General features: G+C 40.8%; 1 protein-coding gene across 1 annotated transcript; it reads left to right on the forward strand.

Annotated features, from left to right (window-relative positions):
* Positions 1-731: 731 nt before the first annotated feature.
* Positions 732-33,715, forward strand: FAS (Fas cell surface death receptor). Its single transcript, XM_052660967.1, has 9 exons — positions 732-936; positions 16,108-16,270; positions 24,845-24,982; positions 26,267-26,375; positions 29,191-29,246; positions 29,417-29,494; positions 31,353-31,414; positions 32,573-32,597; positions 33,324-33,715. Exons 1-9 carry the CDS (start codon positions 907-909, stop codon positions 33,641-33,643), a joined length of 981 nt encoding a protein of 326 aa, XP_052516927.1. The 5' UTR covers positions 732-906; the 3' UTR covers positions 33,644-33,715.
* Positions 33,716-72,089: the final 38,374 nt, after the last annotated feature.

Below are 72,089 nucleotides of genomic sequence, written 5' to 3' on the forward strand. Positions count from 1 at the left end.
CAATAAGGACTTCGAGCTGTTAACCAAAGCACTAAAGTATACTTTTTTTTTTAAATAAAGAAAATTGGCCAGGAAATAATGAGTAATAAAGGAGGGGAAGTAATTGTAAGCTTTTAATCATATAGCTGGAGCTGTGTGATTCGTCTTAGGAGTTAGCTTTGTACTCCTCGTGAGAATAAAATACAGAGGGTCCTCCCTCTTCGGAATCCCCACAGCACTGCCACTACAGGCACTAGTCCGGGGTTCCTGTGAGTCTCTAACGTGGCCACCACGGCACACGGAGCTGAGCCAAGGCTGGGTCTGCTCTGGGAATCCCAGCAGTCAGCCGAGGCTCCTGCTCCGAGCAAGACGCGTGCGCTCTGCACCTTGGTCCTCCCCAGCCTCCCCAGTTGAAACTGCAGAAGAGTTTAGAAAGGACATGGGGCCGGTTCTCAGGATCCTCACCTGAACCCGAGCATGCCAGGAGACTGCGGAAACGCTCCCAACGGGGAATGCCCGTTTGTGCAACAAACGCTGGCTCTTTCCCCGCTCCCCGTTCAACACCCCTTCCACCACCCCACCCCCAACTCCAGGCGCAGGGTTGCAGAATCAAAGGCGCCCTCCCCTACCCGGGCGTTCCCCAGCTAAGCTTCCTCCTCCAGCCCCCACCCCCTGGCTCCGGCGACGTTACTTTTGGTCTTTTCAAATGAGCTACCAACAGGTGTTCAGACACGCTGCCGGAGAAAGAGGAAAGCGTCCGGAGAGTAACTGTGCGTGAGCGCCCGGGGCGGGCCCGGGAGGGGAGCACTCTTCCAGGCCGGCCGGAGCTCGGGGAGGGGCCAATCGGGGCTCACTACTCCCCGGGTGCGTAACTCGCCTTGGTGCCAGTTGCAAAGGCTCCTTCACTTCGGAGATTGCTCCACAGCCATGTCCGGGATCTGGGTTCACTTGTCACTGGTGAGTCGTCTCTGCCTCGGCGAGGGCCTCTCCCAGCTCGGCCCCTGGGCTGGCGCGGGACGCGCTCTGGGGCGGCCGGGGCAACGAGCGCGTGGGCGGCGGACTTGGCCGGCCTTTGCCGGGCTAGCTCCGCATGACTGCTAGGACTTCTCTTGAGGCGAGGTCTTAGGAAACCAGGCTACTCGTTTTTCCTGGGGCTCGATGCGAAGCTGCGAGCCTTCGAGGCAGGAGGAACATCTCTGGGAGCCCCCTGGGAACGCGGTTTGCGGCGCCGAGGGGGTGGGCGCGGGGGGCTGGCCGGCGCCGAGGATGTTTGGGGGCCGCTGCAGGGAGAGCCCCGTCTGGGGCAGGAAAGGGTCTTCTGGACAAGTCCTTGCTTGTCTCGCTAAGGCTGTGCTATGAACGCGTGCGCCTCGGGGCGGTGAGAACTTGCAGTCTCGAAATTGATAATACAAGTTTTTCCAACACTTCCCAACTTTAGGGAATAAATCAGCCTCGAGGCAGTGGTTACACCAGAGGCTTTGGGAGCGCACCGTTTCTTTCTTGAAAACGTTATCGTGGGGCTGAATGCGCCTTAAAGAGACTTGTTTACCTTTTTACTGCTACACAGAAAAAGAAACTGTTTTGTTTCCCTTCCGGGAATCCCTCTCCTTGAGAGTGAGTCACTATCTCAGGTTTGCCCCCCGCCCCTTTTTTTCCCTCTCTCTCTCTCTTCCGTTTTTTTTTTTTTTTTAATCTCTCATGGCTTGCCGGACTCGGGGGCGGGAGGTAACCCTGGCCCCATTGCTCAGGCGGCGGTACCTGCTGCCACCGCGCACGCGCTGAGCAGCCTGAACTTGGCTTAGAAGCGTAAGCCGCATCGACCTCTTTTGGAGAGTCCCTACCTCAGATATCCCGGCTTGGTGATGGCTGATCGAAGACCTTGGCCTCAAGGGGTTCATTTGAGTTCCGAACTCTCTGAAAACCAGTGGATTCTTATTTGCTGGGCCTCATCGACGTGCCAGGCAGTGTGATAGGAATGTTTATGAGTATGATCTCCGTCAATTCTCGCAGAGCTGCGCAGTATCTCCATCTTACAGATGGCAAAATGGGGTTCAGACAGCTTACGTAAGTCGAGTCCAAACAGTAAGAGGCAGGACTGAATTTAAATCCAATTTAGATTTCCAAAGCCTGGGGGGTGGGGTGGGGGTGTCGACCACACCTATGTCCAGATGACACCAAAAGTGGAAAAGAAAAAAAAATCGATGTCTGGAACTGTCTTGTGGTTGGAAAAAAAAAAATTCCCCCTGGTCCTTTTGGAAGTAATGTACGATATTTGGGCTCCTTTAGAAATTTTCTTTGAGAAAATTTGAGATTCAAAGTTGGGAAACCATTTATACAACCTCAAATCACATTCTTCCTTATCATGAACCACTGCCTTATTGCAGTCTTGGTTGCTTTGACAATCTCTTAGTTCTAGGAACAACAATTCTAACTAGTATAGCAAAATTATCAAAGCCCAGAGCTACACTTTACTTTTATAATCCTATAGCGTCTCTACCAGGGGTGCCTGTTTAAAACACCAAGGAAACTGCTTTTCTGAAAGAATGCACACGTATTCATACACACACATGTGCAAATACAGATTTACATTTATTTGTATATGCATATTATAATATCTATTATAATATATGATATATATTAAACATTCATTTATTATTGTTATATGATATGGAACCTCAGAAGTGAATGTTTATTGAATAAAATGTGTTAATATAGATGTGTAGAAAGAAAAAAAATCTGATATAACTGCATCACAGTCCTGTTTACATTTTGTAGTATATCCTCTATTTCCCTTTTCTAATATGACTCTTCAGTTTAGTTACACAGAATCCTGCCCTGCCCCCATCAGGGGCCCAGCATCACACCTCTATTCTTAAAGAAGTTTCCACACCATTATGTCACCTTGTGTGTCTCCAGAAAATGCTTGCTTTTATGATCTAGCACTTAGTAGGGCTTACTTACTAGTCGCAAATGAATTAAACCAGGGCATGAGTGCTAACTACATGGAACACAAGCAAATTTGGTTCAGTCGTGTCAGTGGACTGGAAAGGGATGGGAGGGAGCGGCCATGCTTGCTTTTTCCCTCTTTCTTCTCTAGGCCTCTCATCTCTAGTGTGATCTATCATCAGCAAATATCCCATCTTTTACCTCTTTCCTTCTTTCTTCCCTCTTGAAGTTAGTTTTCTCTCTCTTAGTTTCTGGGTGTCGTTCGGATGCAGAAGAAAAGGCAGTTACTTTAGAAATTTGTGTGAGAAATAGCTGTGAGCACTGCTGCTGCTTCTTTTAATAGCACATAGCTCTGATAGCTTTTGTTTTGTGCTATTTATGTCTATGGTTAGGCAATTACTAGATAGCCATTTTCCTGTCCTTTATTTCTTGGAGTTTTCGAAATTATGGTCAAGGGAAAGGAGAGGGCAGCTGAAAAAGAAACCGGTGTATTGAAAGTAATCATACAGGAGAGCTTTGAGGAGAAATAAAGGACAGTTGTTTAATTTGTAATTTAATAATTTTTCCATAAACCAGGCTAAGAAGCAAGAAATAGGTTGTAGTGTGTTTCTGTTTATTGTTGTTTTTAGCAGATTTTCCTTATCTCATGGTGGACTTGAAAATTCTTTTGAATAAAATATTATGAAATGTAATTTAAAACATTAACAACCAGCATGTAAAAACACACATTGATAAAAGATGGCAAGATTGGGGAGCAAAAATGAAACTGATATGTGAAGATCCTCAGGGCCTTCACCGCTAGCTTCAATTAGATGAATGAAAACTCTTCTATTGTCTATCTCCATAATACAGTTACCACCCTTAGTGGCAAAACTAGAGTTTAATTTAGAGAAAGCAGTTTTTCTTCCTGCACTGAGATTATAGAAGGAGAAAAGTGAGATAGAGGCAAAGAGGACTCAAGATTTTGATGTTGTCTCTAAGTAAGTTTCTTTCGAATACTAAACAAGTAATTTACTTCTAAATAGTTCCTAAGAGTGGAAGTGTCAGCATTTCAAAGGAACCTCTCTGAAGGCTACTAGCACTATACCACAACTGGTAAGGAGTAATCACTTTCTAAGAGATGATAAAAAACCTGAAAAAGGAAATCCCCCACTTGAAAACCCCTAATGAGTTAAGTACATTTTGGTAAATTATCTTGGGTTCCAAAAGTCCCTTAAATGAGCACATGTTTTGTAATAGATACTAAAGACTTATTGACTTATGATGAAAAGTAATAATATAAAGGTAATAACATGTATAGCTTGTTACCAAAAAATTATTTGCAGAATCATTATAAGTACCTTAATGGACAGTAGTGTATTCTTTTTGCTATGTCTGTGTATCTATTTACAAAAGTGGGAAAACTGCATTTAATACTTAATAAGTCCTTTCATTTCCCGGAAGACCTTTGCTTTTAAATGAAACAGATAAAATGAGTAAATAAATAAACAAAAATGAAATAAAGTAGTGTATCTTTGCTTTGTATGTAATTGAATCCCTAACACCAATTGAGTATCTTCCATTCAGTCTTAAACAGGAACAAATAATTCAAATGTACTTGCCTACTTTTATTTTCTTTGATGTGAGAGTATGAGTAGTAAGACTCGAATTAGAAAGTTAATTATTGTAAGACTGTTAACTTCACCTTCCTCAGAAGGAAATGGGCTGGTTCTCCTCTTTGATCACAGTTCCCTTCTTGATTTGGAATGAGCTTTGTGCAGCTGAGCCATCCCCATCTATGGACCAGTTAGAAACAGCAGCCATTGCTCTGTTGGACACCTGGCTAGAGACCCACTAAGTGGGGGGTGATAGTAACTTTTGTATGAAATTATGCATTTTGATTAAGGCTAGTCTTATAAATTAGCAGTCTGACTACAAACTCTTTCAGCAGATGTACTCAGCCCAGCAAAGCAAGCAAAACTACTATATATAGGTATTGTGAAGCTGTGAACTGGGATAAACTTGGGAAATTAGAATAAACTTTTTTGAAGTCATTAATGTCAGGCTGTCCTATAGTCGAGTGACACTGCATTGTAGATATAGTCACTTCCGTGTTCTGGGACACCATAAAAATATAACCTGTGAGAAGCGTCAGTACTTTTGATTTCTGAGATCAGAGATCTTGGAAAAAAGAGAGAGAGATAGAGAGAGACAGAGAAAATGAACTCAGAACGTGTGGCATAAGGTTCCCACCCCTTGCTGAGGTTTGAGCTTTGGTTTTTAGCCATCTTCACAAAAGGATGCTTGTCCCTAATGGACTGTTTTTTTCATATGAATGTCTGTCTTAGGCGTGATTTCAAAAATTGGGCTTACATTGCCCCAGACTATGTTTTTGTTTTTTATTGTTTATTTATTTGGCTGCACTGGGTCTTAGCTGCAGCATGCAAGGTCTTTATTTGGAGCATGTGGAATCTAGTTCCCTGACCAAGGATCGAACTGAGGAGCCAACCCAGGCCCCTTGCATTGGGAGCATGGAGTCTTAGCCACTGGACCACAAGGGAAGTCACCACCCCTGACTGTATTATGTCTATGCTGCACTGTCTTGACACATACAGAATATATATAGGCAGGTATGTATTTTTCATATTAGTTGCCCCATTTAAATGTTGGAGGATTTTGGTTTCTCTTGAAAAATGAAAGGTCTAGAGCCACATGCCACCTGGTCCCCACCCTCCTGGATCAGAAGGCTGCCCCTTGGGTCCAGGTGTGCCTCCATTTTGACAGCCCTGCCTACACTATGTTTTCTGTTCCACCTGGATGCTTTACTCCTGTGACCCCTCTGGGCATTTGAGAATTCTTGGGCTCTAGTTTAGGACTCGGTAATCCTCCCATTTCCTCCACCAAAGATGACTTCTCTTCCTTTCAGGCTTATTTTTAGAAGGGTCATTATGTCTCCATGAAAAGTCAAATTCTGATTGGCAAGTGCAGAGCACAGAGGCTGTTGGTCTGTAATACTCTTCTCTCATGTAAATGTACTCATCTGCTAACCTCAGATTTCGCTTCCTCCAGCCCTGAAGACCTTCCCAGGTCTTCAGCTGGGAGGAGCAGCAAAATAACCAGGGTTATTAGATACTAAGCATAATCATGAGGAGGCCCCATTCTCCGAGATCCTGATTCTGTAGGTCTCTGTTGGGACCAAAGCATTTCTTATTTTTAATGTATCACTGTGTATGTGTGTGCTCAGTTTTGTCCAACTCTTTGTGACCCCATGGACTGTAGCCCACCCGGCTCCTCTGTCCTTGGGATTTCCCAGGCAAGAATACTGGAGTGGGTTGCCTTATCCTTCTACAGGGGATCTTCCTGACCCAGGGATCGAACATGCATCTCTGTGTCTCCTGCAGTTCAGGCGGATTCTTTACCCGCTGAGCCGTTGGGGAAACCATCACTACATGATTCTAATGTTTTTCAGGGTTTTGAGGACAGTTTTTCTAACTCTAGCACAAAACCCCAAATCTAATCCCAAATGGAATTCTCTAGGTTTCCTCATTTTATTTATGACTTGATTCAGTCATTAGTCTAACCAATCACTTAGTCTCAGTTTGGTTCAGTTCAGTTCAGTCGCTCAGTCATGTCCGACTCTTTGTGACCCTATGAATTGCAGCACGCCAGGCCTCCCTGTCCATCACCAACTCCCGGAGTTCACTCAGACTCATGTCCATCGAGTCTGTGATGCCATCCAGCCATCTCATTCTCTGTTGTCCCCTTCTCCTCCTGTCCTCAATCCCTCCCAGCATCAGAGTCTTTTCCAATGAGTCAACTCTTCTCATGAGGTGTCCAAAGTACTGGAGTTAGAGCTTCAGCATCATTCCTTCCAAAGAAATCCCAGGGCTGATCTCCTTCAGAATGGATTGGTTGGATCTCCTTGCAGTCCAAGGGACTCTCAAGAGTCTTCTCCAACACCACACTTCAAATGCATCAATTCTTCGGTGCTCAGCCTTCTTCACAGTCCAACTCTCACATCCATACATGACCACTAGTAAAACCATAGCCTTGCCTAGACAGACGGACCTTAGTCGGCAAAGTAATGTCTCTGCTTTTGAATATGCTATCTAGGTTGGTCATAACTTTTCTTCCAAGGAGTAAGCGTCTTTTAATTTCATGGCTGTAGTCACCATCTGCAGTGATTCTGGAGCCTAAAAAAATAAAGTCTGACACTGTTTCCACTGTTTCCCATCTATTTCCCATGAAGTGATGGGACCAGATGCCATGATCTTCGTTTTCTGAATGTTGAGCTTTAAGCCAACTTTTTCGCTCTCCTCTTTCACTTTCCTCAAGAGGCTTCTTAGCTCCTCTTCACTTTCTGCCATAAGGGTGGTGTCATCTGCATATCTGAGGTTATTGATATTTCTCCCTGGAATCTTGTTTCCAGCTTGTGCTTCTTCCAGTCCAGCGTTTCTCATGATGTACTCTGCATAGAAGTTAAATAAGCAGGGTGACAATATACAGCCTTGACGTACTCCTTTTCCTATTTGGAACCAGTCTGTTGTTCCACGTCCAGTTCTAACTGTTGCTTCCTGACCTGCATACAGATTTCTCAAGAGGCAGGTGAGGTGGTCTGGTGTTCCCATCTCTTTCAGAATTTTCCACAGTTTCTTGTGATCCACACAGTCAAAGGCTTTGGCATAGTCAATAAAGCAGAAATAGATGTTTTTCCAGAACTCTCTTGCTTTTTCCATGATCCAGCGGATGTTGGCAATTTGATCTCTGGTTCCTCTGCCTTTTCTAAAACCAGCTTGAACGTCAAGGAGTTCATGGTTCACATATTGCTGAAGCCTGACTTGGAGAATTTTGAGCATTATTTAACTAGCATGTGAGATGAGTGCAATTGTGCGGTAGTTTGAACATTCTTTGGCATTGCCTTTCTTTGGGATTGGAATGAAAACGGACCTTTTCCAGTCCTGTGGCCGCTGCTGAGTTTTCCAAATTTGCTGGCATATTGAGTGCAGCACTTTCACAGCATCATCTTTCAGGATTTGAAACAGCTCAGTTGGAATTCCATCACCTCCACTAGCTTTGTTCATAGTGATGCTTTCTAAGGCCCACTTGACTTCACATTCCAGGATGTCTGGTTCTAGATTAGTGATCACATCATCATGATTATCTGGGTCGTGAAGATCTTTTTTGTACAGTTATTCTGTGTATTCTTGCCACCTCTTCTTAATATCTTCTGCTTCTGTTAGGTCCATACCATTTCTGTCCTTTATCGAGCCCATCTTTGCATGAAATGTTCCCTTGGTATCTCTAATTTTCTTGAAGTGATCTCTAGTCTTTCCCATTCTGTTGTTTTCCTCTATTTCTTTGCATTGATCGCTGAAGAAGGCTTTCTTATCTCTTCTTGCTATTCTTTGGAACTCTGCATTTAGATGCCTATATCTTACCTTTTCTCCTTTGCTTTTCGCCTCTCTTCTCTTCACAGCTATTTGTAAGGCCTCCCCAGACAGCCATTTTGCTCTTTTGCATTTCTTTTCCATGGGGATGGTCTTGATCCCTGTCTCCTGCACAATGTCACAAACTTCATTCCATAGTTCATCAGGCACTCTATCTATCAGATCTAGGCCCTTAAATCTATTTCTCACTTCCACTTACTCTACTGACTGCTGTCTCTCTCCTGGTCTTCCCAGAAACCAGCCTTAAGAAAGAATGAAGACCTTACTGGAATAAGATTACCTTGTGTGTGTTTTTATTTACACACAAAAAATAAGAGTGAATGAAATCTTCGCTTATCTCTTTAATACTGAAAAGTTTCTGTGTATAGAAAATTTAGAATACTTGTTTTTATTTCACTTTTTCAATAATGCACCTACTACAAAATACCATCACTATTAATATTATCTCACTTTCTATACAAATATATTAGAGATGCATTGAACAGTCAGACATGTTGGACTATTAGTGGTGTTTTAGAAGTTCTTTTACCTAAAGTGGTGATCAGTAACTAAAAGTCTGAAAAGGGAATGACCAGTACTCATCTGTTGTTACAGTTGTGTCCTGGACAGTAGGGGCCAGTGAGATTTCAACTTCCTAGCGGAGGTCTGTAAGACTGGGAAGTTCAGGTTCCTCCTGGCCCCGGAGGATTCCAGTTCTCAAGACCATTTTCAGCCTCTTGTCTGTTTAGCACAGTGATGGTTGAAGATGGGAAATCCTAATGCTTAGCTGCAAGGGATGCCCAAATGTGTGTGCACCATGGACCTCCCTCAAATCCAGACTCTGAGGGAATCGAGACAGTGGTGTGGGCCGATAGGTACTCATTTCCTGTGGCTGCGGTAACTGGGTGGCTTAAACAATAGAAATGTGTTTTCTCTCAGTTCTGGAGGCTAGACGTCTGAGATCAAGATGTCACCAAGTTCGGCTCCTTCTGAAGACCGCGAGGTGACGATCGGTCCCGTGCTCCTCTCCTTGGCTTGTGAATGCCCTTCCCCCTGTCTCCTCTTATCCTCTTCCCCTTGTCCCTGTCTGCGCCCAAATTTCCTCCTCTGAGAGGGACACCAGTCGCATTGGATTAGGGTGCACCCAATGACCTCATTTTAATTTCCTCTTTAAAGACTCTGTCTCTAAATATGCTGACATTTTGGGTTACTGGGGTTAAGTCTTCAACAGAAGAATTTGGAGGTGAGGGAGAGACCACTCGGCCCATAAGAGTCTGACTCTCTTGATCCAGCTGTATGACATGGTCCAGGCACCTGCCCGCCAGTTTGGGACATAGCTTCTTTTAACGGATGAAGGGCTTGGGTTCTAACACTCTTCCCAATTATTACTGGAGAGCTTGTAGTCTGTCTGAAGTATGTGCTCAGTATCAAAAATTCTCACTGAGCATTCTAAGCATCTGTCTTCTTATTCTTGTCATTTGAAGGACTGCCATTTTTCACCTTCAGACACCTTTTTTTTTCTCCTCTACTTTTAAAAATTCTTTTCCTGTTGTTTTGAACTTCACTGAGAACAGAAAAAAAGGTGATTTTTTTTTTTAAACTTCCTTTTCAAACCCTGGCTCATCTCTTAGGGCTAATTGCCACACTGATTCTTTGAAGTAACCCTATTGGGATTCTCAGTTTCTTCTAGTAGTTTGTTTAATTCAGTCACTGTGAGGCTACTCTATTTGTAATTGCCATGTTAGATCTTGAGTGTTTACAATTCCTGGGAAAGCATGGTGAGCTTGTCAAAGGGGAGTGATATGCTTCAAGGGTGGTCATCGATTTCTGGATCTTGCCCTCCCTGCTTTGTTTCCTCTATGTAGTAACGGAGTTGGCTATGAAAAGTGATCCATCATATGATGCAATTAATTAATATCCATCATATGATGCAATTAATTAATATAAAGTCAACTGTCATCTGATACAAGGGACAGACTCTCATGTCAGCCTGTTTTTGAGAGTTTCAAAGGGAGCAAATGCAAAGATCAATGGTAGGCTAGGAGGACTCCTGGTTCCTAGCTATTCACTGCAAATCCCCGCCCCTACAAGGGACTCACAGTGCCTTTGATGGCTGTGCTCAGAAACTCAGCACCCAGATGGGAGGAAGGGAAACCCAAACTCCTCTTGTTTTCAAGATGCAGATCAGGGCTAGGAAGTTTCCGCTTCCCTGCCAGCCAGAATCCCAGCCTGGATAGCCCTGCCACAGTTTTCCCAAACTAGAGGGCTTGGGATGGACTTCTGGTTTCCAGAAAGTTCCTGCTAACTTCCTCCACCCTCAACACACATTTGCTTTGAAGGTTCGTTGTAAAATTAACACTCAGGCATCTTGCCCACAATTGTCTGGAAACAGACTGCATTGTTTACATGCATAAATGGGGAAAGCAATTAGGAAACTGATTTATAAACCAGAACCAGAGTCCAGATTTGCACCAGAGGTGCCGAGTCTTCCCTTAGCCCGTCCTAACGGGGGTTATCCAATGAGTCATTTCACATACTCTGTTCAGCTTCCTCAGCTATAAAATAAGAAAGTAATAATTCCTCATGTCTAGGTTTATTGTGGCGACCATGAGGTGATATATATAAATGAACTTTGTAACACGCCAGGCAAATGTCAAGGAAGGATAGGTAAATAACTCTAGGGTTTGGTTTCCTGACAACACTTTCATGAATGATTCAGAGGGACTCTACCCATTCGACCTAATGACATCTTGGTCATAATAGTCTCCTCACTTAGGATGCTAGATATGAATTGCCACTTCATTGTCAGAACTCTCGAGATTCTGAATTTAAGAGACTGTAATATTTTTACGTGCCGTTTCTCAAAATGAATTTCACCAGGTTTTTGACCTTATGCTGTTAAAGCATCTACTGGGCATGCTAAATAACAAATCTTACCTTTCTTCATCATTTCATAAGAAATTTTCTGATTTGCAGAAAATATTAAAACCTTGTAAATAAGGAAAGACTCAAGAAGATCCATTTTTTAAATCTATGTGGAAGTTGAGCAGATGGTTACATGGTCCCTTTCTGCTGTGATGTTTCAGGATTCTACAAGATTGCAGCATCTGTGGTTGTGACTGGCTGTATGATCCCACTGCACTGTGTCTTTAATAGCCAACATGTTAATTACCTGTGTGGTTCAGGAGACATTGATCTTCATCTCTGTTAATAGCTAACTGTTAATAATATTTTTGCTGAGGACCTCAGGTATGTCCCCATTTGGGCTAAGCCAAGTTCCTCTGGGTGTGACTTGCCTGGAAAGCCCTTTTCAGCTAATCATCTACTTGCAACAAGTCAGTTTTCTTATTCAATGGCCTACACAGACAGCTCTTCCTGAAAGAGCACTGCCTCACACGTTAAATTCTCCATGCCCCCTAAGCTTGCCTTATTCCTTTAAATAGTCCTCATTCCTCCCGGTTATGTTGCCTGTTTCTCTGTTTCTTCATCATTTCCCTTCACGTGATGCCTAATATTATTTGTCTACATGACTGGACCATAGCACCCAGATATTTGTTCAAACAGTACTCTGGATATTTCTGTGAAGGTTTTGTTTGCTTTGTATGAGCTGAACATTTAAAGTGCTAAACTTTGAGTAAATTAGATACCTTCTGTAATGTGTGTGGGTCTCATTCAATCAGTTGAAGGCCTTAGTAGAACGAAGACTGAGACCCCCTAAGGAAGAAAGAATTCTGCCAGACTGCCTTTGAACTTCAGCTGCTACTCTCCTCTGACTCTCCAACATACTGACCTACCCCATCAGCAGAATCTGGACATGCCAAGCCTTTACAGTTGTGTGAGCCAATCCCTGAAAATCAATCAGTCTCTCTTTCTTCATACACATACACATACACACACACTCACTCACTCACACTCAGTACTGGGCCTGTTTTTCTTAAGAAGCCTGACTAATAACTTCATTTACATATAAATGCTATAAGAGCTGAGTCTTTATCTGTACACTGCTCTGTTCCCAGAGTCTGTCTGGCGCAAAGCAGGCACTCAACTGGAGAAGGAAATGGCAGCCCACTCCAGTATTTTTGCCTGGGAAATCCCATGGACAGAGGATCCTGGTAGGCTACAGTCCATGGGGTCACAAACAACTGGACATGGCTGAGTGACTAAACAGCAACAAAGGTACTCAGCAAAGTGTTTGCTCATTTAAATAATTAATGTATCAGCTAAGATTATTCCCAGCAGAATCTAAAACTGAGGTCCTTTTGACTTTTTAATCTTTGTTATGATGGTTAATTTTATTCCTTTTTTCCCCATTTGGTTATCATTTTCCTTAGAATATCTGCTTCTCAAATCTTTAACTAATTTTCTGGCCTTTTCAGCTTTTTTGAAAAACAATTTTTGAGCATTCTGATCATTTAGTTCTTTGTGGGTTTCCTGCCTTGTCACAATTAAAAACACCCCAGTTTCTGCCAGGAAAGTTTAGGTTAAATCTTTGCATACTGCAAACTTGAGCTAATATAAAAACTTTTAAAAATGCAAGCTGTGTGGAAACTGCTTACATCGTATCATGTAACAGTTAGAATATGCTCTTTAGACCCATCTTTCTTTTTTTAATACTTGACATAATTCTTTGATGCTGAAGTAAGTAGGAAATGTTTCCAGAAATTGAGCTCTCTAAAGCTGGTGTGATCAAATATGAGGTGAGTTTGGTGCCGGTGTCTGCTTCATGGCCAGTGATATTTATGTCTTTCACTGTTTACTCCAAGATTCACATTTCTCAAATTCTGAATGTATTTTGGACAGTGACTTTTGATTTCCAGTCAAAAACTTCAACACTAAAACGAAATGTATTAGCAAGTACATTTCTTTCAGACAGTTCCAGAAAGTTGAGCATATGCACAGTGTTTTTAGAAATAACACTAATATAACAATTCATAAATATAAAACATGCTGCTCCTCTGAGCACTCGATCATTTAAACCAGGAATTGTGGACCTGCTCATAATATTGTCACATGATTACTGAATGAAATTAGCATACCAAGGAAGATGGACCCTGTAGCTGTAGGGTACACACACACACACACACACACACACACACGCTGCTGTGTATCAGCCTTGAGCACCTTTGAGTTGTCAGTTTTGACTAGTCCAATTTTGACTCAAATCTCTTTGAGTTTAAATGTGCGGCATTTTGTTCAGTTTCTGGTGAGAAGAGAAACCAGAATTGAAAGAGGAGAACAAGTAGTATCTCTCTGTTAATTCCCTCTTTCCAGGCCTTGAGGTTTGGTTGCTCCTACTCAGTTTGGTTGCTTCGATTCAGTTTCCCATTATCTGTTGTAGAAGGGGCTTACTGATTTCTTCTAGCAGAGACTTGTACATTTGTGCAAGAATTTCCATGTGCTGGCAATGCCTGGAATGTTATATGGTTAGTATATTTAATTCCTGACTGTCACATTGAGCAAAGTTTGTGATAGAATAAGGATCCTAAAACATGGGTGATTTTTATTTGAAAGCCCTTCCCATCTTAACAGTGAGTGCTTTGGTGTGATTTCAATCACATTATTTCCTAAAGTGTCCAGTTCAGTTACTGTTCATTAGCTATTGATTCTATGATTTAGAAGAGGGACTAATATTAACAGATTGATCTTCTGTAGAGAAGGTAAGAATTGATTGGGGAACTGTCATCTTGAAAAGAGAAATTGATACTGATAAATATCTTTAGTTCAGAGCTGCTTTAGAAAAAGACCATAGATTCAAATGTGTTTTAAAAAGTAAAAGTCAGGCAAATATAATGTTAAAAAATTCCCAAATGATAAATATATTACAAATGACACGCCCCTGTGCAAGCCTGCTTTTGGAAACTTAAAATTCATCTTCGATTATAATCAGTGTTACACATCTCTGTATTCATAGGACCTGGCACAGAGTAGGTGCTAAAGAAATGTCTGTTGGGTTGAAAAGGCAGTGGTTTGATAGTGAAGCCAGCACACTGAGGCATAATTCCTCTGATCTGTTTACCAGCTCCAGTTATTCTTTAAATAGAATCGTTGACATAGAAAAAGTAAGCTACATTTTATGGTGAATGGGGTGTAGCAGGAAAAACACTGTAATATGAGGAAGGTGACTTGGACAAGACCTAGCTCTCTGCTTTTTGCTCATGAGTGATCCTGGATAAGCCAGGTATTTTCTTGATATTTTGGTGTGACTTTTTCTCCTGGAGTCTGGGTGTTAGTAATGGATTTTTGTTTTTTTATTTATTTTTAAAATGCTTTTCTTTCTTTCTTTCTTTGACTGGGCTGGGTCTTAGTTGCAGCATGTGAGTCTTTGTTGCTGCACACAGAGTCTCTCTCTAGTCTTAGCACGTGGGCTCCAGAGCTTGTGGGCTTCAGTAGTTGTACACGGGCTTAGTTGCTCCATGGGATCTTAGTTTCTCCAACCAGGGATCGAATCCATGTCTTCTGCATTGCAAGGTGGATTCTTAAGCACTAGACTACCAGGGAAGTCCCTGGAAATGCATTTTTAAATCAGCCATCTCAGAAGGAAAAGATGGCAACCTCCTTCATCCTTCCTTCCTTGGAGGTCCCATGGTATCTTGTAACTTAGAGGGGAATGCAGGCTTTGGTGACAAAGGGGGAAGGGCTAAAAGGGAAGAATTGGGGACTCCTGTGACAGTGATGTATACACAAAGAATATTTAGTTCCCTTAACCCAGAAGATGTCATGAAGTAGAAAAAATAATGTATGCCATGAAAAACGTGATAAATGACCTTGAGGGAAAAAACCCTCAGAACTAGTAGTTTAAAAAATTTTGATGCTTAGCAATGAATTTACGTATTCCACACAGAATGAAAGATTATTTAAATTTGTGTTTAGAGAGACAAACAATAAATGTTTAGAAAACCTGAGAAAGGGATCAAACAGACATTAACCCCAAATGTTTCTATACATTTTAGGAGCTTATTTTTCTGAGGAACTCAAGCCTACAACTGACTAAGATAAATTTGACAGTGTCCCTTATGGATTTTGTCTCCCAAACAAAGGAACCAATATTGAAAGAAGTTCATTTTTCCTGAATAAAAGTGAAAAACATCCTGTTGGATTTATTGTGACAGCCACCAGGCTTTTCTGTCCATGATTCTTCAGGCAAGAATACTGGAGTGGGTTGCCATTTCCTTCTCCAGCAGATCTTCCCCACCGGGGGATTGAACTTGAGTCTTCTGCACTGTTGGGCAGATAATTTACTGTCTGAGGCACCTGTTAGTGCTGGTTAACCAGGAAGGATTTCATCAGCACTGAAGATTCTGTCACTATATATAAAAAAGGAAGAAACAGAACATGCTGTAAGCTAAGTACCGGGTTTGGGAGAAATTACCACTTTTTATCCTCGCAGCACTTCAAAGCAGAAAGTACTGTTGTCTCTTACAGATCAGGACCTTGAGGATCACCGAGGTTATCTAACTTGCCTAAAGTCAGTGTCGACAGCAGAGCTAGGATTCAAACCACAGTTGTTTTGAAATTTCATGTTTTTTCCCAGTCTGCTGTGTTGTCCCTTGAGCTACCATCTGTGATGCTGTGTCTCAGATGGTTCGGAGAACCCGAGGTTTAGACTGTTATGCGGTTGACCTGCTCCTTTTTTGGAGATGGGTCAGTGGAAGGATGGAGCCTACGTCGATCTGTGTGCAGCAAATAAAACACAGCCGTTTGGGGTGAGGTAACACCTTTTCTCCAAGTTGCTTAGTTCAGAAGTCAGTAAAATTCTGTTCTTGCTTTCCTTTTACAGATATTTATCTCTGTTTCTGGACCATTGTCTAAAGGTGAAAATGCCCACGTGGCTGGTATCAACTCTGAGGGGCTGAGATTGAATAAGAATATTACTGGAGCAAGTTCCTGCCAAGAAGGCCTATATCGTGAGCACCTGTTTTGCTGTCAGCCTTGTCCTCCTGGTATGTTATACACACGCAAACAAAAGCAATCCAGTAATCAGAGTGAAAATCGGGGTGAGGAGTAGCATGTGGTCATAAGGAAGAGAGTGTTTTTATAGCATTCACTCCTGCATTATGGCATGACTGAAAAGAAAAAAACTATGACATTATTTTCCCAAGACTAGCTTAATTTTTAAATGTATTTACTTTTTAATTGAAGGATAATTGCTTTACAGAATTTTGTTGTTTTCTGCCAAACATCAACACGAATCAGCCATGGGTGTACATATGTCCCCTCCCTCTTGAATCTCCTCCCCATCCCACCCCTCTACATTGTCACAGAGCCCCTGTTTGAGTTCCCTGAGACACACAGCGAATTCCTGTTGGCTGTCCATTTTACATTTTACATGGGAATGTAAGTTTCCACATTACTCTCTCCATACATCTCACCTTCTCCCCCACTCTCCCCATGTCTGTAAATCTGTTCTCTATGTCTGTTTCTCCATTGCTGTCTTGCTAATAAATTCATCAGTACCATCTTTCTAGATTCCATATATATGCATTAGTATATGTTATTTATCTTTCTCTTTTTGACTTACTTCACTCTGTATAATAGGCTCTAGGTTCATCCACTTCATTAGAACTGACTCAAATGTGTTCCTTTTTATGGCTGAGTAATATTTCATTGTGTATATATACTACAACTTCTTAATTCATTCATCTGTCGATGGACATCTACGTTGCTTCCATGTTCTAGCTATCGTAAATAGTGCTGCAATGATCGTTGGAGTACATGTGTCTTTTTCAACTTTGGTTTCCTCAGGGTATATGCCTAGGAGTGGGACTGCTGGGTCATAAGGTGGTTTCATTCCTCCAAGACTAGCTTATTTTATCTTTATCACACTGGTTTGATGTGAGCATGAGTAAATAAAATTTGTAAATGACATGTACCTCAGAGGTGAGAGGATTTATTTGTTTAGCTCCATTTTTCAATAGCCAAAAGAGACTAATTTGTAGATATTAAAACTTACCACATCAGAACTGGTTAGAATGTATCATAATAATTGTGGAGCTCTAAAAGCAAGAAACTTCTACCCTTAAGAGATATGTCTCAACACTTCCCTTCAACCAGAAAGTCTCTAAGAAAAATGTTTGTCCTAGCACTGAAGCCTGAAAAATACATTTGCATTTTGCAACCGAATAACTAGATGAGCTAGAAAAGCAACGGATAAAAACCAACCATTTTTTAAAATCAGTATTGAAAACCAATTTCAAAATGGAAATCCTCTGAACACTAGCCAATTAAAAGCTAAGCAAAATGCAGTTGTGCAGACTTTTATTATCAACACGGAGTAGAGTTGACTACTATGTTATACAGATAAGCATTTCCCAGCTGCATCATGAAGGAAGACAGGAAGATAAAGGAAAACAGCACATGGGCATATATAGTAGATTAATAGAACCGTAAAGGATGGTAGTAGGTTTCATGTTTGGCTTTCCAGGCCTCCAGTACTTAAGCTGCTAAACAGATGTGGGTCCTGTTTATGAAAAGATTCTAACAGTCTTACTTGGCCTTCTCTCCAGGTTTAACAACCAACCCTTATGGAAAATCTGTCATAATCCAACCCATTTATATTTAAGCCTGTTTATATTTAGTCTTCTCCAAATGAGAATAAAGAATGGCTTCCTGGCTTTTTGTAATCTGTTGGTAAAGAATCCGCCTGCAGTGCAGGATACCTGGGTTTGATCCCTGTGTTGGAAAGATCCCCTGGAGAGGAGAAGGCAATGGCACCCTACTCCAGTACTCTTCCCTGGAAAATCCCATGGACAGAGGAGCCTGGTAGACTACAGTCCATGGGGTTGCAAAGAGTTAGACATGACTGAGCGACTTCATGCTCACTCACAAACACCATCTATTTGTCTTATGAATTGAGATCTTTACTCATATTTTTAAACCCTAAAATGCAAATTAAAATAAAGATAATATGGTTTGCATATCAAGTTGTTAAGGACTTTTGTTGGCTTGCTTTTTTTGTTTTGCTTTCTTTTATTTTCATTTTCAAAGTGATCTCAGTCATAGTGAGTTTGCTTATGAGATAAGCAAACTCTCCTATGTCACTCTTGGAATGTCAATTGTTAAAACATTTTAAGAAAGAAATTCGGATATGTGGGTCAAAAAATTGAAAATCTACTGATACTATAATAGATTTGTAGAAAAATGTCTGAAGAAAATAGTAAAAAATAAAAGAAATATATGCATAACATTTCACTGTGATATCCAATGATGTGAGATTAAGTAAATTTCAAAGTATTCAAAGACTGGAATACTATGTATCAATCAAAATCATGTTTTCTGATATATTCTTGATATAAACCTCAATGTGTATAAATTTCCTTAAGAGATTTCTAACTGATCTGCTGGCTGGATTAACCGATTCTCTCTGCTCCATCTCTAAAACATCCTGGATGGTGTCCAATATGTACTAAACATCTTCCCACTTCTATTCCTTCTTGAAAAAAAATTTAAGCTTATCAATATCCAAGTTGCTTCCAAAAATTTTTGCGGTGGTAATATATAATTTAACATTACGTAAATCAGTAAACAAATACACATAAAAAACATTTAATTTCTATTAAAATTATTTTTAATTCTTTGAAGAATTTCCGTAAAGTCGAGTTACTAAAAAAATTATTAATGAACTAGGTGGAGGCAAAATACATGGGAAAAATAATGAAACTGTGAAAGCCTTTCATACAGATTACTGAAGTCTTTAACTTTGCTTTCCATCAAAAAGAAAGGAAGAAGGAAAAAGAAAAAAGAAATTGTGAGTGATACATTTTGGATGTGACTTAAGTGAGAAAGAAGCTGGAATTCTAATAACTTGTTTCTATATCACAAGAGTGGCAAATAATTATACAGTTATACTTCATAAACTGAATTATTTATAGTAATTTTCCTGTGATCCCCTATGTGAATTGACATTTTTTTAATCAAAAAAGTCCTTATCACATCACCATATTCAATAAGAAGGATTCTATGGTACACTGCATACATTGCATATATATATGTTTATATTTATATATACACACACACACATACATATACACATAGGTATGTCTGCATACATATACTCACATGTATATATGTGTATTTATATGTGTAGGAATGCACCAAAATAATATCTCAGAGTGGTTGATATATAGATGCTTTTTATACTTTCCTAAAATGTATACAGTGAGCATATGTAGTAGTATACTCAGAAACAAATATATTTTAAAATATTATTTTCAAGAAAACAACTTCTTTTTTAATATTTTGATAAATTTAGGTTTTATACATTGGAAGAAAGAAAGAACTTGTGATATTATGTCTCTGTCATGCCATAGGCATTCTGCAAGGTAATTCATTAAAGAGGTCAGTCCATTTAGAAAGCAGTATTATTCTACTGGCAAGCAATTAAAGTTGTACTTTGACTTGGTTTTCTTAAACATACTGCTGCAATGATATAGAACCCTGATGCCCTGTATTTAAATTTGGTTCTGAGTTTCCACGATTGGTTTATTTTTTATATTGACATATGATTGCCTTTGTTTACTAAAGTATTGTATATGTTTAAATTTCATGACTTGTTTATGTATTGAGTAGTATTTTGTTTTATCAAAAGGAATGCTGTGAAAAGAAATTATTAAGAAAGTCATGTTCCTAGGAAAGATAGTATACATAATTTTTGCTGTTCATGCGAATAGGGCAGATTAAACTTTAAAGTGCATACCAGCGCTCTTCAGGAAACATCCTGGAAGATATTACTGGACACTTTGCTAACATCCCATTGGCCAAAATTTAATTACATACCCATGCAAAGGATGCTGGGAGATGTAGTCTTGACTCAGGGCAGCCATGTCTCCTAGTAAATATTCTCTTCTTATGAGAGAAGGAAAAATGGATATTAGGTGAATCAGGGATCTCTGCAACATTGACTGATCTTTTACAAAGTTCTAAATTAAGACAAATGTAAAGACATTGTAATGTGTTAAACTGTGTAGTAATCACCATTTGCAGTTAGGTTTTTGGCACCATAGTGGGCATACCAAGTAAATAGCTCCCCAGTAAAGTGATCCCAGGAAGGCAAACTGACTTCTGAGAGAGAATTATGGGACGTTGTTAAAAAGGAAAGGGAAAGCAAGTGAAGAATCATGCTCTGGTACACACATTCTCTGGTGCAGCAGATAAGCCACTGGGACTGAGATGAAGGCAGATAAATAGGACAGAGCCCCTGATCTGTTTTATCAGAGCCCCTGAAAAGTTTTGTTGTATTAATAGTTTGTAATATGATAGCTGAAATCTTTACCAAGCAGATATTCAATTGTGTTTCATAGTTTAAGTTCTGGCATCAGACACTGCTTTCAGATCCTCCGTCTGACACTTACAGGATGACCACCGTATTCTGGTTTGCCTGAGACTTCCCCAATTTTAGCACTAAAAGTCTCACATCCTGGGCAAACAGGGATGATTGGTCCTCCTAGCTATTTACAAGCTTCATGTCCTTGGGCAAGATACTTGATTTCTTTGAGTCTGGTTCTTTAACTGTGAAATGGAAGTAGTAATAGTTCTGACCTTTTGTGATTATTGTGAACAATAATCTGTTAATAGTGTGTAGCAGAGTGCTTGGCTCAATAAGTGTTAATATTATCATTTATTGTTACCACTGTAAGAAGTATAACAGGTTCATATACATTTGAATGGGTGGTTCATTTGAATGGATCTGATGAGTTCATATACATTTTACCTGCATTCTTCTGGATGGAACTACATGCTATATTGGAATAAGTGAAACTGAGAATTTGTGATGGTCTTCTAACATATTTCTCATGAAGGACAATGAGCTACTGTAACTGAGGAATTTTCTTTTAAAATTTAACATAAATCTCGAATGTTCCTTCTCTCACTTTCTCTGTATACTAATCCACTAATCTTTTGTTGTTGCTGCCATGGAATCCAAAATGAGAATATTTTCTGAACAGTCATGTAAAGTAATTGTCTGAAATGTTACAATAAATTAGAGTAGCATTTTCATATATACACCCTGGTTCTGGGTCCTAGGTTGAAAGAGCTGAAATCACCTAGTGGAATTTTCAGTAGACAGGTAAGCCAGCAACCAGGACAATCCCACCTTTACTTAAAATGGCTCCCCTGTTCTCATCTAGAGCCTGTCTACACCAAGTATGGTTTATAAGCCAGCAAAATCCGCATTAGCCAGGAGTTTGTTAGGAGTGCAGAGTGTCAGGCCCTGCCCTAGACCTACTCAATCAGACCAATGCCAAAACCCTCACTTAGAAATTCTGATTTAATTGCTTTGAGATGGGACCTGAGTGAGAGAGTGAATGAAAGTCGCTCAATGGTATACGACTCTTTGCAACCCCATGGATTAGCCCACCAGGCTCTTCTGTCCATGGGATTCTCCAAGCAATAATACTGGAGTGGGTTGCCGTTTTCTCCTCCAGGGGATCTTCCTGAGCCACGGATTGAACCTGTGTCTCTTACATCTCCTGCACTGGCAGGTGGATTCTTATGTATACATAAAGCTGAATTGCTTTGTTGTACAGAAGAAACTAACACAACATTGTAAAGCAATTATACTCCAATAATAGATTTTTTAAAAAACTAAGAAAAAGACAAAAAAAAGAATGTTATGAAGTTATTAAGAAAGTCATATACCTGAGAAAAACAGAATGAATTATGTTTGCTGTTCATACGAGGGGGGCAGATTAGATTTTGCCTGTTCTTTTTATTTAGTTATAACAAGTTCAGTCACTACTTAGGCCTTTCTCTTAAACTTCCCTTTATATTTTCTCTTCTTTCTCTGTTCCTTTGCTATAACTTAGCTTCCCCCACAGCAATTATCACCACTTGCCATCCTGTATTTGTTTGTGCATGGCCTGCTTCTACTTTGAAAATGTGAAGTCTTTGGAGACCAAGGACTTGTCTTTCAAGGGTATCTCCAGCTCCTAGAAAGTGCCTGGCACACAACAGGTATTAATAAACACTTCTTAAGGAAATGAATTTTCCAGAAGACAGTGTTGTATGAAAAAGAAAGTAAAAGTCTCTCAGTCATGTCCGACTCTTTGCAACCCCAAGGACTATACAGTCCATGGAATTCTCCAGGCCAGAATACTGGAGTGGATAGCCTTTCCGTTCTCCAGGGAATCTTCCCGACCCAGGAATTGAACCAGGGTCTCCTGCATTGCAGGCAGATTCTTTACCAACTAAGCTATCAGGGAAGGCCATTGTTGTATAATACTTACTAATAGCAATCCAATGATTCATTTTATTTTTAAAATAAAGAAAGCAAACATGAATATGATTTAAAATTTTGTGTATTAAGATAGCAAGCTTGGTAATAAAGTTCATGCCTACACATCATAACATACTCTGTCACTTAGTGGCAAAGGAATAGAAAGAAAGAGGAGTAAAAAGGAAACTATGAGCACTTACTGGGCAGGCCCCTTGCAGTTCTTTTAGCTGTGCAAATGAAGTGTGATGATCTCCATCACATGCATGAAGAAATTCGGCTCAGAGAGATTAAGCAGCTTGTTAAAGATATTATTGATATTATTTTTAAAAAGGTAGCCAGAGTCTTTAGAACTTCAAATGTTCTTTTCCTTAAACAATACTATTCTTACCAGGATTTGTGGACTTTGGAAAGTGAAATGAGAAGTCAGAACAAGAATTGGGTCATCTCAGTGGCCAGTGGCAGTCATCTCTTAATATGAATGTATACCCAGCAACCTTCTTCCCTCCTCCCCCAAAGCTGGTAAAGGCATCTCTTCCAGTGCTTTTGGTCAGTCTGACCTCTTTTTCATATGTTCCTATTGCTAATCATCCTATAGAAGTAGGCATAGGAACTTCCCTGGTGGGCCAGTGGTTAGAAATCTGCCTGCCAATGCAAGGAACGTGAGTTTGATCCCTGGTCCAGGAAGATTCCGCAAGCTGTTGGGCAGCTAAGGCCCTGTGCCACAACTACTGAAGCCTGAGTGCCCTAGAGCCTGTGCAGTACCACAGGAGAAGCCACCGCGGTGAGAGGCCTGCACTCCACAATTCGAGAGCAGTACCTCCTCGCTGCAGCCAGGGAGAGCCCGCGTGCAGCAGCGAAGATCCAGCACAGCCAAAAGTCAATCAATCAATCAATGTTTTTTTTAAAATTAAGTAGGCATCAGTTCAGTTCAGTTCAGTTCAGTTCAGTCACTCAGTCATGTCCAGCTCTTTGCGACCCCATGAATCTCAGCACACCAGGCCTCCCTGTCCATCACCAACTCCTGGAGTTTACCCAAACTCATGTCCATTGAGTCGGTGATGCCATCCAGACATCTCATCCTCTGTTGTCCCCTTCTTCTCCTGTCCCCAATCCCTCCCAGCATCAGAGTCTTTTCCAATGAGTCAACTCTTCGCATGAGGTGGCCCAAGTACTGGAGTTTCAGCTTTAACATCAGTCCTTCCAGTGAACACCCAGGACTGATCTTTAGGATGGACTGGTTGGATCTCCTTGCAGTCCAAGGGACTCTCAAGAGTCTTCTCCAACACCACAGTTCAAAAGCATCAATTCTTTGGCGCTCAGCCTTCTTCACAGTCCGACTCTCACATCCATACATGACCACTGGAAAAACCATAGCCTTGACTAGATGGACCTTTGTTGGCAAAGTAATGTCTCTGCTTTTGAATATGCTATCTAGGTTGGTCATAACTTTCTTTCCAAGGAGTAAGAGTCTTAATTTCATGGCTGCAGTCACCATTTGCAGTGATTTTGGAGCCGCCAAAAATAAAGTCTGACACTGTTTCCACTGTTTCCCCATCTATTTGCCATGAAGTGATGGGACTGGATGCCATGATCTTCGTTTTCTGACTGTTGAGCTTTAAGCCAACTTTTTCCCTCTCCTCTTTCACTTTCATCAAGAGGCTTTTTAGTTCCTCTTCACTTTCTGCTATAAGGGTGGTGTCATCTGCATATCTGAGGTTAATGATATTTCTCCCGGCAATCTTGATTCCAGCTTGTGCTTCATCCAGCCCAGCATTTCTCATGATGTACTCTGCATATAAGTTAAATAAGCAGGGTGACAATATACAGCCTTGACATACTCCTTTTCCTATTTGGAACCAGTCTCTTGTTCCCTGTCCAGTTCTAACTGTTGCTTCCTGACCTGCATATAGGTTTCTCAAGAGGCAGGTCAGGTGGTCTGGTATTCCCATCTCTCAGAATTTTTCACAGTTGATTGTGATCCACACAGTCAAAGGCTTTGGCATAGTCAATAAAGCAGAAATAGATGTTCTTCTGGACCTCTCTTGCTTTTTCCATGACCCAGCGGATGATGGCAATTTGATCTCTGGCTCTCAGTAACTCTTTTAGCTTTTGTCTTGGGAGAAATTCTGTCTCTTGATAATGGTTTTTCAACAACCTTCTCCACTAGTATGTTTACATTTCCTTGGCTTAGCCCTTCCACTCCCGTTTCAGCAGTGTTTCATTATCACCCCTGCAGCCTTCACTTGCTGTTGCGTGACCACCTTGTGTTTAAACCCTTGCTCCATTTTCTCCCCATGGGCAGGCAAACGTAAAAACGGTGATTGCAAACGCGATGGAGATATGCCAGAATGTGTGCTCTGCTCGGAGGGGAACGAGTACACAGACAAGAGCCATCATTCTGACAAATGCATAAGGTGCAGCGTCTGTGATGAAGAACATGGTAAGTGTCTTAAAGAAACATTCAAAAGGGACAAATCATGGTATTGCATGTAGCACCATGTATAATACAGTCAGAAACTGGGACCTACGCTGGTGCTACGTCAGCTTACAGGAGGGAGAGGGTGGGGCTGATGGGGATGAAGCAGGATCAGGTCCTGAGGGAATGACTGGTCTAGACATTTATGGGTCAAGTCTAGGCAGTTCTTCCAGATGTAAGAGAATGACGGAATGCAAGCATGGTGAACAGGACCCATCAGCTCTAACCAGAATTGAAGGGACTTTTTTTCCTGTCTTGATTTATGCTTGGAAAATGGCTTTTGTTCTTAGCCAAAAAGATCTCAGAAGCCTGCAGAGGCAAGGACAGAGAAGGCCAAGAGGTGGGTGGACTGCTCCCCCTTTCTCTGAGGATCTGGCTTGTCCTGATACTTACTGTTGAGGACCTGAATTTTCATGGATAGTCCAGTCTATCTTGAGGGTTCAGATTAAAATAAAGCAGAAGTCCTCCCACTTTTGTTAAGAAGAACATCAAGAACTCTCTGGACATAAAGCTTTTCTTGCCCCTGTGCAGGCTCTAAAGCAATGTTTCTCAACCCTGACTGTATAGTAGAATCAAACAGTAAGCTATGAAAATTGCCAACATTTAGATCCAATTTCAAGGATTTCCTAGTGGCTCAGATGGTAAAGAATTTGCCTGCAATGCAAGAGACTCCACTTTGATCCCTGGGCCAAGAATATTCCCTGGAGGAAAGAATGGTTACCCACTACGGTATTGTTGCCTGGAGAATTCCTTGGACAAAGGAGCCTGGCAGTCTGCAGTCCATGGGGTCACAAAGAGCTGGACACCACTGAGTGACTTTCACTCACTCTCTCACTCAGGTCCCATCTCAGAGCGATTAAATCAGAATCTCTAAGTGAGGGTTTTGGCATTGGTCTGATTGAGTAGGTCTGGGGCAGGGCCTGACGTTCTGCATTTCTAACAAGCTCCTGGGTGAGGCTGATGTTGCTGTTCTATAAGCCACACTTTGAGTAGCCAGGCTCTAGACGAGAGCAGGGGAGCCGTTTAAGTACAAGTGCGATTGTGTAGGTTGCTGGATGGTCTGTCTGCTTAAAACACTGCTAGATGATTTCAGCTCTTTCAGCCTGGGGTTATCTATTTGGCATTTAATCACTAGTTATGTTACTAAAGGTTTGATGGTTTGACTGCTGATGTCAGCGCTGGATCTCAAAAACCCAGGCTGTTCCTGCCCATCCTTTTCATTGTTCATTCATCAAATTGGTGTTCTAGGGCTAGAAGTGGAACAGAACTGTACTCGGACCCGGAATACCAAGTGCAGATGCAAATCGAACTTTTTTTGTAACAGTTCTCCATGCGAACACTGTAACCCTTGCACCACGTAAGTTTTACTCTTTCTCTGGTTAAAACAGTAGCTATATCTTGAGAGAAAATGATTTCCTGAAAGGGAAGCAACACTGGCTGAGAGTGAAGAATTTGGGTTTTAATCTTGCTTTGACTCCAAGAAACTAAACAACCGTTTTTTCCACCCAAACATCCTGTGTGTAAACATTTATTGAACACTTCCTGCGTGCTTGATTCCGTGCTGGCTGCTCAAGCCATTGATGTACGCAGACACGTGCCTGGCCTTGAAGATCTAAGGCTAGAGGGAGAGAGTGTCGAGAAAGATGATGGTTATTATGCCCAGACCGTATGGTAAGACTTGTGTTCCAGATTCTGAGTTATATAGGAAGACCTTTCAACTCTGGGGCATGGGTAAAGATACGACACATGGCTCGAGTCTTGAAAAAAGGTGTAAACAGATAGAAAGGACATTTCAGGCAGGGGAACAGCAACTGCAACAGGCAAAAGGAAGCTCTGGAGAACAAAGGACCTGGCTGGAGTTTAGGAGAGACTGAGAAGGAACCAGGTCAGATCATGAAGGACCTGTCTTTCATGCTAAAGTGCTTGATTTCAACCCAAAGATAGGACACCTGATTGTAGGTTTCCCTTTTCGTCCGATTAATCGGGTGATTCTGAAAGATCACTTAACCTCTGTGCACGTTGGTTTCCTCACGCATTTTGTTGTTGTTCAGTCGCTAAGTTGTGTCCGACTGTTTGCGACCCCATGGACTGCGGCATGCCACGCTTCCCTGTCCTTCACTATCTCCCAGAGCTTGTTCAAACTCATGCCCATTCTAACCATCTCATCCTCTGTCGCCCTTTTCTCCTCCTGCCCTCAATCTTTCCCAGCATCAGGGTCCTTTCCAATGAGTTGTCTGTTTGTATCAGGTGGCCAAACTGTTGGAGCTTCATTTTCGGTATCAGTCCTTCCAATGAATATTCAGGGTTGATTTTCTTTAGGATTGACTGGTTTGATCTCCTTGCTGTCCAAAGGACTCTCAAGAGTCTTATCCAGCACCAGAGCTCAAAAGCATCAATTCTTCAGCACTCATCCTTCTTTATGGTCCAAATCTCACACCCATACATAACTAATGGAAAATCCATAGCTTTGACTATACGGTCTTTTGTCAGCAAAGTATTGTCTCTGCTTCTTAATACATTGTCTAGGTTTGTCATAGCTTTTCTTCCAAGGAGCAGGTGTGTTTTAATTTCATGGCTGCAGTCACCATCCACAGTGATTTTGGGGCCCAAGGAAATAAAGTCTGTTACTTTCCATTTTTTCCCCCATCTATTTGCCATGAAGTGATGGGACTGGATGCCATGATCTTAGTTTTTTGAATGTGGATGCAAATAATACTCACTTGTCTTATCAACATCATTTCTGTGACAATCAGATTGGGTAGTATGTGCTGTAAAAATTTGTCCGAGCTCACCTTGTTAGGGAATGAGCAGAACCAGGTTATAATTCAGACAATTTGTCAGTATTTGGCTGTCTGAAGAAAATCCTACAGGGACTTCTTGAGTGCCCTAATCACTAGTTGATATAAAAGAGGAGGCCTTTAGAGGCTAGCTATGTAGACTCCATAAGCAGCAGCCTGGGCAGTGGGCTATTGTCCGACCATTTAATTGCTCCATGACTGTTTTGAAATTGCTTTTGGCAATTTATGATTTTAACTTTATTTGCTAATTAAACTTTATTTTTATGTCTATTCCATCTTTTTTCTCATATGTTGATATTTTAATGCCTATTTTTTTAACCTCAAGGTATTTTTAACCCATAATCATTCTTTAGGATATTTTTCATCCAAACATCCAAATTATGTCATGAATTTGCACCTAGTAGATGCTAAAAAACACTAAGATCGTGTCATCCGATCCCATTAGGCATGCGTGCTTAGTCGCTCAGTCATGTCTGTCTCTTTGCGACCGTATGGACTGTAGCCCACCAGGCTTCTCTGTCCGTGGGATTCTCCAGGCAAGAATACTGGATTGGGTTGCCATTTCCTTCTCCAGTCTGGTCCTATCACTTCATGGCAAATAGATGGGGAAAAAATGGAAACAGTGACAGACTTTATTTTCTCGGACTCCAAAAATCACTGTGGATGGTGATTGCAGCCATGAAATTAAAAGACGCTTGCTCCTTAGGAAAAAAGCTATGACAAACCTAGACAGTGTATTAAAAAATAGAGACATTACTGATAAAGGACCATATAGTCAAAGCTATGGTTTTTCCATTAGTTATGTATCGATATGAGAGTTGGACCATAAAGAAGGCTGAGTGCCGAAGAATAGATGCTTTCGAACTGTGGTGTTGGAGAAGACTCTTGAGAGCCCCTTAGACAGCAAGGAGACCAAACCAGTCCATCCTAAAGGAAATCAACCCTGAATATTCATTGGAAGGACTGATGCTGTAGCTGAAGCTCCGATACTTCGGCCACCTGATGTGAAGCGCCACCTCATTCCAAAAGACCCTGATGCTGGGAAAGATTGATTGCAGGAGGAGACAGGGATGACAGAGGATTAGATGGTTGGTTGGCATCACCGACTTGACGGACATGAGTTTGAGCAAACTCTGGGAGATGGTGAAGGACAGGGAAGTCTAGCGTGCTGCAGTCCATGGGATCGCAAAGAGTCAGACACAACTGAATGACTATACAGCAACAACAAAATGCTGACCTAGAAATATTTGAGGGAGTATGTTTGCCAGAGATGCAAAAATGGATAAAATGTCCCTGGATTTATAGTATGTTACTGAAAATGATCAAGGAATCAGTCCATCAGAATTTTTGAATTCCTTCTGTATTTTTTTCTAGGTGTGAACATGGAATCATTGAGAAATGCACACCAACTAGCAACACCAAATGCAGAGGTTATTATTTCTTTTTATGAGTATATTCTCCTTTCTCCCAAACTCACTGTAAAATATGAAGAAAAGGCAATCCATTTTGACTCTATGAGTACTTTGTTTCCATCTTTTTTAAAAAATAATATAAAGAATTATGTACTTTCATATGCCATGTACAATGTTCCTATCTACAGGATCCAGATCTCACGCAAACAGTTTATGGGCCCTCCTGATCCTCCTCCTCATCCTAATATTTCTAATAATATACAAAGGTAAGCTCTTACTTCATTCAAATGGCAGGTTGAAGTGACTTGGGAAGTCATTGTTCACAAGAATTCCCTTCTGTCTTCTACTTGTAAGAAAGCTCCTACCAGGTAGCAACTCTGGTATAGAGTTAAATTCCTACTTCTAAATGCACCCCTGAGAGCTGATAAGAATAGATGATATTATCCTTCAGCTACTGTTTTTGAGCAACCATTCTGGGGCACTCATTCGGTATTCCCATCCTTCCCATGAACAAGGGTATTTTCATTTACACAGCAGCCAAGTTGGCCAAGAATTGGAAGTGGTCCTTCACTCTACATTGAAATCATCCCCTGCACAAAGAAAACGCCAAGAGCAAAGGGATTGCAGCAGACACTTGATAAATTCATCCCTCTCTGGGCCTCTTCTCCCTTGTCCAGACCCCATGGTTTTGGTTGTTTATCCGCTTTAAAGACTGTGGCATACCTTTTATGCAAGAGTTACTTAGTAAAACCATCAGGTAAACCAAAATTTGGAATACCCTGGGCTTCCCAGGCGGCTCAGTGGTAAAGAATTTGTTTGCCAATGCAGAAGACACAGGTTTGATCCCTGGGTCAGGAAGATTCCCTGGAGAAGGAAATGGCAACCCGCTCCGGTATTCTTGCCTGGGAAACCCCAAAGACAGAGGAGCCTGGTGGGCTACAGTCCATGGGGTCACAAAAGAGTCGGACACAACTTAGCAACTAAAGCAACAACAATAACTATTCTAGAAAACTCCCATTAGATCATTCATACAACACATGGCAGAGCCAACTTTTGATAACACTGATGCATCCAATTTTTCCTTTCCGTTGGAACAAATCGCTGTTTCTCCAGGTCAGCTGGAGATAAAAGAGCCTTGAGAGGTTTAGCTGAAAATATAAACTCAACGTTTAAACACTTTAAATCTGCTTTAAATGCCACTTCACAGCAAACTGAAGTCAACTTTCTGTAATCTATGGCTTCTGTGCCCTGCTGTAGCCATGCTACCCAGCTTCAAGCCAGCAAGACAGAGTGTTGATGGCCACAGAGTAAGTCAAAAGCCAGCTTCAGGCTAGTGTGTGGTAACTGGATGGCTCCATTAAGATGTGGCATGGCAGGACATTCCTGACGGTCCTTCCGGTGCTGGGGATGTAGGTTCGATCCCTGGTTGGGGAGCTAAGATCCTACATGCATTATGGCTTCAGGCTAGTGTGTGGTACCTGGATGGCTCCATTAAGATGTGGCATAGCAGGACATTCCTGACGGTCCTTCCAGTGCTGGGGGTGTAGGTTCGATCCCTGGTTGGGGAGCTAAGATCCTACATGCCTTATGGCCAGAAAACCAAACATAAAACAGAAGCAATGCTGCAACAAATTCAGTGCGTGTGTTAGTTGCTCAGTCGTGTCCAAATCTTTGTGACCCCATGTACTGTAGCCCACCAGGCTCCTCTGTCCATGGGGTTCTCCAGGCAAGAATACTGGAGTGGGTTGCCATTCTCTTCTCCAGGGGATCTTCCTGACCCAGGGATCGAACCCAGTATCCCTCAATGCAGGCAGGTTCTTTACCATCTGAGCCACCAGGGAAGCGTTAACAAACTCAATAAAAGACTTTAAAAATGGTCCACATAGAAAAAAAATTTTTTTTAATTTTAAAGAAAGATGTGGCATGTCTCTGTACCACTTGACTCAATGGGATGGAATTTTCAAAATCAGGACAAATCTGCCTCTTTTGGTGCTTGGTTGCTGTAAATTTTAGTGAATGAATTTCTCCTTTATTCTCATGCTTCTCTTAGTATGAAACTTTGTTCTGTCATGCTTCCTACAAGGCTGAGACCTGAGTCTGATAGATATTTCTTGGATCTTTCAGTGGTGAGAAGTCGACGCAGGAATAAAAAGAATGGTAATTGCGTCTCTACAGCCTCTAATGATGTAAGTGTTGAAATGTGGACAGCTATCCTAAAAAAATAGTCATTCAGTTTTTTACTTGTTACTTTTAAAAAATTAATTAATTTGTTTTAATTGGAGGCTAATTACACTATTGCGGTGGTTTTTGCCATAGATTGACCTGAATCAGCCGTGGGTGTACATGTGTCCCCTACTTGTTACTTTTTAAAAAGCAAACCTTTATGGTGCTTGTGTGTGCATGGATTAGAGGGGCATCAAAAATGAATTAAGACATGGTGCCCAGTTTATAAGAAACTTCTATACAAATAGCATACAAATAAATTCTTATTAATAAGTTCTCACTTACACAAAGGTAGCTGACAAAAGGATGTGGCCAAGCCTCCATGGTGGTATTATTCATGAACAGAAATGCAGAGAGATATCCTTTACCAGAGCATGGATTCAATATGCCCAAGCAAAGAGATTACTCTGAAGGCCCACACTAAAGGCACAACTCATCTCTCTCCAGTCACTTGTTACCTTATCGGTCACCATATCTTTTTCTAACATAGAATCAAAGCCTGTCACATCGCTAAAAAAAGGAGTTGCCTGATGGCCTAGTGGCTTTCAATGCCATAGCCTGGGTTCAGTCCCTGTCAGGGAACTGAGATCCTGCAAGCCGTGCTCAAAGGAGAAAAAATAAAAAAAAAAAAAAAAGCCAAAGGTACACTGGGAAGAGTAACCAGCTCACCTGATGAATATTGATTTTTCTCATTTGAGGCCAGTGGGATTTAGGGTTCTTTAAATCACTATAGTACAAAATCATTTCAACTTAAACTATGTTCTTGTGTCAAAAATTCAAATCATTACAGTAAAGAAAATGTTAGAATGATGTTTACTGTGTTTATTTTCATGTGCCTGTACAAAGAATAATCTCAGCACATTTCACAAATCCCTTAGGTTTCTTGCCTCTGTAAAAAATGAACCAATATTCCCTTCGTTTCTGGTTAGGCTGGAACGTTTCAGAATAAAAATTTGAATGGTGAAAGAATCGTCCTTAGTCATTTAGTCTAATTTTATACATCAAGTAAGTGTACTTCCTTGAGTATTAAGGAAGAATTAGAAGATTGCATTTAGAGTATTCTAAATATATTTTTATTTCCCTCTCTCCTTCCCTCTGTTGTTGTTTTTTTTTCTCCCCAGGAAGGGAGGCAAGTGAATTTAACAGGTAAGATTTTTATCATTTTGTTTGATAGAGATGGCTTCCTTGGGAGTAACAGGCTAATTTTGCAGTTAAAATAATGTTGTGAATTTCAGTGACACATTATGGGTTCTTGCTATTCCTTGAGGCTGCGTTTCTTCCTGCTCACAAGGGTTTATTAGGCAGTGTGTTTAAATGTATAACTAATGCTCATTATTAAAAATAAGTCAGGTAACATAAGATGCTATATTCTTAAAGCTTTGTTTTCCTTCACAAGCAGTTGGGTATAGTGTAGAAGAACTCTGCCTAAACCCCTAGGTAATCTGAATTGTAGACTCAGTTGTATACTTACTCTTGGTGTATCCTAGTTCCAGTGAGTCAGTGATAAGATGACTGACTTAAGGGTCGTAAACCCTTGGCCTGCCTTTTAGATTTGTGGATCATTGATCATCAGATCCATGAGGGCATTAGAAATGAGCTTTTCCAGCCCTGTTATTATATAGATGAGAAAAGAAGATGCAGAGATGTTCTGTATCTCGCCCAGGGTATCGAGCAAATTACTGGGGACATAGGAGGAGCTGGGATAAGAAGTCAAGGTTGTTTCTGTTTTTGTTTTTCCCCAGTTGGCTCTTTAGATCTCTAGGACTTACCCATATTCTTAAGTACAGTAAGAAGAGAAATAACTGTGGTTTTTCAAAAGTGGGAATTTTGTTTAGAAAAACCAATTTTCAGAGACTGTTCTCTATTTTTTAGATGTTGACTTGGGTAAATATATCCCTAGTATTGCTGAACTAATGAGAATAACTGAAGTTAAAGAATTTGTTCGGAAGAATGGTATGGAGGAAGCCAAAATAGATGATATCATGCATGACAATCTCCATGAAACAGCTGAACAGAAGGTCCAACTGCTCCGCAAGTGGTACCAAAGTCACGGGAAGAAAAATGCATATTGTACGTTGACTAAAAATCTCCCAAAAGCTCTTGCAGAGAAGATTTGTGACATAGTCATGAAGGACATTACTAATGAACGTGAAAATGCAAACTTGCAAAATGAAAGTGAAAACTTGGTTTAAAGTGAAAAACAATTAACTCAGTTCTGAGAATATACTAAATATTCTAAATATGTTCAAATAAGTTCTGAGTAGCTATAGATATTGCTTGGCTTGGCTTTTTACTGGATGTGTTTTCTTTTTTTCATTTATTAGATTTGTAGAGCTAATATATTTGCTCAAAGCTATTTGTAGGGCTAATAGCTTTGAGCATTTCGTGATTCTGCCTTCAAGGATTTTTAAAGTCTAGTTGGGGAGATGAACGCTGGTGAGAGCAAATACCCATGTTCATCTTCTTGCCTGTTAAGTATGTAAAAAAGCATGTTAAAAAGTGTGTAAAAAAGCATGTATTCAAAGATTGAGATCATGCTCAAGTGTGTAACATATGATTCTGTCAGTGTGAATGTAATTAATGTATGTGAACACAAATGCCTATCCACAGGTTGACCCCATTCCACGAATTAGTAGATGTGATCATTGTTGCCATGTGACAATCAACTGCCTCTAAATTACTTCCCCAGCTCCACTGATAACTCTAGAGATTTTGCCATATTTATAAATTTTGTTTACACCTTTGAGAGGAGTATATTCAGGGAAAACTTGCACATATCCTCTGAATGTAAAATTTAATAAGGTTCTACCTCAAAGATCTTTGCACAGATTATTGGCCTTTCATAGTGAAATATTTCCATTTTGGATTCACATAGAAAATGCAGACTCAATTATAATGCTTGACTATTTTATATTTGTCACTTTGGATTAGATAACCCACTTCTTTCTCAGGTGTCAAACATTTTGATCAGGAAAGAATTACTAGATCACTGTCATCTCTCTATTTTCGCCTTCCGTGATGTGCATCTTGGTAGACTGTGTATCCCCAGACTTGAAAGGACTTTCTAAGAAACACTGAATGATTCATGAAAAACTGGGGCTGCCCTTAGAAACATCTAGCTTGGTTTGGAGAGACCAGCTGCTCTTATGGAAGGTAGCTTTGTGGCATATCGTGAACCCATGTCTATCACCAAAGCTGATAAGATAGATTCTTATTTTGTTCCATCCCCCACAAAGTGCTCAGTAACTTGCCATGTGTTCTCTGTTGGTGTAAAGTCAGCTTATACACAGCAGAGGTGAAATCATACTGCTGCTGCTGCTGCCGCTGCTGCTAAGTCGCTTCAGTCATGTCCGACTCTGTGCGACCCCATGGACTACAGCCTACCAGGCTCCCCCATCCCTAGGATTCTTCAGGCAAGAACACTGGAGCGGGTTGCCATTTCCTTCTCCAAGGCATGAAAGTGAAGTTGCTCAGTCGTGTCCGACTTGGTGATCCTATGGACTACAGGGCTTCTCCGTCCATGGGATTTTCCAGGCAAGAGTACTGGAGTGGGGTGCCATTGTCTTCTCCAGAGATCGTACTAGGTGTTAAGAATTGCTTCTGTTGTTTTCTGTAGCTTCTTAGACAAGCCCCTCTCCCCACTATCACTTCCTTGCTTTTACATTTAAACACTTTTGAAAGTTTGTATTAACTGTGAATGTTAATAAATATTATTTATATTTATATAGGTGTAATTAGAAGACAGTTTTAAGCTGAAACAGATGCTCAGAACTACCTAAAGAGCTTCCATTGATGGCAGATGTTTTTCCCTTATAGAAATATAAGGAAATAGAAAATATAAGTAAAAATATTTTATTAAAATCATGTTTTTGATATTTCTGGTTATCTCTTTTTTTGGTGGGACCTTGCTTTTTATTTTCCTTTTTTCTGTTTATTACTAACTGTAACCTGTTCATTAATCTTTCATCCATTCTCTGATCTCTCAGGAGGTATTTCCTTTTTAAAGGCTTTTAGTGGTTAAATCATTTCCTCCATAGTCTGCTACTCTAAGAATATATCTCCTAAACAACACAGAATTACTCATTATGTGAGGACTTATCATGACAGGATTATATATTAGGCACTAGAAGTGTTGTATAGTGACCCATGTAGATGAAATCTAGAAAAATGGTGCAGATGAACGCATTTGCAGAGCAGGAATAGAGACGCAGACGTAGAGGACAGACATGTAGACAGAGGCAGGGAAAGGAGGGTGAGACAAATCGGAGCGTAGCATTGATATGTATACGGTGCATGCATGCTGCGTCCCTTCAGTCTCGTCCAACTCTTTGCAACCCTGTGGACTCTAGCCTTTCAGGCTCCTCTGTCCATGAATTCTTCAGGCACGAATACTGGAGTGGGTTGCCATTTCCTCCTCCAGGGGATCTTCCCAACCCAGGGAGCGAAGCTGCATCTCTTATGTCTCTTGCACTGACAGGCAGGTTCTTTACCACTAGCACTACCTGAGGAGTATCCTATATTACAGTACCATGTGTAAAACAGATAGCCGGTGGGAGCCTGCTCTATGGCACAGGTAGCTCAGCTGAGTGCTCTGAGATGACCTAGATGGGTGGGAAGGAGGCTCACAAGGGAGGGGATATATGTGTATGTTAAACTGATTTACTTTGTTATATAGAAGAAACTAACACAACACTGTAAAACAATTATATTTCAATAATAAAATTTCTTTAAAATATGTATAACTGGAAATATATAAGAAAAAGAAAAAAGTAAGTAGTTCAAAAAGGATTGGTTTTATTGGTAAGAAAGCTAAATGGGGATTTTGAAATATTCCTTCCTGCATACTGTTTATTTCTGGCTCCATAATGACCACTGGACTATCTCTCTTTTTTAAAATGTAATTTTAATAATACATTTTGTTTAGCCCATTATTTCCCAAGTGTTATCATTTCAACATCTAAGCAATGTAAAAACTATTAATGAGAGCATTTGCATTCTTTCTTTTTTTCCTAGTAAAGCCTTCAAAATCTGGTTTGTATTTTAGTTACAGTTTTAAGCATATCTCAGTTTAGACTGGCTGCATTTCAAAGATTCAACAGCTGGTGGCTAGTGGCTATGGTATTGATAGTTCAGGTCTCTATCTTTATTAGGGCAGGTCTGCAAATTTAACTCTATGGCTGGTTTAGCCCTACTACTAAAGTCCAATACTTTCAGGGGGTTCTCTTCACTCTGGTTGGTTGGAGTGTCAACATCGCCCACCCCCATGTCACTGCTGGGAATTGTTCTGCTTGCAGCACCCATAGCTGTTCTTTGCTGGCTCTCAGAGTCTTATCTCTGCACATAGTAACAGCCAAAGATTTCAAAGAGTCTCTGCACAGATTCTGGAACTCTTTTTCTGTGTAACTTCCTTCTTTTCAGTACTCTGTTCTGAAAAGTCTGGCAGCCTCAGCCGCCTAAATACTATCCTCTGCCCTTCAACTTGATAAGAAGACTATTCTCTGCTTAGAGTTCCTCCTGTACCAGGGTCTGAAAAGAGCCTGTGGGCAGAAGGTCTGAGTGATCATAGGGGTCACCCCATTAGTTTTTATCCTCTAAGGGACAATCTGTTCTATTATCTGGTTTTCTAGTTCTAGACAACAGTGGGGCAACTAGTTCATCTTCATGGCCAGAAGCAGAAGTCCTGTGGCCACATCTCAGTATATTGTGCTTCACTTTATTGCATTTTACAGATGTTGTGATATTTCCCAACAGGTTTTGTGGCAACCCTGCATTGAGCAAGACTATTGGCATCATATTTTTCTAACAGCATTTGCTCACTTTGTGCTTATTTTGGTAATTCTTGCAGTATCAATATCTTGGACTTTCTCATGATGATTATATTTACTATGGTGATCTGTGATTAGAATCAAAGCCCATACCAACCAGAGATGCTCAGAGGGCTCAAACAAACCTTGTGTGCACCAGGACCCAGAGACCCCACAGAGACTGAGACTGAACTGGTTTTGGGGTGCCTCCTGAGGAGGTACGGGTCAGCAGTGGCCTGCCGCAGGGGCAGGGGCTCTGGGCACAGTAGACCTGGGTATGGCATAAACCCTCTTGGAGGAGGTCGCCATTAACCCCACCACAGAGCCAAGAGAACTTACACCGGACTGGGGAAACAGACTCTGGGAGGGCACAAAGAGAACCTTGTGCGCATCAGGACCCAGGAGAAAGGAGCAGTGACCCCACGAGAGACTGACCCAGACTTGCCCATGAGTGTCCATGTGTCTCTGGCAGAAGCATGGGTCAGCAGTGGCCTACTGCAGAGTCGGGGGCTCTGAGTGTAGCAGTGTGTGCATGGGATCTTTTGAAGGAGGTCACCATTATCTTCATTACCTCCACCATAGTTTGGCCTCAGGTCAAATAACAGGGAGGGAACACAGCCCCACCCTTCAACAAAAAATTGGATTAAAGTTTTACTGAGCATGGCCCCGCCCATTGGAGCAAGACCCTTTCCCCCTCAGTCAGTCTCTCCCATCAGGAAGCTCCCATAAGCCATTTATCCTTCTCCATCAGAGGGCAGACAGACTGAAAACCACAATCCAAGAAAACTAACCAGTCTGATCACATGGACCACAGCCTGTCTAACTCAATGAAACTATGAATGATGCCATGTAGGGCCACCCAAGATGGACTGGTCATGGTGGAGGGTTCTGACAAAACGTGGTCCACTGGAGAAGGGAATGGCAAACCACTTCAGCATTCTTGCCTTGAGAACCCCATGAACAGTATGAAAAGGCAAAAAGATAGGACACTGAAAGATGAACTCCCCAGGTCAGAAGGTACCCAATATGCTACTGGAGATCAGTGGAGAACTAACCACAGAAAGAATGAAGAGATGGAGCCAAAGCAAAAAAATCACGGAGTTGTGGATGTGACTGGCGATGCAAGTAAAGTCCGACGCTGTAAAGAGCAATACTACATGGGAACTTGGAATGTTAGGTCCATGAATCAAGGCAACTTGGAAGTGATCAAACAAGAGATGGCAAGAGTGAACGTCGACATTCTAGGAGTCAGCGAACTAAAATGGACTGGAATGGATGAATTTAACTCAAGAGGACCATCATGTCTACTACCGTGGGCAAGAATCCCTTGGGAGAAATGGAGTAGCCATCATAGTCAACAAAAAAGTCCAAAATGCAGTACTTGGATGCACTCACAAAAACGACAGAATGATCTCTGTTCATTTACAAGGCAAATCATTCAATATCACAGTAATCCAAGACTATGCCCTGACCAGTCATGCTGAAGAAGTTGAAGTTGAATCGTTCTATGAAGACTTACAAGACCTTCTAGAACTAACACCCAACAAAGATGTCCTTTTCATTATAGGAGACTGGAATACAAAAGTAGGAAGTCAAGAGATACCTGGAGTAACAGGCAAATTTGGCCTTGGAATACGGAATGAAGCAGGGCAAAGACTAATAGCATTTTGCGAACAGAACACACTGGTCATACCAAGCACCCTCTTCCAACAACACAAGAGAAGTCTCTACACATGGAGATCGCCAGACGGTCAATACCAAAATCAGATTGATTATACTGTTTGCAGCCAAAGATGGAGAAGCTCTATATAGTCAGCAAAAACAAGACCAGGAGCTGACTGTGGCTCAGATCATGAACTCCTTATTGCCGAATTCAGACTTAAGTTAAAGAAAGTAGGGAAAACCAATAGACCACTCAGGTATGATCTAAATCAAATCAATTACAACTATACAGTGGAAGTGAGAAATAGATTCAAGGGATTAGATCCGATAGACAGAGTGCCTGAAGAGCTATGGATGGAGATTCGTGACATTGTATAGAAGGCAGTGATCAAGACCATCCCCAAGAAAAAGAAATGCAAAAAGGCAAATGGTTGTCAGAGGAGGCCTTACAAACAGCTATGAAAAAAAGAGAAGACAAAGACAAAGGAGAAAAGGAAAGATATAAGCATCTGAATGCAGAGTTCCAAAGAATAGCAAGGAGAGATAAGAAAGCCTTCCTTGGTGATAAATGCAAAGAAATAGAGGAAAGCAATAGAATGGGAAAGACTAGAGATCTCTTCAAGAAAATGAGAAATACCAAGAGAACTTTTCATGCAAAGATGAGCACAGAAAGGACAGAAATGGTATGGACCTAACAGAAGCAGAAGATATTAAGAAGAGGTGGCAGGAATACATAGAAGAGCTGTACAAAAAAGATCTTCACAACCCAGATAATCACAATGGTGTGATCACTCACCTAGAGCCAGACATCCTGGAATGCAAAGTCAAGTGGGCCTTAGGAAGCATCACAATGAACAAAGCTAGTGGAGGTGATGGAATTCCAGTGGAGCTATTTCAAATCCTGAAAGATGATGCTGTGAAAGTGCTGCACTCAATATGCCAGCAAATATGGAAGACTCATCAGAGGCCACAGAACTGGAAAAGGACAGTTTTCATTCCAATCCCAAAGAAAGGCAATGCCAAAGAATGCTCAAACTACCACACAATTGCACTCATCTCACACACTAGCAAAGTAATGCTCAAAATTCTCCAAACCAGGCTTCAGCAGTACATGAACTATGAACTCCCTGATGTTCAAGCTGGTTTTAGAAAAGGCAGAGGAACCAGAGATCAAATTGCCAACATCTGCTGGATCATGGAAAAAGCAAGAGAGTTCCAGAAAAACATCTATTTCTGCTTTATTGACTATGCCAAAGCCTTTGACTGTGTGGATCACAAGAAACTGGAAAATTCTTTAAGAGATGGGAATACCAGACCACCTGACCTGCCTCTTGAGAAATCTATGTGCAGGTCAGGAAGCAACAGTTAGAACTGGACATGGAGCAACAGACTGGTTCCAAATAGGGAAAGGAGTACATCAAGGCTGTATATTATCACCCTGTTTATTTTACTCATATGCAGAGTACATCATGAGAAAGGCTGGACTGGATGAAGCACAACCTGGAATCAAGACTGCCAGGAGAATATCAGTAACCTCAGTTATGCAGATGACACCTTATGGCAGGAAGCGAAGAAGAACCAAAGAGCCTCTTGATGAAAGTGAAAGAGGAGAGTGAAAAATTTGGCTCAAAACTCAGCATTCAGAAAACGAAGATCATGGCCTCTGGTCGCATCACTTCATGGCAAATAGATGGGAAAACAGTGATCAACTTTATTCTTTGGGGCTCCAGAATCACTACAGATGATGACAGCATGAAATTAAAAAACACTTGCACCTTGGAAGAAAAGTTATGACCAACCTAGACAGCTTATTAGAAAGCAGAGACATTACTTTGCCAACAAAGGTCTGTCTAGTCAAAGCTATGGTTTTTCCAGTAGTCATGTATGGTTGTGAGAGTTGGACTATAAAGAAAGCTGAGCACTGAAGAATTGATGCTTTTGAACTGTGGTGTTGGAGAAGACTGTTGAGAGTCACTTGGACAGCAAGGAGATCCAACCAGTCCATCCTAAAGGAAATCAGTTCTGAATATTCATTGGAAGGACTGATGCTGAAGCTGAAACTCGAATTCTTAGGCCACCTCATGTGAAGAACTGACTCCTTGGAAAAGACCCTGATGCTGGGAAAGATTGAAGGCAGGAGAAGAAGGGGACGACAGAGGATGAGATGGTTGGATGGCATCACCGACTCAATAGACATGAGTTTGAGTAAACTCCAGGAGTTGGTGATGGACAGGGAGGCCTGGTGTGCTGCAGTCCATGGGGTCACAAAGAGTCGGACACGACTGAGCGTGTGAACTGAACTGAACTGTGATCAGTGATCTCTGATGTCGTGAAGAGTGAAAGTGAAAGGGTTAGTTGCTCAGTCATATCCAACTTTTTGCGACCCCATAGACTGTAAAGCCTGCCAGGCTTCTCTGTCCATGGAATTTTCCAGGCAAGAATACTACAGAATATGTTGCCATTCCCTTTTCCAGGGGATCTTCCTGACTCAGGGATTGAACTTGGGTCTCCTGCATTGCAGGTCTTCCCTGATAGCTCAGTTAGTAAAGAATCTGCCTGAAATACCAGAGACCTGGGTCTGATTCCTGGGTCGGGAAGATCCTCTGGAGAAGGAAATTGCAACCCACTCCAGCATTCTTGCCTGGAGGATCCCATGGACAAAGGAGCCTAGCAGGCTACAGTTCATGGGTTTGCAAAAGACATGACTTGGCAACTAAGCCACTACCACTCCTGCACTGCAAGCAGATTCTTTACCATCTGAGCCATCTGCTGCCCATATATATATATATATATAACTTGCTGAAGGTTCAGGTGATGGTTAGCATTTTTTAGCAATAAAACATTTTAAAATTAGCGTCTGTAAATTTTTTAGACATAATGCTAATGCAGACCAAGTAGACTAAAGTATAGTATAAACCCAACTTTTACATGCGCCGGGTGACTCCATAATTGGTGTGACTTGCCTTTTTTTTTGCAATATTTGCTTTATTGCAGTAATCTAAAACAGAGTCCACAATATCTCTGAGGTATGCCTTGTACTTTGCAAGGTGAACTTGAGTCATAGAATACCCTGTACCCTCTCTGGTGAGCTCCAGTCCAAGAATTTCGGGTTCCTTTGGGAGGACGAGGGAAGTTGAGAAGGTCTTTGGACTTGGTGGCATGGCTCTTTCCCTCATAGTTTCACTTGAGTGTGACTGTTCCTAATAGTTATAACCATGTTCCAGAGTCTGAGGTGGCCCTTAGTTCAAGATCACCCTTACTGTGGTGAACATGATCTGGTCTTGGTGGTAGATATCATGGGGAAGAGCATCACCTGTGAGCTGGAAGGAAAAGGTCATTTATAGAAGCAGTGAGACTTGCTTACACAAACAGCTTGGTCTTCCTCATTGGCATGCACATGGAGCTCTCCTAACTCTGATTTGATCAGAAATTTTAGCAACTGAATCAGTTTCTGCACAGCTGTCAAGATAAGTTATAGCATCAATAAAATTTAAAATTTTTTCCATACTTACTCCCGAAAGGTGTTTTATCTGAGTACACAATTTTATGTTAGGATACTTGCAATTTTCCCTCATTTCTTTGAAAATGTTAATCTATTGTCTTCTTACATTTATTGCTGCTGAAGGAATGTCTACTGTTGGTCTAAATATCATTCCTTCAAAGATAATATTTATTTTTTAACTCTGATAAGTTTTAAACTTTCCCCTACCTTTTCCTTGGTATTCTGCTATTTCACTATAATGAGCTTCAGTGAAGATTTATTTTTACTTAACCTATGTAATAAGCGTAGAATTTTTATCAGAAAGATAGGGCTGTAGTTTTTGTTCTGTCTGGAAAATTCTCAGCTATTTTCTCTTTCACAAGAGTTTCTTTTGAAACTCTTAGTATTATCTGGTGAACTTTTTTGCATATCTAATTTTTACTTTTTTATTTTTAATATATTTGTCTCTAAATGTTGCATTTGGGGGAAATTCCTCATCATTCTCTTTAAATTATTTTTTTCTTACTAATCAGGTTGGAGTATTCTATCTACTTAGGTATGTATTTTATTCTCTACATTTTTCATTCTTAACATTTCTAAGTGCTTCTTTCACATTTTCTCTTGTATTTATCTCATTTATGCTTGTTTTTCATTGGCAATGTATTAGAGTTTAATAGATTTTATTCCACTGTCGATCTCCTTCTAGAGAAGAGGATCTTATAGTTATTTTAAAGTCTTGTTTAGAACTGCTTTGTTAACTTTCACTGAAGCAATTTCATACTGATTTTGAAGTGTGGCTCTTCTGGAAGGATTTTCTTCTCGTATTTTTGAGCTCCATAATGGATCCGCCCCACCCCACCCCGCCCCCCGCCGCCCTTTTCTCGGCAGTCTCATCTGTCTAGTAGTTTCGTGGCTTCTTTTATCAGGGCTTCCAGAGTCCTCAGTTCTGAGACTGGATTTATAGATGTGTTATGCAACGCACAGTCCTTGGTGACATTAGAGCGTCACATTTTCAGAGGAGCCTGGTGTGCAGCAGTCCGTGGGGTCACAAAGAGTCGGACACAGCTTAGCGATTGAACAACAACAGTACTGTCACGCGTCTAGGGGCAGCTTGGCTCAGCTCCATGTCGTGTAGCTATTGTACCTAGGACTTCCTAGCTCTCAAACTCCACAACTGCATAGAAGCCATAGTCCCCGGCCATGTTTGGCAGAAGTTCTGTTTAGCTTTCTTTCACCAGTCAGAAAGCTCTGCCTCATTCCCCGATTTTAAGAAGAGAGGCTGGCTCTTGTTCTTGGCCTCAAGTGGGGCATATTTATTGTTGACTAAACCCATGAACAAACGCTACTTTCTTTCCAGGCATTGATCTCACAAGGCTTTGGCTTGTGTCCAGGTCATTAATTATCTTGCAGTTGTTTTCCATTCTTCTAGCAAGGAAGGGTTTCTTATTCTTTAGCCTGGCTGAGCCTTTTTGTTTTCCTTTTAAAGTGTGTTGTGGATCATTGCTATTTGTTCAGATTGGGAGGGCATGGCCCTCCAGAAGCTGCTTACAATTCTAGTTTAACCCTAAGGCCCCAATTTTGTCATTAGGTGATCAGAAACAATGTTTTGTTTTACATTTTTAAGCTACAACTAACACTCAAGTTGTTTTCAGTTACACAGAGTCCTTTGATAAGAATAGAAGAACAGGGACTATAGGATTTCCCAAGTGGACCTGAGTTTTATTATTGTGATACATCTAGAGACCTGCAGATCTGGGATTAAATGTTTATTTTCTCCATAAGGGTAGAAATGCATATTTTAATGTCTTTGAGACTTAGTTTCCTCATCTATAAAATGGGAAAATTGTTTCAGTATTTTGGAGTTTTATGATGAATAAATTAAACATGTATGAAGTATATGCCATGGTGCCTGACTCTATACCTTGGCAGATAGTAATAAAAAAACAAATCCAACTGAGATGCATAAGCAAAATGTAAATTGACTGGCATATTTTACTAGCAGTTCAGAGATAGGGTGGGTTTAGAGGTTAAAGTGTCTGCCTGGAATGCGGGAGACCCGGGTTCGATCCCTGGGTTGGGAACATCCCCTGGAGAAGGAAATGGCAACCCACGCCAGTATTCTTGCCTGGAGAATCCCATGGAGGGAGGAGCCTGGTAGGCTACAGTCCATGGGGTCACAAAGAGTTGGACACGACTGAGCGACTGGTCCCATTAAGCACTAATCTATTTCAGTGCCTCCAGTCATGATTTCCCATGATTCTCTTGGATTTACCATCTTCATATCGATGTACTTGTCAGACTGATAGCAACAAGCTACTTGGACCTATCTGTGTATCACAACATCCAGGAAGGACAACAGTTATGTAAGGGGGCAAGACGTTCTGGTTGGCTAAATCCATGTGGCTCAATCTTGAGCCTGGGGTAGGATCAGGTTTCCCTGAATTGCCAAAGATGTAGTTGGGAGGAGGACCCTTGCTAAGAGGGTAAAGGGGGTTCCCAGCAGGAGTGCTAGGATGTTTTGGGTACCTACCTCAAACTAACAACAGAAAAATACAGTATCAGGTTGGCCAAAAAGCTTGTTTGGGTTTTCCATAAAATGCTATGAACTTTCTGGCCAACCCAATACATTACAGGACAGGCAGTCCAAAGGCATGGCTCAGTGATACCATGAAGACTGCTTGGACCAGCTCAGTTCAGTTCAGTCACTCAGTCGTGTCCGACTCTTTGCGACCCCATGAATCGCAGCACGCCAGGTCTCCCTGTCCATTACCATCTCCCGGAGTTCACTCAGACTCACGTCCATCGAGTCCGTGATGCCATCCAGCCATCTCATCCTCGGTCGCCCCCTTCTCCTCCTGCCCCCAATCCCTCCCAGCATCAGAGTCCTTTCCAATGAGTCAACTCTTCGCATGAGATGTCCAAAGTACTGGAGTTTCAGCTTTAGCATCATTCCTTCCAAAGAAATCCCAGGGTTGATCTCCTTCAGAATGGACTGGTTGGATCTCCTTGCAGTCCAAGGGACCCTCAAGAGTCTTCTCCGACACCATAGTTCAAACGCATCAATTCTTCGGCGCTCAGCCTTCTTCACAGTCCAGCTCTCACATCCATACATGACCACAGGAAAAACCATATCCTATACAGTCAACAAAAACAAGACTGGGAGCTGACTGTGGCTCAGATCATGAACTCCTTATTGCCAAATTCAGACTTAAATTGAAGAAAGTAGGGAAAACTGCTAGACCATTCAGGTATGACCTAAATCAAATCCCTTATGATTATACAGTGGAAGTGAGAAATAGATTTAAGGGTGTAGATCTGATAGATAGAGTGCCTGATGAACTATGGAATGAGGTTCATGACATTGTACAAGAGACAGGGATCAAGACCATCCCCATGGAAAAGAAATTCACAAAAGCAAAATAGCTGTCTGGGGAGGCCTTACAAATAGCTGTGAAAAGAAGAGAGGCGAAAAGCAAAGAAGAAAAGGAAAGATATAAGCATCTGAATGCAGAGTTCCAAAGAATAGCAAGAAGAGATAAGAAAGCCTTCTTCAGCAATCAATGCAAAGAAATAGAGGAAAACAACAGAATGGGAAGGACTAGAGATCTCTTCAAAAAAATTAGAGATACCAAGGGAACATTTCATGCAAAGATGGGCTCGATAAAGGACAGAAATGGTCTGGACCTAACAGAAGCAAAAGATATTAAGAAGAGGTGGCAAGAATACACGGAAGAAGTGTACAAAAAAGATCTTCACGACCCAGATAATCATGATGATGTGATCACTAATCTAGAGCCAGATATCTTGGAATGTGAAGTCAAGTGGGCCTTAGAAAGCATCACTATGAACAAAGCTAGTAGAGGTGATGGAATTCCAGTGGAGCTGTTTCAAATCCTGAAAGATGATGCTGTGAAAGTGCTGCACTCAATATGCCAGCAAATTTGGAAAACTCAGCAGTGGCTACAGGACTGGAAAAGATCAGTTTTCATTCCAATCATAAGAAAGGCAATGCCAAAGAATGCTCAAACTACCACACAATTGCACTCATCTCACATGCTAATAAAGTAATACTCAAAATTCTCCAAGCCAGGCTTCAATAATACGTGAACTGTGAACTCCTTGACGTTCAAGCTGGTTTTAGGAAAGGCAGAGAAACCAGAGATCAAATTGCCAACATCCGCTGGATCATGGAAAAAGCAAGAGAGTTCCAGAAAAACATCTATTTCTGCTTTATTGACTATGCCAAAGCCTTTGACTGTGTGGATCACAAGAAACTGTGGAAAATCCTTCAAGAGATGGGAATACCAGACCACCTGACCTGCCTCTTGAGAAATCTGTATGCAGGTCAGGAAGCAACAGTTAGAACTGGACATGGAACAAAGACTGGTTCCAAATAGGAGAGGGAGTACATCAAGGCTGTATATTGTCACCCTGCTTATTTAACTTCTATGCAGAGTACATCATGAGAAACGCTGGGCTGGAAGAAACACAAGCTGAAATGAAGATTCCCGGGGGAAATATCAATAACCTCAGATATGCAGGTGACACCACCCTTATGGCAGAAAGTGAAGAGGAGCTAAGAAGCCTCTTGAGGAAAGTGAAAGAGGAGAGTGGAAAAGTTAGCTTAAAGGTCAACATTCAGAAAACGAAGATCATGGCATCTGGTCCCATCACTTCATGGGAAATAGATGGGGAAACAGTAGAAACAGTGTCAGACTTTATTTTTTTGGGCTCCAAAATCACTGCAGATGGTGACTGCAGCCATGAAATTAAAAGATGCTTACTCCTTGGAAGACAAGTTATGACCAACCTAGATAGTATATTCAAAAGCAGAGACATTACTTCGCCAACTAAGGTCCATCTAGTCAAGGCTGTATAGAGCTTCTCCATCTTTGGCTGCAAAGAATATAATCAGTCTGATTTCAGTGTTGACCATCTGGTGATGTCCATGTGTAGAGTCTTTTGTGTTGTTGGAAGAGGGTGTTTGCTATGACCAGTGCATTTTCTTGGCAAAACTCTTTGCCCTGCTTCATTCTGCATTCCAAGGCCAAATTTGCCTGTTACTCCAGGTGTTTCTTGACTTCCTACTTTTGCATTCCAGTCCCCTATAGTGAAAAGGACATCTTTGTTGGGTGTTAGTTCTAAAAGATCTTGTAGGTCTTCATAAAACTGTTCAATAAGTGCCGGCAGCTGCGAGCCGGCTCACTAAGTGCGGCTGAGAGGAGCTACCCCATGTCCGAGGTCAGGGGCTGCAGCCGAGAGGAGCTACCCTGCGTCCGAGGTCAGTGGCGGCGGCAGGGAAGAGACACCCCGCGTCTTAGGTCAGGGGCGGCCAGGAGAATCCACCTCACGCCCGAGGCCAGGGGTGGTGACCTTGAGGAGCTACCCCGAGCCCGAGGCCAGGGGCGGCAGCTGGGAGGAGCCACCCATACCCGAGGCCAGGGCCAGTGGCCGGGAGGAGCAACCCGAGGAGCGGTGGCTGCGCAGGCACAGGAAGGCCTAGAGGAGCTATCCCACATTGAAGGTCAGGAACAGTGGTGGTAAGGAGATACCCCTCATCCAAGGTAAGGAGCAGCAGCTGTGCTTTGCTGGAGCAGCCGTGAAGAGATACCCAACGCCAAGGTAAGAGAAACCCAAGTAAGATGGTAGGTGTTGCAAGAGGGCATCAGAGGGCAGACACACTGAAACCATACTCACAGAAAACTAGTCAATCTTATCACACTAGGACCACAGCCTTGTCTAACTCAATGAAACCAAGCCATGCCTGCAGGGCAACCCAAGACGGGTGGGTCATGGTGGAGAGGCCTGACAGAATGTGGCCCACTGGAGAAGGGAATGGCAAGCCACTTCAGTATTCTTGCCATGAACAGTATGAAAAGGCAAAATGATAGGATACCAAAAGAGGAACTCCCCAGGTCATTAGGTGCCCAATATGCTTCTGGAAATCACTGGAGAAATAATTCCAGAAAGAATGTAGGGATGGAGCCAAAGCAAAAACAATATCCAGCTGTGGATGTGACTGGTGATAGAAGCAAGATCTGATGCTATAAAGAGCAATATTGCATAGGAACCTGGAATGTCAGGTCCATGAATCAAGGCAAATTGGAAGTGGTCAAACAAGAGATGGCAAGGGTGAATGTCAATATTTTAGGAATCAGCGAACTAAAATGGACTGGAGTGGGTGAATTTCACTCAGATGACCATTATATCCACTACTGCGGGCAGGAATCCCTCAGAAGAAATGGAGTAGCCATCATGGTCAACAAAAGAGTCCAAAATGCAGTACTTGGATGCAATCTCAAAAACGACAGAATGATCTCTGTTCATCTCCGAGGCAAACCATTCAATATCACAGTTATCCAAGTCTATGGACCAGCTCACAAGCATTAATTGTTCAATACTCAGGAATTTTGTAAGCCAACTGTTAAATTGCTGGCAGTTTTATATTACTGTGGAGGGAAGTAATATAAAGCTTCTTAAGTAGAAGAGATCAGTCTACTATGAAACCCAGTGAATATCAGGAGACTTGCAAGTTTTGCTTAAAAGTCCTACATTTAATTTCTAGCCACCATTGCAAGCATCTGTCTGGTAACGCTTGCACTGATAAAGATAGGGTCAAGCTAAAGAGTGGGACACGTCTGAGAGACTAAGCAGAGCAGAGAGAAGCTCTATCTTATCCTCTTCCGTGAGCATGTTTGAAGGGGACTTCCCTGGTGGTCCAGTGGTTGAGAGTCTCTGCTCCCAATGTTGGGAGCCCAGGTTCAACCCCTGATCAGGGAGTTAGATCCCACATGCCACAATGAAGAGTTTGCATGCTGCGATGAAGACTGAAGACCCCACATGCCACAACTCAAGACCTGGCACTGTCAAATAAATGAATAGAATAGTGTTTAAAAAGTGCTTGAAGAGAGGGGTTAGCTCTCTGACACCAACAGTAATCTTTTTAAAAAAAATTTTTAATGAGAGGGGACTAATCTAGTGGTAACATTAACCGCCTTGTGAGACATCTGCAGCCATCAACCATCAGCTCCTATTGGAGACACAAACCCAGAAACACAGAGACTGGGCGCCACCAGTGGCCACCGAACCAAGAAGGGAGAGCCTTTCCTTTCCTTCCTCTGACCTCATTTTCTCAGCTTTCTCCTCTTCCCCTTCCTCTCTAGCAACAACTTGAAAGCACCTCTCTCTTGCCCCTCCCTCCTCCCCATCCTTCTTCTTTCCCTCCATCTCACGCTTTTGCTGTATTTTTTCCCTTCACTTCTCTCACTTTCACATTGGATTCATCAGGAAAGTTGTGTAACCATAACCAAAAATATTTTTTAATTAAAAACAAAGACTAAGAGTCTAGAGATTCAGGATACGTACTGGTCCACTGGTCCTTCAAATGCATCTATGGTGAGTGAGGATGGCTCAGAACATATCCATCATTGAAAGGAGCATCGTCTGCAAGAGAAAATGATCGCTAAAATAACAAGGTTACACTTTGCTTTTAGGCGGCCAGAAGATGGCAGTGTTTCTCCTAGTACTAACTGCCCTGCTTGTATAAGACATGCCTACTGAAACAAAGCAGTCATTTTGTGTTTTAATTCTTTTTTTTAAAATTTTTCCTAGTAAAAATTTTTTTTTTAATTTTCCTAGTGTCCCTGTGTACAGGCACAGCACAGACTGGAGTAGTAGGTCAAGGACTCAATCTGAAATCAGATAAATCCAAGTTCAGATTCTAGTTCTGCCACTAACTAATTTACAATCTTGAACTTAACATCTCCAAGTTCCCATTTCCTCACCTATAAAATGACAGACACATCTGGCTTGCCCTTCTTATGATGGAGAAGAACAAGAAGAAAATACATGGGCAAGTGTAATCAATTATAATGCACTATGGAACAGGTTCTTAACTATTAATGTGCATAGAATCACCTGAGAAAATTCTTTAAATGCATATTCTCCAGGTCTTTCTCCCAGAGATATTCAGTAAGTACAGGGATGTGCCTGGAAAGGTGCATATTACCAAGCATCTTTGATAAATAGTCACAATGCTGAAGGCTCTTGGACCACAATTTAAGAAACTGCGTTATGCAAATATATACCAATAGAAAGAGAGATTAAGGCACAGAAGTTATTAACTTCATTTGTAATAACCTAATTATTTTCTGTTTTGAATAAAAGTTTTACAAAATCTCCTTTACTCATCAGTTCAGTCGCTCAGTCATGTCTTTGTCTCAGCATGCCAGGCCTCCCTGTCCATCACCAACTCCCGGAGTTCAATCAGACTCACGTCCATCGAGTCAGTGATGCCATCCAGCCATCTCATCCTCTGTCGTCCCCTTCTCCTCCTGCCCTCAATCCCTCCCAGCATCAGAGAATTGTATTTTGTTTATCCTTTGGTGTTCACAGCAAATATTTAGAAATATTTACTGTGTGGTAATCAGATCTGGGGAAGGGGGGAAGATCCCCTGGAAGAGGGCATGACAACCCACTCCAGTATTCTTGCCTGGAGAATTCCATGGACAAAGGAGCCTGGCAGGCCACAGTTCACAGGGTCGCAAAGAGTCAGACATGACTGAAGTGACTTAGCACACATGCGATCAGATCTAGGACAGTCTATAAAGCATCCTTGAAGGTATATTCAAATATACAGGTATATTTGGGTAACAGGACTTGGCAGACTCAACAGAATCATCTTGAGCTCTGCCCCTGGACTCCCATGGGCTGCTCTTTGCTTACAAATAAGTGACCCAGTGCCTTCTGATAATGGCTTCACCCTGCAGAAAGAGGTAGATGTGCAGGAAGTTTAGCAATGAAGTTTCAGGAATCTCCTTAAGTTCTCCATCACTGTGGTTATCACAGACCTCCAGGACTTTCCGACCAGTACTGGCAGGATTTTCACAACATCAAAGCAAAGATTCAGCCCCCTTACTCTTCAGAGGGTGCTCCTCCACTGCTTTGTTGCCCCAGCAGAGAAGGTCTAGTTCAAAGCATGCACAAGCGTTATGCAGTCTGGCCCCTGGGGAGTGGGGCTGGAGTAGAATAACTCGATGTGACAACCTCAGCACCTGGACATTAGTATTTCTACTCTCATCTTAGGCAACAGGAGACAACAAAGCTTCCCAAAGGGGCTGCAGAAACTTGCTTTGCTGGGACTATGTTCAGACTTCACACTAAGATGGCAAGGAAGGTGCTTAAATGGAATCACAGAATTTTTAGTCTGAGAAAATCCCTGTTGAACTATTCTTTTTGAGCCAGGCACCATTTTAAACCTTTCACTAAAATGTTAATAAAATATCCAAAGACTACTGTTTGTGGAGCTAAGATTCTAGCAGCAGGAGACATACTACATGATAAATGGATTTGATTGCAGTTGATCTTTGTAAAGACCATTTGTTGAATTGGTGGAAACCTGAATCAGTAAATGAGAGGTGATCTCAATGCAGCTCTTCCTTTTTTTATTTCGGTGGTTTTACTCTACCAGCTCTTGCTCTTAGCAGTTGCTTAGGAAAAAAGATTGAATACAGAGATGTGAGGATCATGGAAGAACTGTAAATCTGATATAAATGTAGCATAGCAAATAAAGGAATGTGATACTGTTTTTTGCTTGACCTAAAATGTGACTCATTAATGCAGCACTTTTTGCACCCCATCCTGCCAAGTCCTTCTTGTGCAAAGCACACTCTGCCTTTGGGCATTTTCCTGACTCTACTACATTTTCTAGGGATGACCTATGCCTCACACCTTAGTCATCTTTTCACTGAGAAAGGACTTTCTTAAGAACATCAAATTTGGAAAGTCCCTTTCTGCACCCCTCTTTTTTTGTTTTCAACTGAGATGAAATTCACATAAGATTATCCACTTGAAAGTGTACAGTTCAGTGGCATTCAGTATATTCACAAAGTTGTGCAATCACCATCTCTCTCTAGTTCCAAAACATTTCCATCATTCCTAAAGAAAACCCAGTATCCATGCAGGGGTCATTTCTCCCCCTCCCCAACTCCAGCCCCTGGAAACCACCAATTTGCTTTCTGTCTCTAAGGATTTAACTCTTCTGGACATTTCATATAAATGAAATCACATAATATGTGGTCTTTTGTGTCTGCTTTCTCTCATGGAACTGTATGTCTAAGAATATCCAAGTGAAGTGGCAGATTTTAATTCTGCAGTGAAAAAAAGGAAATGCAATACCTGCTAGCTCTTATCTGATAGTTATAATCAAAGATTTTTCTGATTTCTTCAGCTTCAGGTGATACATACAGTGCTTGTCAGATTTGTATTTCCTGAGGCAAGTTTTCTTTGGGTAAAGATACATAATAACACCTGAAACTAACACAGCATTGTAAATCAACTATACTCCAATAAAAACTAAAAAAAAAAAAAAAAAAGATCCAGAATACACGTGGCAACAATAATAGGTCCTTGCATAGTCTTTCCTCAGTTTCTGCCCTTATAGTCAATAAAAGAAAGCATTTCAATAGAGGTTTAGTGAGATTGTTTCCTGTAAGATGTGAAGCTGGAGGGTCTCAGATGTGAGAGATTTGTTTGAGGTAGTCTTACTTTTTTCATTATGGAGAAATAGTTCTGGTCCTGAGTATTCATTGGAAGGACTAATGCTGAAGCTCCAGTACTTTGGCCACCTGATGCAAAGAACTGACTCATTGGAAAAGACCCTGATGCTGGGAAAGACTGAAGTCAGGAGGAGAAGGGGACGACAGAGGACAAGGTGGTTGGATGGCATCACTGACTTGATGGCCATGAGTCTGAGCGAGCTCCCGGAGTTAGCAATGGACAGGGAGGCCTGGCGTGCTGCAGTCCATGGGGTTGCAAAGAGTCAGACATGACTGAGCGACTGAACTGACTGACTGATTACTGGTTCACTCAAGAATCCTTTTAAATTTTAATTCCATCAATGCATTTTATTCCCAGACTTTGAGGTAGGTATTATTATCCCCGTTTTAGGGATGAAGAAACCAAGGCTTTAAGAAGATAAAGCTTTATACATATTTATACATCTTTCAGCTGACAACTCAGACTGAGTTTTCACATTCTAGAGAAAGTTCTAAAATAATGAGCAGTGTCATTTGCAGGAACTCTTAGTCATACCTACATCTCACTGGAAGCCTAATGAACTTTCATGGAAAACCAACATGGGTTTGACATGAGCTTTAGAGTTAGATGAAGAGGTGCCTGCTCTCACCTTGAGAAGACTCTCTCAGTAACACTCAATAAAGATGACCAGACCAGGCGCAGACTTTGCCAGTATCCTCTATGCCTCATACTGCTCCTCACAAACTCTGTGTACGTGTATGTGTGTTCCCTACTCTGTGGTTTGTTTTTTTTCAATTGGAGGATAATTGCTTTACAGTGTTATGTTGGCATCTGCCACAAACAAGGTGAATCAGCCCTAAATAAACAAACATATACATATATATATACATATACATATATATATATATATATATATATATATATATATCCCTCCTTCTTGAGCATCCCTGTCCCCTCTCATACCTTACTTCTCTTGGTCATCAACCCTATTGTTTCAAGTCCACAAAATGTATCAGTTCCTAATGAGAGCTATAGTAGCATTTTTGTTTCTATAGGATGCTTAAGACTGTGCTTGACAAAATGTTTGAAATGGCAGCTAACTGACTTTACAACACACACACAGACTTTTAATGTTAAACTTTGTTAATTCAAGAAACGTATGTTATATACTTAGCACTCAGTTTAATGCTGGGGATATAGAAATGAATGAGATAGACATTGTTCTTACCTCGCTAGTAAGAACTTATTTCATAGTGGAATTATATAGCAGAAAACATCTCCAGTAATTAATGAAATAATTTCTTCTCTAATAAGGAATATCAAGAAAAAGTACAGGTGATATGAACCTGTTTAACAGGGGAAACTATTCTAGACTGGGATGAGGGTAGAAGACTATTCTAGACTGGGATGAGGGAAGAGCTTCTCAAGGACATGATATCAAACTGTATTCTTCCCTATCTAAATGTATCTCTAATGGATATGAACAGATATTCATGAAAAATTAAAATATAATTATCTCCAAACAGTGAGCATTGGAATTATGTAGAATTATTCTTTTCAACACACACACACACACACACACACACACACATATATGAAACAAGTTATTTTTAAGGTATTTCCTATGTAAAGTACATACACATTTATTGAAAGTTAGATTTAAAAACAATCAAATGAAAAACAGATATTCTCTGCTGATTTTTTATCCTTGACTCTGCAATTTTTACTAAATAAGGAGCTATTTGATATCCATAGAGGCACTTAGGAACTCTCAGATGTTTTGTTTTTCCAAGAATTGGATTGCAAAATAACTATTACAAACTCAAATAATGACAATGTCTGCTGAACCCTAATGGAAGCCATCCCACGAGGCTAGTCTTTCTGTAACACCAGGCAGAGAACCTCCCTTGTGATGCGCCCACTCAGGTCAGAGCACCTTTGCTGGATGAGTATGTCAAGGAGGCTCCTGGGCAGTTTCCATGCTGTCTTGAGGGAAAGGTCAGCCAAGCATGTAAAAGCGCTTTCTGAGTATACCTTGGCTGCATCCTCTTACTCCTGCGAATAACCCAGAACGTCAGGCAGGACATGACTGCGGCCATCTAACCTCTGTGGTTGTGAGTGCACATGAATCACCTTGTGGGGTAAGGTTAAAGTGTAGAGGATGTTCTCATATGCAGATTCTAATGCACACGGGTAACAGCTGAATTCCTAACGTGGTTCTCCATGAGTGACTTCCGGTGATGATCCCCTGAGAGATACAGACCTAGAGAACCTGTAGATGTGCTTCCAGGAGCCTTGAGTCCTCTGGAATTATGTATTAAATTGAGCTTGCATGTAAATTTTTCTAGGAAACGGCCCATCCTTCTCATCAGCGTTTCTAAAATCCAGGTTGGAAATGAATTACAAATCACCTCCTTGAGGAGTATTGATTGACATGTGCTTCTTAAGGGCTAGGTGCTCATTGGACACTTCATTTCCACAAAAGCCGGTGAACTAAGTAATTTACAAATGATAAAACTGAAGCTCAGAGAAGTTAAATAGTCCCTCCACCTGCCGCTTCAACAGCCCTGAATGAATTCATCTATTTAAAGTGTACAGTTCAGGAGACTTCCCTGGTGGCTCAATGGTAAAGAATCTGCCTGCCAATGCAGGGCACACAGGTTCCATCCCTGAGCCAGGAAGATCTCACATGCCCCAGAGCAACCAAGCTCATGCATCACAACTACTGAGCCTGTGCTCTAGATCCAGGGAACATCAACTACTGAAGCCGTGCAGTAAGAGAAGCCCCATGCTCTGCAATAAGAGAAGCCCCAGAAGTGAGAAGTCTGCACGCCTGAACTAGAGAGTAGTCCTCCCCTCCACAACTAGAGAAATGCCCATGCAGCAATGAAGAACCAGCATAACCAAAAAGTAATTAATAAAAAAATTAAGCGTACAGTTCAATGGTTTTTGGTATATTCAAGGAATTGTGAAGCCATCACTATGATCTAAATTTATAACATTTTCATCACCTCGCCAAAAAACTCGTTAGCAATGAGTCCCCATGTCTAACCCTGCTGCTACTGCTAAGTTGCTTCAGTCGTGTCCGACTCTGTGCAACCCCACAGACGGCAGCCCATCAGGCTCCCTGTCCCTGCGATTCTCCAGGCCAAGAATACTGGAGTGGGTTGCCATTCCCTTTTCCAATGCATGAAAGTGAAAAGTGAAAGTGAAGTCACTCAGTCGTGCCCAACTCTTAGCGACCCCATGGACTGCAACCCACCAGGCTCCTCTGTCCATGGGATTTTCCAGGCAAGAGTACTGGAGTGGGGTGCCATTGCCTTCTCCAATGTCCAGCCCTAGGTAGGCACTAATCCACTTTCTATCCCTATATCCTGGACATTGGATATCAATGCAGTCATGCAATATGTTGCCTTTTGTGATTGGCTTTTTTCCACTTAGCATAATATTTTCAAGTTTCATCCATGTTATACCATGTACAGTACTTCATTCCTTTTTGTGGATAAACACTGAGTACAATTACATTGTATAGATATATCACATTTTATGTATCAGTCGATGGATATTTGGGTGGCTTACACTTCTTGGCTATTACAAATAATGCTGTTTTGCACATTCATGTACTAGTTTTTGTGTGGACATATGTTTTCATTTCTCTTGGGTATATATCTAGAAATAGGTAGACTTGCTGGATCCTATGTTAACTCTAGGGTTTACATTTTGATGAACTGTCCAACTTTTCTGGGAAGTGACTACACCACTTTACATTTCCAGTAGCAAGCAATGTGGGTTCCAGTTTCTCCATATTCTCCTAATACTTGTTACTGTCTTTTTGATGATATTCATCTTATAGGACGTGAAATGATATTGCATTGTACTTTTGATTTTCAACTCCATAATGACTAATGATGTCTATCAAAATTTAGAGCCTATTGGTTATTTGTACAACTATGGAGATATGACTATTCATATCGATTATCCACTTTTGACTTGTCTTTTTATTATTGAATTATTAATGTTCTTTGTAAATTCTAGACTTCAGTCACTTATCAGATACATGATTTGCAATATTTCTCCTATTCTTTGGGCTTTCTTATCATTTGCAGTCCAAAAATTTTTAATTTTAATACAGTCCACTTTATCTATTTTCTTATCTTGTCACTTGTGCTTTTGGTATTATATCTAAGAACCCCTGGTTTAACCCAAGGTTACAAAGATTTATTCTTATGTTTTCCACTAATGATTTCGTAGTTTTGTACCTTTAGGTTTATGTCTATTTTGAGATAATTTTGTTCTATGGTGTGTGATAGGAGCCCAGCTTGATTTATCGGTATGTGGATATGCCCAGTTGTCCCAGAACCATTTGTTGTTCTTTCCCCATTGAGGCACCTTGGCACCCTTGTCAAAAATCAATTGACAATAAATGTAAGGGTTTATTTACGAACTCTTAATTCTATTCTATCAATCTATATATTTATCCTTATGGCAGTACCACACTATCTTGATTACAGTATGTTTTGAAACAGGAAAATATGAGTGCTCTTGCTTTATTCTTTTTGCCAAAGCAAATATCGCTTTGGCTTTTGAGGTCTCTCGCATTTCCATGTACGTTTTAGGATCAGTTTTGAACATTTGTGAAAAAAAAATCCATGTAACAGCAAGCCACATTTTATACTTTATCTTCCTCTTCTTTCTTGATATATGTTAAACTCAGAATGTATATGTTATTGGTAGACATATATGCTGTTCAATATGCTGTGTTATTGAATAATGTTTCCATATTCATTTTTAACCAGACTGTCATCAAACATAAATCTAATTATGGCTGTCAAAGAAGGAAAAACAAAATATCTGTATTATGGTCTTTCAAAGCTATGGGAGCTTAATAGTTTACAAAGTGTTGTGCTTCAAAGGCTTTCATATTGTTGATGACTCATTATTATATAGCTAGCAGTTAAGCTTACATGCTTAAAGTCTAACATTTGAGATTAAAAACAGCAGATTTATTGTTAAATTTTAATGATTTATTTCTGAATGATGAGATGGGGATTGCATTCTGCTTTCAGGGAGCACTTTTTCATAAATAATATATCATAGTGAGAAAAGTATGTCTACCAATGAGAATTCATATTGTACATAATTGAGACTCTTTTTTTTTTCTTCTAAACTATATTTTTCAGCATTCCAAAGGGACCCAGAGTCCTATGATTTTGAAAAATTACACAACAGGAAGGTTAAGGAGAAAGAATGCATATAAAACATTTTTTTGGAGTGATGGAGTGTCTTGTTTATTAAACTCATTCAAGCAGTGCTAATGGAATGCATACCTTCTGTGGCAATAAGACAACCAGGGTCTCAACTTCATGGTGTCGATGGTCAAGTGCAGGAGACTTTCCTCCAAGTCTGCCAATTTAGTATTGTGGCCAAGAAATTCCTTTCAAATTGTTCTGCATTTCTAGCAGTGTGGACTTGGCCAACACATGAACCTCTCTGGATATTAATTTCCTCACATGTAAAATGTCTGCAAGGTTATAATGATTAGATGATCTGAACAGAGCATCTAGTGTGCAGCAGTGACATCGTGAAGAAGAATAGGTTATGTATGGGGCACACGCCTTATACACCCTCTCAGCTTCCTTCAACTCCACAGGTCTCCCAGGACCCCAGCTACTACTCCACTTTGTCGAGTACAGTCCCCTAAACTCTGCTTGTCCCTGTCGCTCTGCTGTCTAAGCCACCCAGTAATGCACGCTGAGTGTGTTGACTCAAACTTGACTACAGGCCCTGTTGGTGTTTCCAGTTCTGGTCATCATTTCTAGATTTAGACAGAACACCATGTATCAGGGTTTGGGGTCAAGCATCCCATGAGGTTACTGAAAAGATTGGATGACACAACCCAGGAGCATTTTCTCCTTGTGGGAAAAAAATTTTGAATATGGCAAAACATCCACTGGGAGGAATCTGGGCAGATAAATCTTCTCTCCCTCCTCTTTCCTCAAAAGATAGTCTCTCTTTGCCATTCAGTTGGAGAACTTCCAAGTAGATAGATAACTGCTGTGCTGAGCAACCCGCTGTGTCTTTTACTGACTTGTCATGGAGCAGCGGGCAGCATCATTTCTGATGGTTTCACATCCTTCCTTGCCCAGAAATCCCAGACACACATTTCAGCAGAGTTCAAGTTTAAATGTTATTGCCATTATTTTTTTCTTGGTCTAAGAAGAGTTTTCATGTAGATTTTGGGTAAGAAGTATCTAAGACCTGTGACACAAACATTGATAAATTAGTAGAACACTCCTGTCTTAAACAAAAGTCCTGTGTTCCTGGAAGTTTTTTTTTTTTTTTTGCAAATTAGTCTCTCTTCTCTGGAAAGTTAGAAATGATAACATAAGAAAGGAAACATGCCAGTTGTTCAATCTTAATGAGAAATTATTTAAACTGGAAAACTCAAGCATCCCCATCTCTTTCTCTCTCACTTCCCATATCCTATTTATCACTCATGCTAGTCAATGAAATTTATCAACAATTTTAAACCATGTCCTTGGCCTTCATCCCATTATGAACTTATTCAGACCCTAGTCACTACACTTCTAGACAAAATGCTGAGTTGCTGGTTAACTGGTCTCCAGTTTCATGCTATCTGAACCCATTTTCCAAACTGCTACTGAATCAGTCTTTCTAAAATATAAGGTAGATTGCTTTGCCATTCTACTCACAAATCCTCAATAACCCCTTATTGTCTTTTAGAGATAGCATTCAGGTTAAATTCATTTGCCTACTAGAAGGAAATGGCAACCCACTCCAGTATTCTTGCCTAGAGAATCCCATGGACGGAGGAGCCCTGGTGGGCTACAGTCCACCGGGTCGCAGAGAGTCGGACACGACTGAGCGACTTCACTCACTCACTCACGCACTCATGATGTATTACAGGGCTTCCCTGGTGGCTCAGAGGTTAAAGCGTCTGCCTGGAATGCAGGAGACCCGGGTTGGATCCCTGGGTCGGGAAGATCCCTGGAGAAGGAAATGGCAACCCACTCCAGTATTACAAGAGTATGATAAATATAGAGGAGGGAAATGCTAAGTACTATGAGAACAGGGAACAGGAAGAGAGGGCAATGTTTTACAAGAGGTATTGATATTTGAGCAATTTTTTTTTTCAGGAACTAGATTTAGAAAGGGTCCAAACCATTGACTCTTTCCTGTCCGTTCTCCTACATAAGGATGTCCCCTCCGGCGGATCACAACATTGTCCAGCAAGTTCCCCACTCCTCTCTGTGAAAGGGTGATGCATGCATGTCCCAGTGTGGCTGCTCATGTTGCTTCTGCTGCTTTATTTTATTTACAGCTATGCTGGGTCTCCGTTGCTTTGTGGGGGCTTTCTCCAGTTCGGTGAGTGAGGATGTGCAGGCTTCTCATTGTGGTGGCTTCCCTTGTTGCAGAACAGAGTCTCTAGGCTCATGAGCTTCAGTAGTTGCAGCTCATGGTCTCTAGAGCACGAGCTCAGTAGTTGAGGCACGCAGGCTTTAGTTGCTCCGTGGCATGCGGAATCTTCCTGGACCAGGGATTGAACTCCTGTCCTCTGCACTGGCAGGCAGATTCTTATCCACTGAACCACCAGGGAAGTCCAACTTCTGCTGTTTCTTGCAGGAGGCCATCCTTTCCTGCCCCTTTTGAAATGTCATCATCTTGGCCATATGATTTGTCTAATGAAGTGTGAGTAGAAAAGTATGAATCTTCCAAGTAGAGGCTTTAAGGGACAAAGTGTAGTTACCTCATTTCCTTTTGACCCTTTACTGTGACATCACTACGCTGCAGATTGAGGCTGCCCTTTCATTCTGGGTCCAAAACAAAGATTACCTGAACTGCAGCTGACCCACAATGGGCAAGTGATAGGAGCAAGGAATCAACTTTTGATGTTATCAAGTCTCTGAGATTTGGAGGGTTGATAGCTATTGTAATTAAACCTAGTCTAAGCTGATCCATATGTTTACTTACAAGGTGTTTCAGTTATCTATTGTTGTTTACAATCCACCCTAAAACTAGTGGCTTAAAACGGCAATGATCATTTTGTTTGCTTACAAACCTGCAACTTAGGCAGAGCTGGGATTGGGGAGAGTTGAAGGTAGCATCTTTCTGTTCCCTGCAGAATAAATTAGTGCAGTTCAGTGGCTGAGGGCTGGACCACAAGATGGCTCCCTCCCTCCCTCCTTTCCTCCTTCATGTGTCTGGTGGTTAAGGCTGGCTGCCATCTGGGATCTGAGCTGGACTGTAGTCAGAACACCAACATGCAGTTTTTTCATTCCCCTTCCTCCCAGAGTGATCGCTGGCTCTCACCAGCAAGCAATCCAAAAGAAGTAAGCAAAAGCCCCATCATTTTTGAAACCTAGCCTTAGCAATCACAGAATCACTTCTACATCTATACTACACACCCCATATCCTAAACAAAACAAAAAAAAGGCAAAAAAAAAATTGTATTAGAGTTCTCCAGAGAAACAGAGCCTATATGGTGATCTGTATGGTGAGGCAACCCACTCCAGTATTCTTGCCTGGAGAATCCCAGGGACAGAGGAGCCTGGTGGGCTTCCATCTACAGGGCCGTACAGAGTCGGACACAACTGATGCGACTTAGCAGTAGCAGCAAGAGAGAGAGTTTTAAGGGACTGGCTCACACAGACATGGGGCTGGCAGGTTTGCAATCTGCAGTGCAGGTAGGCAGGAATCTACATTGCAGTTTTGAGTCTATGGTCCAGAGAAGAATTCTTTCAGATTTAAATCAGAAGTTGCAAATTCCCCAGGAGAAACATAGCTCTAACCACATGAGAGATTATCAGTTCTTTTTGTGATACGATGGTAACACTATCCATTCATGGACACTAGTGAAAAGTGGCTATTTTACAAAAAAACTTTCATAAGGCAAATGGGACAAAGGAGGTATAGAAAGTACATTCAATTTAAGATACTCCGATTACCCAGTTAAAAAAAAAATCAAATCAATTTAATAAGAAAGGAAAAATTTTCTCAGAATGTAGAGGTAAAAATGTGATTTGAGAGTTAAAAGGAAAAGATGGTAAGCATTTGTCATTAAAATGACTTTAGAGTTGTGGTTAATACGCTCAAACATTAAATAGATTTATAGGTTTAGTCTAATTAATAAAACAACCTAGGAAAGGATTCAGAGAAGGCAATGGCACCCCACTCCAGTACTCTTGCCTGGAAAATCCCATGGGCAGAGGAGCCTGGTGGGCTGCAGTCCATGGGATGGCTAAGAGTTGGACACGACTGAGAGACTTCAATTTCACTTTTCACTTTCATGCACTGGAGAAGGCAATGGCAACCCACTCCAAGGTTCTTGCCTGGAGAATCCCAGGGACGGGGGAGCCTGGTGGGCTGCCGTCTCTGGGGTCGCACCGAGACGGACACGACTGAAGCGACTTAGCAGCAGCAGCAGCAGCTGGAAGGGATACAGAATGTCATCTAACCGTGTCACGAGACAAAGGTGAAAGAACTCAGAGGTCAAGATTTTAAATCTAATCTCATAAAATGAGTATTAACTTGGAATCTCCCACTGTCATCACAAAAACTCAAAAAGAATGTATGTGTAGGGGATGTGGGGGAGGGTATTAGTGCTTCTATCTAGGGCTCAAGAAGATTCAACTTAGAATTATGTATCTTCCAGTTTTTTATACTGATACACAATTGCATTAAAGTTATCAGTTGTCAATCCAGAGACTGAAACTTGTTGCAGATTTTGATGTATTTAACAAGAAAATTGAATATAAAAATTATATGTGCAGTTAAATATTTAAATAACTATATAATTTAATTTAAGCTTGTAAATAAATTGATATGTTTGAAATGAGATCATCAAATATTAATCAAAGCCTCTCCTGGAAATAATAGTTCTTGTTTTATATAACATGTACTCAATTGGTAAATATATAAGATTGACAAAAGATATATAAAGACAAAGAAAATTCGATTTCTAAATTTTGGCTTTATAAATTAACTATTACAACTGGATTCAAGGTAACATCACACGTTACTCAATTAAACTTTCTCAAGTTGGATAAATAGCTAAAGTGTAAGACTAGCAATGTTAAGAAGATTCTCTTCTATTTCTACTTTATTCTCAATACTGAAGAATTTCCAAATTCTTCATTCCATTAATTGGTTGGAATTCCTTACCATTTTTTGAGTAAAATTTACAATAGTCCTGGACGGTGGAAAGTGCCAATTCTCAAATAACAATATACCTGGTTTATTGTGCTTTGCTTTTTTGTGTGTGGGTGTTTTTTTGTTTTGTTTCTTGTTTTCATAAATGGAAGGTTTGTGGTAACCCTGCATTGTCAAATGATGGTTAGCATTTTTTAGAAATAAAATATTTTTTAAAATAAGGTATGTGACAATGATTTTTAGACATAATGCTATTACAAGCTTAACTGACTAAAGTATAGTATAAACACAACTTCTGTATGCACTGGGAAACCAAAAAGTTCATGTGACTTGCTTTGCTGCAATATCTGTTTTATCGTGGTGGTCTAGCACTGAATCTGCTATATCTCAGAGGTATGCCTGTATCTCAGAGGTAGCTCGGGTAAGAGAAACCAGAAACATGTGCTCTAGTGCCAGCTACTGAAAAACAAAAGAAAGGTCTCTAATTACTAAACTTGAATCTTTACAATCAAGTGAAATAAGAGCTCTACCTAAAGATGAAAGCTTTGCCACTTCATACGCACCAGCAGAGGAACAGTTCATCAAGTACCATATAAAACCATGGGACACAGTATCACAGAAAGAAAATAATAGTTCTCCAGAAGCCATACTTAAAGTTATGGAGTATTGTGATATAACTGATAGAGGATTCAAAATGGCCCCTATGAAGAAACTGAGCTACAAGAAAACTTAGAGGCAGTTCAATGAACTCAGAAATAAAATTAATAAACAGATAGAACGCTTTACCAAAGAGACTGAAACTCTAAAAAAGAACCAAATAGAAATTATGGAGCTAAAGTATTTAATAAATGAGACAAAGAAATATTGGAAAGTATTGGAAACAGAGCAGACCATAGGGAAGAAAGAATTAGTGAGCTGGAAGATAGAAATTTAGATACGATACAAGTAGAAGAGAAAAAACAGCTAAGATCTAAACCAATGGGACTTTCCTGGCAGTCCAATGGTTAAGACTTTGCCTTCTAATGCAGGGAGTGCAGGTTTGATTCCTGGTCAGGGAGTTAAGATCCCACATGCCTCAGGGCCAAAAAATCAGAACATAAACAACAGAAGCAATATTGTAACAAAGTCAATAAAGACTTAAAAAATGATCCATATCCAAAAAATCTAAAAAAAACTAGAAGCTAAATGATGAAGAAATTCTATGAAGACTGTCTGACACTATGAGGAAGGGAAACATAAGGATAATGGGTATCCCAGAAAGAAAAGAGAGGGAGCAGGAAGCTTATTTAAAGAGAGTTTATTTAAAGAAACAGTAACTGAGAACTTTCCAAATCTGGGGAAGAAACATATACAAGCCTATGAAGCTAGAGAATGCCCAGTTACCTCAACACAAAAAGACTCTCCAAAACACATTATAGTAGAATTGTCAAAAGTTGAAGACAGAGAAAGAATTTTGAAGGCCCTCAGGGAAAAAAAGCAGCAACCTACGAAGGAAACCACAATAGACAATCAGCAGATTTCTCAGCAGAAACTCTACAAGGCCAGGAGACAATGGAACGACATAGTTACAATACTGAAAGATAATACCGAAAATTATCTTACATACTAAAATACTTGACATACTTAGAATACTGAAACTGTCTGCCGAGAATACTCTATCCAGCAAAGTTATCATTCAGATATAAAGGAGAAATATCCTTTTTTTGGGGGGAGCTGTCTTCTCATGCAAGGGAAATGAAAGCAAAAATAAGCAAATGGAATTACATCAAACTAAAAAGCTTCTGCATAGCCAAGGAAACTATCAATAAAGTTGAAAAGACAATCTACTGAATGGGAGAAGATATTTGATATCCATTAGGGGATTAATATTCAAATATGGAAAGAATTCAAACAACTTAACAACAAAACCCGCCAAACAACCCGACTAAAAATGGGCAGCAGATCTGAATAGACATTTCTGTAAAGAAGACACACAGATGGGAAACAGGTAAACGAAAAGATACTAAACATTGCTGTACTAGGGAACTGCAAATCTGAACTATAATTGGAATTATAAAGCTATTATCAAAAAGGATAGAAATAACAAATGTTGGAGAGAATGTAGAGAAAAATAACACTTATGTACTGTTGCTGGGGCCGTAAATTGGTAAAGTCACTGTGGAAAACAGTATGAAGATCCTCAAAAAATTAAGAATAGGACTATCTTATGATCCAGCCAATTAATATCCACCTCTGGGTATTTATCTGAAATGAACAAAAACACTAGCTCAAAACAATATAGGCATCTCTATGTTCATTGCAACATTATTAACAATAACCAAGAGATGGAGACAGCCTAAGAGTCCAAGGATAAAAGAATACAGAAGATGTGGTTGGTATACACACACACACACACACACACACACACACTCATTCAAAGATATCATTTAGTTCAGTTCAGTAGCTCAGTCGTGTCCGACTCTTTGCGACCCCATGAATCACAGCATGCCAGGCCTCCCTGTCCATCACCAACTCCCTGAGTTCACTCAAACTCACGTCCATCGAGTCGGTGATCCCATCTCATCCTCTGTCTTCCCCTTTTCCTCCTGCCTCCAATACTTCCCACCATCAGAGTCTTTCCCAATGAGTCAACTCTTCACTAAAAAGATAAAATCTTGCCATTGGCAAAAACACGAATAGACCTTGAGAATACTATGCAAACTGAAATAAGTCAGAGGGAGAAAGACAAAAAGCATGTGACTTCATTCACGTGTGAACTATAAGACAAATAAATAATTTAACAAACAAAAACAAACACATAGACACAGAGAACAGAGCAGTGGTTACCGGGGTGGGAGGGCAAAAGCAAAATTAGTAAAGGGAGTTGAAAATTTGTACAGAAGTTGAAATATCATGTTGTACATGTGAAATTTACATTATGTTATAAACCAAAGTAACCTCAATAAAAAGTAGGGGAAACCAAGTGTATTATCATCTCAATTTTTTGTAAAAAATTTGTACAGAAGTTGAAATATCATGTTGTACATGTGAAATTTACATTATGTTATAAACCAAAGTAACCTCAATAAAAAGTAGGGGAAACCAAGTGTATTATCGTCTCAATTTTTTGTAAATCTCTAAATCTGTCCTGGAAAACAAGGTTCAGTTAAAAAAAATTCATTGTCTTTCAAATACAAAAGTTGCAAAAATGGAAACACTTGCATCAACTATTCTGATGGAAGTCCAGGTCCAACTAGAGAGCGTGTGTGCTGCGGCTTGAGAGTGACTGGCAGGCTACAGTCCATGGGGTCTCAAGAGCAAGACATGACTTAGCAACTAAACAACACCCCAGGAAGGCTGTACCCCTAAACTATTAGGAAATAAGCCAGTCATTTCATTTCTTGAGTTTGTAAAGACTTTTCTGAGCTAGAGATGTTAAATGTCTTATGTGTTCGGAAGCCTTGGAAGGATGTGTAGAGAAGAGTAATAGTGAAAAATATAGAATTATACCATTTCTTCTTTTTGTTTTCTGGGTGGTACATTTGACTTCTATCACAATGTGATTCTGTTAAACTTAAGTTAGAGATTTTTCTTCCTTCTTATATTAAAACAGTTTTGTAACTGTCATCCTGAGCTAATCTTTTTCACTTTCCTCCTACTTGCTCTGTCGGATATAAGTAAACCTGGGGTTTGCCTCATTTGTTAATGATGGATGTTGGATTGTAGCTGTGAGCTATATTTGTAGTGCCAAGAATTTGGGAATATTATAAGTGGGTAAAAAGTTTTTCTATTTTGAAAAATTTAAATGTTATCTAATAAGATATATATGTACATGATACAATAGTGAGACATTCATGTACTCTCAACCAAAGTGTCACAAATATCAGCAGTTGTCATAAATGTTTCAAATATTTTAATAAAAGAAAAAAAACATTAAAATATATGTCCTGGAAAAAACTAAATATACACAGAATTTCCATTCCAAGAATTCATTATTGTACTTTGAATCTAGTAGAAAGTTAAGAACGACAGCCTTGGCAAAAGAACAATGAAAAGTATAGTACAAAGCTTTGAGAAACAGGAAATTAATAGAAATCTGTACTCTTAAGAGGAAGCAGAAAACATCACATGTGTTTCCTCCCATAGTGTCAGTAAGTAATTTACTTCAAAAAGGATACAGAAGAGCGGAAAAAAGGATACAGACAGACTAAAACACAACCTTGAGTCTATCTTTCCTGGAAAAATACAATCCTATACACACACACACACACACACACACACACACATGTTAATTTGCCTCCAGATTTTTCTTTCTGGAACTTCCAAAGTCATTTAGAGGTCAAATTTACTTCAGTTCTCATTTTTTTGCCTCTCACTGTCTAAACAGCCATTGCCATATCATTTATTATTCTAGCCCTTGACTTAGAGAGTTGAGTGATCCATTACAACCTAGTACATTATTTTACATTACATAACCTAATACGTTACATTACATAGTGCTGTTAGTTCTTATCACTAATTGTTTTATAATTTTATATCTTGTCTCCCCAGCTGGACTGTAAATTCTTTCATAAAAGGTTGTTGCTATGATTTTGAAGTCCCAGAGCTTAGTGACTCAAAGAGTTGTGCATCTTGTAAATCTTCAATAAACACAGGTTTAACTAGTATTTTTATTGCATTTAATTAGTGGTTTTTTGCATGTTTGTAAATGCCCTCTATTCCTGATACCATCACTAAATTAGGCTAACATTTAAAAGCCCAGCTCAAGTCCATAGTTCTGCAAGAAGCCTTTTCAGGTGCACCAAATGACATTTTTAATCCACATAGTTCTTATAGGCTTATAACTCTTATGTTTTAGTTTATATGGTACATTATATTTACATTTAAGTTATGCTGTAACTTACTTTTATATATTTGGTAGGAACATATCATGCAAAGATGGGCTCGATAAAGGACAGACATGGCATGGACCTAACAGAAGCAGAAGATATTAAGAAGAGGTGGCAAAAATACACAGAAGAACTGTACAAAAAAGATCTTCATGACCAAGATAATCACGATGGTATGATCACTCAGCCTGACATCCTGGAATGTGAAATCAAGTGGGCCTTAGAAAGCATCACTATGAACAAAGCTAGTGGAAGTGATGGAATTCCAGTGGAGCTATTTCAAATCCTGAAAGATGATGCTGTGAAAGTGCTGCACTCAATATGCCAGCAAATTTGGAAAACTCAGCAGTGGCCACAGGACTGCAAAAGGTCAGTTTTCATTCCAATCCCAAAGAAAGGCAATGCCAAAGAATGCTCAGACTACCGCACAATTGCACTCATCTTACACACTAGTACAGTAATGCTCAAAATTCTCCAAGCCAGGCTTCAGCAATACGTGAACCGTGAACTTCCAGATGTTCAAGATGGTTTTAGAAAAGGCAGAGAAACCAGAGATCAAATTGCCAACATCCCCTGGATCATGGAAAAAGCAAGAGAGTTCCAGAAAAACATCTATTTCTGCTTTATTGACTATGCCAAAGCCTTTGACTGTGTGGATCACAATAAACTGTGGAAAATTCTGAGAGATGGGAATACCAGACCACCTCACCTGCCTGATGAGAAACCTATATGCAGGTTAGGAAGCGACAGTTAGAACTGGACATGGAACAAAGACTGGTTCCAAATAGGAAAAGGAGTACGTCAAGGCTGTATATTGTCACCCTGCTTATTTAACTTCTATGCAGAGTACATCATGAGAAACACTGGACTGGAAGAAACACAAGCTGCAATCAAGATTGCCGGGAGAAATATCAATAACCTCAGATATGCAGATGACACTACCCTTATGGCAGAAAGTGAAGAGGAACTAAAAAGCCTCTTGAGGAAAGTGAAAGAGGAAAATGAAAAAGTTGGCTTAAAAGCTCAACATTCAGAAAACGAAGATCATGGCATCCATTCCCATCACTTCATGGGAAATAGATGGGGAAACAGTGGAAACAGTGTCAGATTTTATTTTGGGGGGGCTCCAAAATCACTGCAGATGGTGACTGCAGCCATGAAATTAAAAGACGCTTACTCCTTGGAATGAAAGTTATGATCAACCTAGATAGCATATTCAAAAGCAGAGACATTACTTTGCCAACAAAGGTCCGTCTAGTCAAGGCTATGGTTTTTCCAGTGCTCATGTATGGATGTGAGAGTCGGACTGTGAAGAAGGCTGAGTGCCAAAGAATTGATGCTTTTGAAGTGTGGTGTTGGAGAAGACTCTTGAGAGTCCCTTGGACCACAAGGAGATCCAACCAGTCCATTCTGAAGATCAGCCCTGGGATTTCTTTGGAAGGAATGATGCTGAAGCTGAAACTCCAGTACTTTGGCCACCTCATGCGAAGAGTTCACTCCTTTAAAAAGACTCTGATGCTGGGAAGGATTGGGGGCAGGAGGAGAAGGGGACGACAGAGGATGAGATGGCTGGATGGGATCACGGACTCGATGGACGTGAGACTGAGTGAACTCCGGGAGTTGGTGATGGACAGGGAAGCCTGGCGTGCTGCGATTCCTGGGGTCACAAAGAGTCGGACACGACTGAGCGACTGAACTGAACTGAACTGAACCATGCTATGGGCAATTTGACCAGAGATGACAGCAAGTGTGGATCTTGAAGTCAGAGGCCGTCCACTGACTGGTTATAGGACTTAGTCACCGAGGTTATATGATGCCATGCATGGAGGATGCTCCACAAATATATGTGGAATAACTTTAATAATTCAAACCCTCCAACTCTCAGTTTTTTCATCTATTAAACATGTGCAACTGGATCTAACCTGGAGGAATTATTGTAAGAATTAAATGAGATAATGTGTTGAATGTAACCATGTATTAAATAGAAAACGTTTATTTCAGGACATATCATTGGCATTTGCCTGTCTTTTAGTTTTCCATAGACTTAGTGAGTTTTTTTACATTTTTTCTTTTCCTTTGAAGGATAATAGACCCAGTTCACCTTTCATGCCTTCACTCACTACCACTTATTTCATTCACAGCACTTATTACGATGTATATTTTTTGGCGTGCCCATCACCTTATGGTCAGTATATTTCTCTAGACATCCACGCATCCAATAAACCCTGTGTATTGTTCACCTCCATGATCTATGTGTGCTTTACACCGAGCCTGACAACCCACGTGAATCTTTTTCTGTGGGTTATGGAGTCTGAGCTACATAGCACATGCGACACTCTGTCACTTGTGTGAGTCACCTTCAGGACAAAAAGAAACAATCTCCTTCCCACTCAGCCCTTAATAATGAGATAAGAAGGATAAATTATCCTTTCCTCTGAGGGGTGTTGGAGACACACTGGCCGGAATAGGTGGGAAATTCCTCCCCCATGCTGGGAAGCTCATTGGCCCCAGAGCAATGTCTATTAACTCCCTCAGGACAAAAGGACTCATTTCCAAAGGACCTTCTTAAGCAGGGATTTCTAATATTTGAGTGCATAAAAATATTTAAGCGCATAAAAAATCACCAAAGGAGATTAAAAATGCTGCTGGTAAACTAATTTGTTAGGGGGTAGTGCCCAGGAATCTGCATGTATTAGTCACAACTCTCCTTCTCCCCATTATACTGATGCAGGTGGTCCTCTGCCCCTACCAATAATTCTCTTCTCCAGATTGGTCAGCATCTTCCTTGGCAGGGCCAGGTTAGTCCCAAAGCCCTCTATAATACTAATTGGGTTGGTAGGATGATACGTTTATGGCTCAGTTGGTTGCTCTGCAACGTTAACCCTAATGGGAACAAAAGCAATCGTTGGAGTTAGTCACTTAGATCCTCAGCAGTTTAAAAGATGAATTCAAGACCCAGAAATTCTGCCCGGTTCCAGACGATGCACTATTACTGGGGTTATGTCCAGAAAAAGATAAAATTGGGGAAACATTTAAAAACCATGACATAATGCTGAGCGGGTAAAAGACCCAAGGACTCTGAAGGCATTGGGATAAGGGCTCTCTTCAGATACCTGTAGCACGGCCATCATAATTGGGGGTGAGAAGCAATGACTGTGTGTGGCCCCAGAAGGCAAAACATATTTCTCCCTGCAGATTGTATCCTGATCTACATTCAGTGCCAAGGTTTGTCTCACTTATATCCCTGGGATCATGATGACATCAATGTATAGCAAAAATTAAATTTCAGTAATGATCAAAATGTTATTAAATCGTTGAAGCTGAGAACAATACTTTAGTCTCTAGTCATTGGGAATAGTCCTAGTACTTTCCTCATCCTTTATCCACGTCTTTGCTCACTCAATTTCCACTCTCTAGAGTGTGTTTTACTTCTCTGCCTGGTAACCTCATATTTATTATTAAAGTTAGACAATGCCTCTAAGAATTCCTCCTTTATTTCCAGGCAGAGCAAATTCTCCATGGGGCTCCTGTGATTTCGCATGTCTTATGAGTGAGGTATGAAGTGTCTGTTTGTTTCTGGCTGTCTTTTTAAGGGTGTTTAAACAGCCAGCAGTCTTGGAAGATAGATAGAGTGTCTCTCTCTCTCTGAAGAGGAAAGAGTAGCACTTTCACACTGTATAGAATCAAAGATTCAGGTTCCCTAAACTCAAGGCAACCTCAGCTGTGACGCAAACATCCAGATGGATCTCTTCAAATCACCTTTGTGGGAATTGCTGGGCAAGAGAAGTGACACAAACATGAAGTCCATGTTTGTGTCATGAGTAATAGAATTCTTTGTCTTCGATCCAGAAGTATGACTGATGTCTTCTCTCAGCTTCCATGAAATTGTGTTAGGCTAACTTGTTAGCTTGCAAGGAGGGTAAAAGCTCTGATCCATCACAGTTCTCCGTAAGTGGCCTTCCAGTTAACTGCTTTTATCATAGTATTATTCATATCCAGTGTTAAAATAATCAGTTTATACTGTGAAGTTTTCACTGGAAGAAAGTGACCGTTTTGGTGTTTCTGCTTGTATGTGTACCTCACGTGATGCAGTGAAAGTTTACAAATAAAACAATTA

Source organism: Budorcas taxicolor, chromosome 23, assembly GCF_023091745.1.
Source record: "Budorcas taxicolor isolate Tak-1 chromosome 23, Takin1.1, whole genome shotgun sequence".
NCBI lineage: Eukaryota > Metazoa > Chordata > Mammalia > Artiodactyla > Bovidae > Budorcas > Budorcas taxicolor.

What these genes read in the sequence shown, in the direction of transcription:
- FAS (XM_052660967.1), top strand. Translation starts at nt 907, where the DNA reads ATGTCCGGGATCTGGGTTCACTTGTCACTG. An exon ending in TCTGGGTTCACTTGTCACTG is followed by an intron (nt 937 to 16,107) that starts GTGAGTCGTCTC and finishes TTCCTTTTACAG; the next exon opens with ATATTTATCTCTGTTTCTGG. An exon ending in ATTTCTAATAATATACAAAG is followed by an intron (nt 29,495 to 31,352) that starts GTAAGCTCTTAC and finishes TGGATCTTTCAG; the next exon opens with TGGTGAGAAGTCGACGCAGG.